This window comes from Micropterus dolomieu, linkage group LG01 (assembly GCF_021292245.1).
Source record: "Micropterus dolomieu isolate WLL.071019.BEF.003 ecotype Adirondacks linkage group LG01, ASM2129224v1, whole genome shotgun sequence".
NCBI lineage: Eukaryota > Metazoa > Chordata > Actinopteri > Centrarchiformes > Centrarchidae > Micropterus > Micropterus dolomieu.
In genome coordinates this window covers 31,374,531-31,445,368 of record NC_060150.1, presented here as the reverse complement: position 1 = coordinate 31,445,368, position 70,838 = coordinate 31,374,531, and the positions used below count along the sequence as shown (strand labels likewise).

The 70,838-nt window shown below is 40.9% G+C and overlaps 5 protein-coding genes across 19 annotated transcripts in view; 2 read left to right on the top strand and 3 right to left on the bottom strand.

Moving 5' to 3' along the window:
• phldb2b (pleckstrin homology-like domain, family B, member 2b) overlaps positions 1-18,929 on the bottom strand; it is a 45,421-nt gene extending 26,492 nt beyond the window's left edge. For 2 of the 5 annotated variants that reach the window (XM_046065153.1, XM_046065163.1), the window contains exons 1-6: positions 18,634-18,929; positions 10,964-11,020; positions 10,625-10,748; positions 8,721-8,819; positions 7,962-8,045; positions 399-518 (exon numbers count right to left, since the gene is read on the bottom strand). In XM_046065153.1, coding sequence (XP_045921109.1) covers positions 399-518; positions 7,962-8,045; positions 8,721-8,819; positions 10,625-10,748; positions 10,964-11,020; positions 18,634-18,666 — 517 coding nt within the window. In that variant the 5' untranslated portion in view covers positions 18,667-18,929. Of the gene's footprint in view, positions 1-398; positions 519-4,885; positions 5,078-7,961; positions 8,046-8,714; positions 8,820-10,624; positions 10,749-10,963; positions 11,021-18,633 lie in introns of those variants that run through there. The other 3 variants (XM_046065172.1, XM_046065179.1, XM_046065186.1) reach the window with 3 other exon arrangements.
• Positions 18,930-26,824: 7,895 nt separating this feature from the next.
• plcxd2 (phosphatidylinositol-specific phospholipase C, X domain containing 2) lies at positions 26,825-32,193 on the bottom strand. Its single transcript, XM_046065141.1, has 8 exons — positions 32,091-32,193; positions 31,554-31,690; positions 31,277-31,396; positions 30,735-30,788; positions 30,476-30,631; positions 29,196-29,306; positions 28,650-28,780; positions 26,825-26,984 (listed from the first exon to the last, which is right to left on the bottom strand). The coding sequence occupies exons 1-8, from the start codon at positions 32,191-32,193 to the stop codon at positions 26,825-26,827; spliced, it is 972 nt and encodes a 323-aa protein (XP_045921097.1).
• A 1,274-nt stretch (positions 32,194-33,467) lies between these two features.
• On the top strand, positions 33,468-56,931 carry mak (male germ cell-associated kinase). Of its 9 annotated transcripts, XR_006827527.1 has the most exons (19): positions 33,468-33,624; positions 35,648-35,748; positions 35,931-36,068; positions 37,240-37,294; positions 37,810-37,931; positions 38,377-38,456; positions 39,731-39,863; positions 39,976-40,147; positions 40,647-40,814; positions 41,605-41,856; positions 42,147-42,349; positions 42,646-42,785; positions 43,101-43,247; positions 44,141-44,227; positions 44,908-45,027; positions 45,346-45,441; positions 45,677-45,892; positions 49,402-49,572; positions 56,815-56,906. XR_006827527.1 is itself a non-coding variant. In XM_046065075.1 (17 exons), exons 3-17 carry the CDS (start codon positions 35,965-35,967, stop codon positions 45,835-45,837), a joined length of 2,040 nt encoding a protein of 679 aa, XP_045921031.1. In that variant the 5' UTR covers positions 33,468-33,624; positions 35,648-35,748; positions 35,943-35,964; the 3' UTR covers positions 45,838-46,894. The 9 variants fall into 9 exon arrangements, 7 of the variants coding, with proteins under 7 accessions (XP_045921031.1, XP_045921008.1, XP_045921026.1 ...); XR_006827528.1 differs by lacking the exon at positions 49,402-49,572 and having other exon boundaries at positions 56,815-56,931; XM_046065075.1 differs by lacking the exons at positions 49,402-49,572; positions 56,815-56,906 and having other exon boundaries at positions 35,943-36,068; positions 45,677-46,894.
• Positions 46,871-48,858, bottom strand: tmem14ca (transmembrane protein 14Ca). 3 transcript variants are annotated; one of them, XM_046065130.1, is made up of 5 exons: positions 48,720-48,858; positions 48,107-48,191; positions 47,688-47,789; positions 47,442-47,529; positions 46,871-47,080 (listed from the first exon to the last, which is right to left on the bottom strand). In XM_046065130.1, exons 2-5 carry the CDS (start codon positions 48,180-48,182, stop codon positions 47,023-47,025), a joined length of 324 nt encoding a protein of 107 aa, XP_045921086.1. In that variant the 5' UTR covers positions 48,183-48,191; positions 48,720-48,858; the 3' UTR covers positions 46,871-47,022. The 3 variants fall into 3 exon arrangements, with proteins under 3 accessions (XP_045921086.1, XP_045921080.1, XP_045921072.1); XM_046065124.1 differs by having other exon boundaries at positions 48,607-48,748; XM_046065116.1 differs by lacking the exon at positions 48,720-48,858 and adding an exon at positions 48,297-48,474.
• On the top strand, positions 55,362-65,963 carry tfap2a (transcription factor AP-2 alpha). The gene is made up of 7 exons (XM_046065352.1): positions 55,362-55,475; positions 56,815-57,234; positions 58,428-58,479; positions 60,017-60,242; positions 61,011-61,129; positions 62,817-62,958; positions 64,404-65,963. Exons 1-7 carry the CDS (start codon positions 55,362-55,364, stop codon positions 64,690-64,692), a joined length of 1,362 nt encoding a protein of 453 aa, XP_045921308.1. The 3' UTR covers positions 64,693-65,963.
• The last annotated feature ends 4,875 nt before the right edge of the window (positions 65,964-70,838 follow it).

Here is a 70,838-nt window from a genome sequence, read left to right as displayed (position 1 = left end):
CCCTACCCTACCTTTCAGTCTTTCCAACACACACACACACACACACACACACACACACACACACATATCCCATTCTCACACAGCTGTCTGGGCTGTGTCTACCTGTAACTTTACCCTGAGATCCCTGCTAGGGGATAGGAGCTAATATTTTCACAGGGACAGATGTTACATCAGGAGAATAAGCCGATGAAGAACTACGGGTAGAGAAAATGTGAAAATCAAATAGAATGGATGGAAGAGAGGAAGAAAAGGGAGGGAGGAGGTGGAAGAAGAGATGGTGATGTGGCAGAACAAAGGCACAGAGGAAGAACAAAGACAAAAGGACTGGGATCAAGTGCAGTTCAGGGGTCAGAGAAGGGGTTTCGTTTACCAGACCCCGTGTGTGTGTGTGTGTGTACCTGTGTTGTAGGCTAAAGCGGACACAGGGCTCTTTTGTGGAAGCATGCTCTTCATTCTGCTTGCCTCCTCGGGATGGTTAAACCGGAAGAAATAGGACTTACCCAGACACAGAGAATAACCTGGAGAGAAAACACACAAAGAAATCTTCAATCAGGTACAAGGTAGAATAATGAGAATAGTACAGACTGACTCATGGTGATACTCATCAAAAAGCAACAGCAAGCACGTAACTTTTGACATTCGTCTTAGAGTGGCACAAACATCAGCAACACATTATGTCGCAGAGCACAAAACATACTAGACCATGGTGACACATTAGGCATACATCATACACTGCGCATGAAGAGGAAGCCGTAAGTACAGCTTCAGGTTGGTATGAGCCTAGAATATTTATTCACAGCCTGACACACACTTGCACACGCTCGTGCACAGCAAGCCATTCCAGACCACAGTGTTTGCTCTGGCCATCAATTAGGCTGAGAGGGCCAGGTATTAAACAAGATGTCAGGGTCACAACCTCTGTAATACACACAGCCAGCCACAGCTGTCCAAATACCTCAGAAAGGAAGGGAGAGAGAAAGCAGTGCTGCTGACACACACACATACACACACACACATATAGGGGATCTGATGCAGGGGGAAAAAAAGTTGAAAAAGAAGAGGGAAATGAAATGAGAACATGACACTGATGCACATTTTGAGGAGCGGACAGAAAATCTGATCTTGGAGAGTGACTGGCAAACAAAGCGACCCACTCTCATTTCGTCTGTCTTCTCACATGCACATGCAATCTCCATTCTTTCAACCGCCATCCCTGAGGGTAGAAGGTTCAGATAAGCATTACAGTCAACCCCCACAATGTTAGCATGTGAGCAAAAGGCTAAAAAAAACACCTCCTTAATAGCTCCATAACAGTTACATCAGATTCCTTGGACCTGAAGTCAGACACAACCACTGAGGCAAGAGGGGGATAGCGAGAGGGTGAATGGAAAAAGGCCTAATGGAAAAATGTCCAAATGGTTTTCTGTCTTTTCCCACTTCTCATTCTCATCTCCCTTTTGCCCTTTATTTTCTCAGTCTCAACCTAATTAACGCCCGGTCTCACAAACATCTCCACTGACATGTCATGCTAATGGCCGAATTTTACATTATAATTAAGCTAAAAGAGGTCATCTGTCTAGACATTGCCTTAGAGTGCTTGGAGAGCAGATTGATTATTATTTTTTTGCCTTCAAAGCTGTCATCTCCAAGCACAGGAGGAAACCTGATTGTAGTTTTGAGGCGGAGCTAACACCACACACATGAAAACAGTGTTAAGAAATGTTTAGTCTACACAGCTGGACTTGGGACTTCTCAAATACACACTCACGTAAACACAATCCTGCAGGTTTGGGCGCAAACTGTGAAGAAGTGGCATCATGACAGAGAGATCAAAAGATGTGTGTCTTGTGCGTAAAAGGGAGCGAGAGAGACACACACACACACACACACACACACACACACAAACACAGGTCACCATGAAGGCTAGTGTGAGCATGATCTAATAATATATGTTTCCCATTGCCAGACATGAGTAATGTGTGTGTGCATGTCTTCAACATGTTGTGCATGCTCTGTGTGTGTGTGGGAACATGTCATGTAACAGCGTCTGCCTAATGACTCACAGAAACTCTCAGTATTTAACAGCAAACACACAGGCGTGCACACACGCTCACACACACACACACACACACACACACACACACACACACTGCCAGCAGTCAGCTCTTGTAAAAATCTAATTTCCTACCCTCAACAACCTCGCCATGTGCCACCTTTAAAGTGGAGGGTAAAGTGTGTCGCCCTGATTTGTTCACAGCCCCCACCCCTCCCCTCTTTCTCATTTCCTCTCAGGACTCTTTAGCTAACAAATAACTACTAGCTAATCCTCTCCTCCTTCCTATAATCAGCACATACACATACAAGCAGAATGTATGTGTGAGAAAAAGAAACAAATTGAAATTCAGAAGTTTTCTAAAATCTAATGTTTTTACTTCCTCTTACTCTTTCAGACACACACACACATACACCTAAATTATTATGGTGAAAATACCTAACTCTTAGTCCTAAAATCAGTGATACAAGGGAACACACAGGATCCCCCACATCCTATCAAAAAACTCTAATCTTAACTGCTTGCACACAAACTAAATGTAAGTCCTAAATAGCGTGCACAAAAACACATGCCCACTCCCCTCTACAAAGACATACCATCCACAATAAAACATGTTTAATCTCATTCACGTGTTTACTTGTTTACCAGCAAATTGCATTTGCCTCCCATGTTGAAGCATGCCTCCCCCTCCCCCAACACACACAGACAGACACTCTCCAACAACAGCAAAACTGGAAATTAGTCTGTATATACATTTATAGGATAATTTAAAGTTTGCGATCTACAAAGTCAGACCTCAGAGTCTTTGAGGACACAGATGTAGGAGCTGTATCACGTCTGGAGCCAATTTCTGTTCCCATGTAGATCTGAGTAAACCAAACTACACTCTTACCACAATGTTATGGGAGGGGGAAACTCTATTTGGTTTATCTATTTGGTTGACATAAGTGGAGGAATTGCCAAATTGAGACTGGCAGGTTAGAATGAAAAACAAACCAATTACAAAGATCCCATGTCAATGAAACTCACTTATCTGCTACTTGGTGTTTTGACATGGGAAAAAAAATCTGAATGCAAAAACTTCCAAATGCAGTCAGAAAAACAACTCCCCACTTGTTTTATCAAATTATATATAAATTATTATTATAAATTATTTGAAATACTGGTTGCATCCAAACAGTTATGCTAACAGTTATGATCCTTTGAATCTACATGGTAAACTAAAGCTGAACTAAAGCTTGAATTTGAGAATTTACTCATTCATGAAACACACACACACACACACACACACACACACACACACACACACACACACACGTCCCAGTGGGAGCTTAAATTGGCCTCAAAAACCACAAATTAACCCTCTCCAGGGCAGAAGGGTCCAGCAGTAACATCATAAAAAAAAACAAGTGGGCCACCTCAGGGGAGTCATTGTAGTCACTCACTCACACTTTTTCACAGTCTCTCTCTCGGACACACGCGCAAAATGTATCTTTCTCAGTAAATCTCTTTTGTCTGCTCTATCTCATCTCATCCACAAAGCATCAATCCATTGATCCACCCCACTTCTCTCAAGCAAAGGAGTTGTGGGCCTAGGGCAACAGTGGGTATAAACTATAAACCATCTCTAATTTATCAGAAAGAAAGGTAAACACCAACACCACACAAAGTGATAACAAAAGACATATTTCTTCTGGTTTATAATGTAATACTGGTTTAAAAAACAGGCCCAAATGTGCTGGAGGCAGGCAGAAGAAAGACTTGTGAATACAATAACATCCAGGACAATGAAGCAGGTTTTGTTTTCAGGTGTCAGGTATCCTGACCACTTAGCCTGTCTTCATAGCCATAGGCCAGTTCTCTTTGTCACATGCACTCACACCAGTCTGTGAAATTGCTAGCTAATATATGACCATGAGACATGCAAATGAGCGTTGCTTGCATCAAAAGGTGCAGGCAATATGCTACAACCAACAGCGTGTGATGGAACGTCTCCACAATATGGCTGCAAATGACACATGTAACTTTCAACACTCAGTGGCTTTGATTGCAGTGTGTGGCAGCACACCTCTGCTCTGCTGAAACAATAGGTCATGTGAAGCAGTTTTTAATGATTTAAATCATTATAAAAAAGCAAAAAGGCAAAGTTAAAAAGAGCATTAAGTTAAAAAATAAGAACAAAAAAAGCCATCAGTTCAGGTTCAGCAGTGGTGGACAGTAACTAAGTACATTTACTCAAATACTGTACTTAAGTACAAATTTGAGGTACTTGTAATTTTCTTTTCATGCCACTTTCAGCTTCTACTGCACTATATCAGAAGGAAATATTGTACTTTTTTACTTCACTACATTTATCTGACAGCTTTAGTTACTAGTTACTTTACAAAATAAGATTTCTACAAACAAAGTAAATGAAGGATCTGAATACTATATATACCAGAGAGTTTCAGCTAAGTACATCAGCACTGATTAGTGACTTTTTTTTGGTCCCATTAGTATTTCTGATGGCTTCTATTTCAGTCAATCAGGAGGGTTTGATTTGTTAAAAAAAATTAAAATCAATAATATCACCTGAAGAACAAATAATTATGGCTGTAGCCTTCCCTCGTTTAAGTATCAAATACGACATAGCTTTAAAAAAAATACAGCTGTAACATGTGAAGCGTTGTAAATAATTAATAGACTATTTAATTCAGGAAAAATTAGTAGGGTATGAAGTAGCTCAAAAAGGGTGCAGTGAAGTAAAGCAGAAGCGTTTCAAAACAGAGCCTGGCTAATGTAACGCTACTTTGTTACATTTGTCAGAAGAGCTGATAGAAATCCGTTACAAACCTTTGGAGTCCCATTCAGTGAGCACTTTTCACGACAAGAACAACTATTTTCTTCCTTTTAACGGCTAACAAACTATCATGACGAAACCTCAAAAGAAATGTATCTAGAAATGCAAAACCAAAAATATATTTTATATGTACACTCCTGCCGGTCCCTGTGTTGCTGTTTGTCTTCCTCCTCAACACTGTTACGCCTCCACCTCAGCCGTCTTCCCTCCGTGTGGAAGAAGGTACACTGATTTAGCATCCACAAGTCTGAGTCCGGGACTGTACCAACTCTGGGTAAAAAGGGGTTTGAGTGCTCAGGATTCAACCATTTTAAATACTGTCAAGAAACACAATATCACTTCTGAAAACTTATTGCCTCAAATCCGAATTTCAAAGAGAAAACCCACGAGTTTTAGTAGACCTAATAAAAAAAACATATGTAAATTAACCGCGTCTAACGCCATTACCCCTCTCTGTAGTTGGTAGGTTCAAAGGCTTTTACACAGTGAGGCATTCGGTAGACGCCCCCTTCAGCTTTTCTTTGTCTACCTACCTATTTTCTTTCTCTTTTCTTTGAAATACCTTAGACCAGTGTAACCCCAAACCAGTTGGACTATGGAGACTGACTTTAAAACATCGTAAAACGTGTGGTTTTATTCTATTTAAACGACAACTTCATTCATTTAAGAAGTAGTTCATTTGACTTCTGAGACAAAACAACAATAGAGATGTGTTAGAAAAGAGATTTGAGGGTATGTCTGGCATTCTGAGTGGCTAAAGACAACACTGTAAGGAAAACATCTGTAATACTTTTGTAGGGAGAACAGACTGAGCCAACCATCTCTGCAACTGTTTCTTGTTTCTTTCAAATACTGCAAGCATTTTCAACACAACATGAACCAACTATTAGCTGTATGTCTTTTACCATGTGTGCAGATTGTGTATTTGAGACAGAGAGAGAGCAGTTATTAGAGCAGCTAGTTCTGCATAGCAGACTGAGTTTTATACCAAAGCTCCAAAGCAATGTGAACTGAAATGCAGAAATACATTGCTATTCATAGTGCTTAGAGGCTTTTGAAAGAAGAAAGAAAGAAAAGAAAGAAAGAAAGCATGCAGTAGTTACGCTTGTTATGTCATTGTTACTGCCGTTATCAGGGGTGATGTGATGTGATTCCAGGTCAAGCTCCAGTCCCAAATACAGAACAGATCACTTCCTAAACATAGCTAATCATCTCCAGACTGCCATACAGTGTGTGTGTCTGTGTGTGGTTAGACTAACTCAACCCAGAGCATCTGAGGCCAGTGGATATTCCCGAAAGATGTCCACTCTCTCTCTCTCTCTCTCCAAACCGTGCCCTTTTGACTTTATTTTAACCCCCTTTTCTCTGTCAGTCCTTTCCTCCACCCTTGCTACTTCACAATGTCCTGGCCTTGTGTGTGTGGACACACCAAAATGTTGTCAATATTTGAATCAGCCAGTCACAGCGGGGGAGATAAATAGGTCTGTCAATATTTAACTTTAAATGGCCAGGCCACACAGGACACAATGAAAAGGAGAAAAGAGTACACAGAAATGAGGGACACATGGAGAAAGAAAAGCCAGTGTACTGCATGCATATAACAGTGGTTCTCAAAGTGGGGTCTGGGGATCCCCAGGGGTCCTTGACAGGGTTTCAGGGGGTCCCCAGCAAAAAGGGGAATAGTTGATTTTCACTATAATTCCATTCATAAGTAACACAAAGACAAAATGTATGACTATTTTGGTCATAGGTTTCATACACTTTCTGTAATAAAACATTTAAAAGCAAAAATCAGAAATCAGATGAGGGACCTTGGGAAAATCTTATCAAATGGGGATCCGTGGTCTGATATGCGTCAGTTTAGAGGTCCTTGATGTCAAAAAGTTTGAGTACCACTGTTCTATAATATAACAGCAGGAAAGGAAAAGGAAGAAACATAAAGTGGAAAATGCTACAAAAAGCAAAAACAGTGAAACAGGGAGAGCTTGCAACTGAGAATATCCAGGAAATGGAATTTGGGAGAAGAAAGAAGAAGGGAGAGGACAGACAGACAAGGGATAAACAGATAGTGGAAAAGATAGAATTTGTTGAGTACCATAGTATACGCTCTGCAGTTGGTGGAAGCTGTGACTCACTGTAGCAGCTAGCTGTTCCAAACCACTATGGATTAAATCAAACCAGAGGTACACACACATGCACACACATATGGAAATGCTCACACACACATAGGTCTCTACATGTATGTGAAAATACACACACACACATACACACACAAATGCACTGTACACCCCGTCGTTTCCATGCAGAACGTCAGCGCAATGTTAATTGTGCCCATATGACTCGTACACACACTGAAAGGAATGCAAGTTAACCAAACCACAAACAAACCACTCTCCCTCTTTCACACACAAACTCTCTCTCTCTCACACACACACACACACACACACAGGAATTATGAAATACAGACAGTATGTACACTATGCAATTAAGTTAGCTTTAACGCCACTTCTTTTTTTGACCAGTAGGTGGCAATATATCAAAGTTGTACAAGTGTGTGTGTGTATAAGTAAGTAAAGTTCCTTTAATATAGCACCTTTCACAGAGCAAGGTCACAAATTGCTTTACAAGAGTAAAATATTAGAAATAACACCATCATATCAGTAAATAGGCAATCTAGTATCAAGTAATAGGCATCAGTAATAGGCAATAACAGACCTTTAGAACACACAAGATTTCACACATTAGACAGTACAAGGTGAGACAAAGGCCCGTGCTCTTTAAAGTCAACAGAGACCACCGAACATACATCTATAGAAAGAGTATTTCACAGTTTGGGAGGCTTTACTTCAAAGGCATGATCACCTTTTGACCCTGACCTGACCCTAGCCAGCACCATGCAGGACCTTAAAATGAATCTTGAACCTGAAGGGAAGCCAGTGTAAAGATGTGTGATATACCTGATGCACAGTAAATTGGCCCAAACTGTGCTGTACCGCTCGTGTTTGTGTGTGTGTGTGTGTGTGTGTGTGTGTGTGTGTGTGTGTGTGTGTGTGTGTGTGTTAATCTTACCCTGTGTCAGTGGTGTGGGCACAGTGACCTGTACTCCATCCAGACTGCAGAGATGACCACAAGGATCCAGGGTCACCACCCCTCCTGTGTGTGATGAGAAAGTAGGGGATAAGTCTAAAGTATTCACTGGTAAAAAATTGAAATGCAAATTGCTACATCATCCCTTACTCAAACATATTTACCTGTTGAAAGATGACTCCTAACTACACTACCAATTTGCCATGCTATATTTATCTTCACTACAAGGCTTTGGACTTAAAGCTTAGCGTAGTAATTATATGGGATGTATCACACAGGAACAAAAACAACATCAAGAGTGTAATCAGTCACTCGCATTCTCCCTGTCTCTTCAAAGGTCATTTTCTGACATTTCAATCTCATATTTATCTTGATGTATAATTTTGTTTGAAACAATTCAAAGATAGTGCCAGCGTCATTTGTTACTGATTCTGTTGATGTCAAAAGGCTTGTTTGTTACTTTCTGAGATACTATTTAGCAAATGTTTTTAAAATACTGTAATCTCTCTTCACTGGCAGATTAATTTTCAGTATGGTCTGTAGCAACAAAATATTTAAGATAATACACAAAACTAAGACTAAAAGCTGTGAGTGCCTTACACACTTAACAGTGTAAGGATGTAACCAATTGTAGTACACGTTTGCCAGTTCTCAAAAGATCAGAGAACGGTGTTAATTCAGAGGCATGCCAATAAAATTGTTATATATAATTAATTTTGTAGAAAGTGAACTGACATCAACCTTCATTGATGATGAGACAGTGCTCTGCCTCAATGCCAGGCCCGTGGATAGTGATATCTTGAGGAATTGGAGCATCTTCTCGGCCTATGCGGGTCACTCCTGGAACAACAAGCAATGTGATCATCAATATATATATATATATATATATATATATATATACACAGTGTGTCAGCTGTTCTGTAAATCTGTCTCTGTGGAAACCTGATTACTAATAGACACCATCTTTAGAAGTAAAACTTCTAAAGAGTACATGTATTTATCTGTTTATGTCTTTTTGAACCATGCGGGTGGTCTGTGAGCTGCACGTTACTTCAGTATTTTGAATTTTAACTGGTTATTCTTCTTAAGTAGACACATTTTGGAGACATAGACCCTCAGTTCTCCTAAAATGGCTTGTACGCATTGTTGGCATTCCTCAATGAAATGGAAGGGCGCTCCCAAGCTGGGATTTTGTGAACGTGTGTGGCAATGTGGTGTGGGTTATGCAGAGATACTTAACAATGTCAAGTATGACATTATATTAAAATATATATGATATAACAATGTGGTATAGTCTACTGTACACTGTTCATAAGTGGCTAAAATCACACTTAGCCTTATTTGACAAACTAACCAGTTTATCTGCAAGTGGACTTGTGGGTTACTACAGTTAGTAATTTGTAATACTGACATAATTTAAAACGTGAATAAATCCATCCATTTAAAAGCTAACACAATTGTTCACTGCACTGTTCATGGCTGAGAGGAGGCAAAACAAAAAGTGTCTGTCCTTTTGCAATGGGAGTATAATGAGAGCTTTGTGATCCACACAAGACATACAACATAAATGTATGTGAGAGTCCCCAGTGTTATACTGAGGACAGATCCTCACTCACATTCAGTGCTTTTAATCTAATATCAGTCAGTTTGTATTAGTATTCCATCTACTATCTGCAGGCTATTTAATTATAATCAGCTTTACAAGCGTGACTCTCACTTTATCATGTTGTAGATCTCTCTATCTTTGCTCATATCTCTTTGCTATCATGTGTTTGGCCAACTAACTGGAATAATAATGAAGCTATGGCACCTGTGGCTTGCTGATCTGATGATTGTATGTGTGTGTGTGTGTGTGTACGAATGAGAGGGGGAGAGTGATTGAGGGAGAAATAGTGCAAGACACCTGTGGATCGCTGATGATAGAGAAACTATAAATAACTATAAATACAAAATGTCACTATAATCATACTGTGTGTGTGTGTGTGTGTTTTTATGCGCACACATACAGTGCATCTTGTTTGCCAATATTTGCAGGATGCAAAAAACAGCATGAACTAATTTGAATCCGACTTTTCTAAGGAATCGTGTGGGTTTCAATCTTTCAGTTTAATGGAATGGCTGCTTTCTCTTTGTTGGAGCAGACCTTGACATGAAACCATGTAGTGTGAGTCATCTCTGTTTGATAGCTGTTTGGGTTGCAGTCTGTTAGCGCAGGGCTGTATGGTTAACTTTGGGTTCATTTTCATCCCCAATGACAATAAAAATAAATGCGGATTTAGTAACTTGTGTAAATATGTGTTTTCAGTCCATGGTGCTGGCTCCTTGTCTTGACTTTTTTGCGACCCAGCACAGAGTATCACTTTCCCCAATCACACTCCCCCCACCTCTCCAGTAACCATGGAAATTAAGCAGTAGGTGGGCGGGAGAGAGCAAAAAGAGGAGAGAAGTAGAGCAAGGAAAGGCAGGGAAACAAAGCAGTGAGGGAGGGGACAGTTAAGGTCTGGTTTCACCACAGGTAAATTACATCCATTTAAAAACTCCATGACCCTGGACATTGGGGACAGAGATGAAGATGGTTACTGTATGAACTGGTAATCCTAACTCATGGAATATATATCTCTATGCTGTAGGTGTGTGTGTGTTACCTTCTTTCAGTGGCAGCAGGGTGATTGCCACACTCAGCCTCCCACTGCCCAGGCTCACCAGATGAGGTGTGGCTGTCTGGACCTTTAGACCCTTCCCCGTGTCAATCAGGTCCAGAGGCGGAGACTACAAGCATCAGTCAAGAGTGGAAAGGTCATTTTCACGATAATCTATTCATCAGGAGTATTTCTTCGTTCTTGTAAGACTAGAAAAACTCTGTCTGCAGAATGATAAATAATTTTGTATTAATTTGGCCTTTGGCCTAATTTGTGTGTGTGTGTGTGTGTGTGTGTGCGCGTGTGTGTGCGTGTGTGTGCGTGTGTGTGCGTGTGTTGTCTCACCTTGGGTTCCGTTGGAGACATCTGATCTGACTCTGGTTGGAACATCATCTCAGAGTTCTTCAGAAAGACGTAGAGAAGGGAAAATCAGCTAAGGCCACACATATATTGCCATATTTATTATGATTGTATTTTATGTTTTATATTAAAATGTATATAATTGTGTTTCAGTATCTTGTATATTTTTATGTGCACTCAGGTCTCCCTTGAAAATTAGATCTTAGTCTCAATGGGATTAAATAAAGGTTATAAACACACTCTAACTGCCTATTCTGATAATGTGTAGTGTATACGAACATCCAGGTACACAGATATTATTTAGATGTAAGCAAACATTAAATACACATGCAAGAGTTGGATCACACCAGTATATAAATGTTGTACACAGCTGCACAAATCATTATGCCCATACGTGGATACGATCAAATACACCCACCTACACGCACACGCACACACACACACACATAAAAAAAAGGAAAAAAAAAACTGTGCATTGCATGGCCAGCTGCTGCCACATGAGAGGAACTCTCCATGTGAAAGTGTTCCAAAGGGAAAATAACACACACACACACACACGCACACACGCACACACACACACACGCGCACACACACACACACACACACACACACACACACACACACACACACACACACACGCGCACACACACACACACACACACACACACACACAATGCTGGTTTGCAGTGGGAAGAACTGGTACAAATGTTCCATGAAAACAGTTCCCATGACTTGTTGGTTATGGTCTGCCATCACAATGCCTGGTGCTTTGAATGTTTGTATGTGTGTTTTTCACCTAACAAATAGCAGAGCCAAATGATACCCATCAGTTGACCTGTATGTCCAAGCCTCATTTTGGTAGTCCCCTGATCTCTTCTCTAGTACAACTGCATTCCCCCCCTCCAGAAGATGAGCTTTCCATTTAGAAGAGTCCATAAATTTTCCTCTCGTGCTACTGGTCAAGTGTCAAGATACGTCATAATCTAAAAGGCAGATTGTGCAGATCACATTGGGGGTTTTTTGCCTTTATTTGATAGTGACCTGTGGTAGATAGGAAACGGGAAGAGAGAGCAGTATGACATGCAATGGCTGGAAGTGAACCAGCAACTGATGCAACCATGCAGCAATGTGGTATGTGCTGTAATAGTTCAGCTACCAAGGTTTTCCAAGGAAATAAACTAATTTTTATCAAGCATCCACCACAGAACAAACCTCAGAATTGCAAAATCCAAACAGTGATGGGGTGTAATACATATTTCAGCCTTTAGGGGCCACTAGTGAGGATTTAGTGTGATGCCTATTCTAATTTTGTATTAGTTGTCCAAGAGAGTGAGAGTTCAAGTCCAAGATAAACAAAACAAAATGGAGTCAAAGTGTTTTACGGGTGGGTATAAGTAGGAAGCCATGAGAAAAGTCTAAAATAGCAGAGCAGGATTAGACTGGCATTAAAGGAAGAGAAGGACAAACTCCAAAGAGGACTGAAAATATAATGAAGATGAAAGGAAAACAAAATCTAAAATGTGTGTGAGTAAACACAGATCCAGTCCCAAGGACAAACCCTGCAGTACCCTAAAATTCAATAAAGAGTCTTACTTCTATTTATGTGTGCATACACACACACACACAAGGCATAAAAAATAGACACACACCCATATGGATGAGTGAAAAGCTTCTCACCAAAACAGCGATGATTACAGCACATGGGAAACCACCCCCACCACATTTCCTTTTCCACCTTCTGCAATCTCCTTCCTCTCTTCCTCTTCTCTCTCCTTGATATACTCATTTTCCTCTTTGTTTTCAATACTTTCCCCCTTCCTCTCTTTCATTTCTTCAGCTGTTTTTCCAACTCCAACCTACTTGTCTTGTCTTCTACCCCCCCTCTCCCTCCTGTCTTTCCTTTCCATGTCTCATCCTCCCTCCTTTTTAATCTCACTTTCCTCTCTTTTCCTTACTTTCCTCCAATTACCAGCAGAGGAAAAGCAAACCAAAGTCAGCTGTATACCATTTCCTCTAATTCAGCACAAACTTCCTCTCTGAGGTCACTTCCTTTGCTGCTTTGACACCCTTATTGTCTTTAGACACACTCACCCCCACACACGCTTGCTATTCTTTGCAATTCAGCCACCCTTGTAACCCCTATGCACCACTAACATCCACAAATAAAGTCACACATCAGCTCTTTTTGTTATCACATGAAGATATAAGACTCCACATTCCACTGATTTTTTTTTTCATCACTGGTGAAGACAAAACAAACACATGGTGTATGATGGCAACATCAGCTGGACAAATGCTAAGGTGCAACCGAGACCAGATGAAACATGCAGATCAATTTCAAATTTCAAAGTTCAAGGGGGCCTGTTTTGAGTATAATGATAAGACTTATTTTTAAACTTTGTTCTCCCACTTCCCTCCTGTACATCCTCTATATCCCACCTCCTTGACTCTCCTCTTCCATCATATATTCACATAGTTTCTCTTTTCTTTACTCCATCAATCCTCCTTGATGTCTCTCTGTCCCTCCTTCTTTCTTTCTCCCTTCCTTCTTTCTTTTTGAGCTGCAGTCTGGGCAGGTCAAGACACGTCTTTAGCCTTGTTGTGCTCCAGTTAAAGCAGAGCAGTGAGGTGTGTCCACCCTCCTTCTAGATTTTGGTATCTTGAGGTGTCTCCACACAATCTCCATTCACTAAATCTGATGCGATCAGGCCCTCTGGACCAGAGAGAGGTCAAGTATGAGATCACTGGATGATATAGGTATTTGCAGGCATAGAGAAGGTTTAAAGAAACTTGTAAACATACAAATAGCATGATATACTTGTGAAGAACTTTGCTGTTATTTCCATAGCCTTTAAAGCTGCTCTAATAAAAAAATTCAATGTTGTAATATTGATGACAGATGAAATGAATGTATAATGTGAAAGCAGGTTAAAAGACATAAAGCCACACACCAATCATGCCAATGAATTAAGTAACAATTTAGCATTCTCATTTTTGAGATAATGATATTGTTGCATATGATTACTCAACACAGGAAAGAGGTGTTAGCATCGAGGATAAGAACTACCCAAATACACAAAAATCCATGTGACATCTGTTAAAATTTACAGAGCTTCTTTTTGCCAATTCCACTACAGCTACAATGGAGTTTGATGGCAAAATATTTTATCATCTATGTGAATAATTAGAATCTGTTTTTACTGTCAGCCTAGACACAAAGAGCAAGGATGTCTTTCAAGTTTGCAATTTGGTTCTGATGTTCAACAATCAAACTAAATACAAGAGCAACTCTTTACTTAACAGTAAAACATTCTCTAGCACCTTTGTGGGAGGACATTTTCTGTCACAACGCAATCTGAGAGATATAGGCATTCTTGTAAATATAGTTAATCAATGAGTAACATGTGAGGCAGACTGAGGGAAAGTGAACTTCAAAATGTCATCATAAACTAACTCCTTGAATGGAATGAATGCTTTCCAAGGTAATTTTTTCCTTTTAAGGGAAAGTTGACCAATGGGACTGCATCCTAACCAAGCAGCCCTGACCTACTTTTAATACTAACTTTAATCCTGAATCTGGTGTACACCTGAACTAGCCCTTTAAATGACAGATCAGCTAAAACAACATCATAAATGTTTTTAAAATCACAAGGACACAAATACATGAAGGTGCACGCACACACAATCTCTCTTTGATCCCATCTGTAGAACAGCTGAGTCTCCCCAAAACGATCAGTTTGCCTTGTATCTAGAGACAGAGATGGATTGGAGACACAGAGAATATAGGGTGAGTGAAAAAGAGAGAGTGATGGAAGATAGAGAGAGGAGTCATAAAACCAGAAGGAATGACACAGCATTCTCAGACTGTTTCATCTCATCCTTTTATTTTCTTCATCCCCTGCTTTCATCCCTCTGTCGAATCCCTCCTCTTTTTCTATTTCCTCTACATCTGTTTTTTCTTTCTTTCTGTTTCAATTACCTTCTGCGTTATTGTTGCAGTCTGTTTCTGTTGCAGTCCGCATTCTCATGGCCACATCTCGGGACAAAATCCAATTGTTGTTAATGTCAGTGAGTTGGAACAGATTTTTTAGTGCACAGGGAAGGTTAAGTTATTTGTGTGTGTGTGTTTCTTTTATACAACAAAAAATCTAAAGCAGTAAGCTGATGAATTTGGAAAATGTCATTTTCTTCACTTCTACAAATTACTATTTTACTGTTAGCTCTTGGGTTAAAGCTTCAATATGGCAGATTTCCAGATAAAAATAATCCTGTTATTTGCAATGCTTGAAATAATGCTCAAGCTATTGTGGTTACTTTGGAGTTGGGAACTGAGTTTGGCCACTAAGATAAGGGTATCAACAACAACAGCAGCTACATCAGAAAGCACAGAAGATTGCAACATGCAACAGACCTTCAGTATCATTAGGACTGTTCTTTACTACGTTTAAAGCAGATCTTCAATGTTGGCCATGAAGGCAGGCATCTCCTCAAGGTGATGGTTATGGACTGTGCTATAAACCTGACATTCTAATGGAGATGAGGGTGTGATTGATGATACATTTAGCGCTAGTCATGACTGTTGAACTGTCTGTAGTCTTGCTACAGAAACATTGGTCTGGTTTAATCAGCAAAAGACAACAGAGCACTGTATGAATTCCAGGCTCTGAAGAGAGCACATCAGTCTGGTCAACGTCTTTGCATACCCTTTTCTAGGCTACATGACAGACTGGGATTGTTACATCTACCTGAATATGTTACGATTGTTGACACAAAAAGTTGCATTAAATTGTAGAAACATTTCTATTTCTAATTCTGTTTGCATCTGTTTCCATTTTTTGCAACATGGCCAGCTCCTAATGAAATGACTCTGTGGGTGTTACATAATCAGTGACTTCCAAAATGCTGGTTTTGAAAATGTTTTCCAAAACCAACCAAAAGTATAAATTATGTTCATGTGCTTAACATCTGTCTATTGTATAGTGTTCATGTGCCTGTTTGAGTTTGGGTGTCACATACAGTATGCATGTCAGCATTCATGCTTGATTAACCAGTCATTCCATTTCCCAAACTGTTCAGATTAACACTATGCTCTTTAAAATGTGACTAAATGGAGTCACTTGTTCATCACAGGATCTCATTTCCCTTTGTGTTTGTCTCTTTCTTTTCATTTATATGAAGTCAAAACGTCTTCTTCTTTCTTCTCATCTCTGTCCATTTATATCTGAATACCTGCATCTTATTTTAAAACTCTTTCCCACATGATTTCCTCTCTCGCTCTCTTGAGGTGTTTAATCTGTTATTTAAGCATTAAATGCTGTATCTCTGCCCGTTTTTTCTGCTTTGCCTAGTTTCACTCCTCTCTCCGTCTTTATCTCTCTCTTTCTCCATCCCTCTGTCTCTCACTAACATCCCCTCCCCTTACATTCCAGCGTTACCCTCTCCTCCTCCCACCTGACAAAGCCAGCATTGTATCACAGATGCTGTTTAATATGGAGTCCCTCTCTCCCTCTCTGTCCCTCATATAGACAAACCCATAGGGCTAAATGAGGTTATATTCCTCCCTTCTCTTCACTACACTCTATAGTGTCTTCAACAAAACTTGAATCAGTGTAATGTATGTCTAGCCAAGCACATACACCATCACACGCACCATAGACATCAGCATTCCCACACTAATGCATGCAGGCCATCCTTCTGACTTTTCATCTCTGCCACTGGTCCATATAGGAAACTAGATTTATTTAATCTTGTGTATTTTTTGTGTCTTTGATTGTGTGTGTGTTTGTTTCCGTGCATGTGTGTGTTTTGGTGAGAAGCCTGCAAGCTGATTAACACAACTTGACCTTGAGCTCCTGCTAAAACACAGCAAACATCCACCAGCATTGTTCTCCAACTAAAACTTTCTCACACTCCTATTAGTTTTTTTTTTCATTTACCGAAATGCAAGATTCCTCACAGGAAAGAATGTCCATTGTTATTGCAGCTGACTCAACGTTGGAGGAAATCTAAGTTGAATTTCTATTGAGGATGTGTGTGTGTCTTTGGAAAAGCCCAGATTACCTTTGCTGCCATATGCGAGGGATCAACTGATGTTTGGGTTTCTGAGGGGCCGGACATGACAGAGAGACAAGGAGGGACAGTGAACTGGTAGAGGGAGCCATATTAGTAACATAGCTTGCAGGGTGAAATGAACTGTGACAGCTGAGAAGAAAACAGGACGGCAGAAAGATGGACTTTGAGATAACAAGAAAAGCAAACTGAGTGTGTGTGGGAGAGACCAGGGGACAAAAGAAAAGGAAATAGATAAGAGCACAGACTAAAGATTCCAGAGATGAAAGAAAAGGGATTAATGGGGGACCAAAAACGTTTTGACAAGTTGCACCACTGCCCTACAAATGAAATGTGATCCTATACTGCACAATCTAAGCATTTAAATCAACATTACAGACACCTTTATGCACTACAAACCTTCTTTTTTTTAGTTTAAAAAAAATCATATATATGGTAATCTAGTAGTTGATAACAGTTTAGATATGTTCCTCTGATGGCAGTTTGTAATACTCTCTATGTTAAGGTTTCACTATTCTAACAATATTAAAGACACATTATGTGTTGCTATTTGGGTATTGTGCAGTGGTTGGACCCACCGAAGACAAATCCACAAACTAATAATCACATTAGGATACTGAACCAGAATATGCAGTATACAACTTGTTTCCGCATAACTGACAGGACCAACTCCACATGTATTATTATTATTATTATTATTTATTCACTCAAATAAGATGCCAGATCCATTTAGATGCACAGCACCTGATTTATTGCCACACTTTTACACATTTACATACCACAGACCTGCATACTCTTCATCCATACTTCCAATCTGAGATGTTAAAGATCTGGAATAAGGCTAACATTTCTGATGTTGCCTCTTAGTCTGGTTTCTTAAATGTGTTGGTTGATTTCCAAGTTCTAGGCCTGATGATTGGGGAAGCAACATGTTGTGCTTCAATGAACTCACAAGAACTATAGAGTGTGGATTCCTCATCTGAGTCATGGAATAATTTAGGTGTACTAGCTTGTGCCATGTACTGAAGATATTCTCTATGTTTGTGTCAAATGAGGGATGAGGCTTGCTCTTATTGATGCACCAATATCCTACATCCCATTCATAATGAGTTAAAACACTGCTCTGATTTGTTACACGCCTTATGATATCCCTGTGGTACTCACTACTGACCATGGAGGTATTTTTTAACAGAGGCCAATGCACATACATATATACATAATAATGTAAATTAATATAAAAGTATTTTAAAATCTGTAATTTTCTATTATTCTATGTGTCTTTATTTTGTCTTTTATCTTCAAAGGACTCACTTAGGCCCACACCTCTGGTTCTATGGTGGGGACTTAGGTAGTTAAGAAACAAACAAAGATTTCTCTGTATTTCATTTACTGAGCAAAATCTGGAAATAAAGTCGGATAAGATTTAGCTTATCATTAATCACTTCAGAAACAAACCCTGTAAAGAACTCCCTCAGCTGTGGATTAAATATTAGTGGCTGTTGAAATGAAAGAGTTAAATTAACTTCCGAATTGAGAAACACACGTATGCCAATTCTGTACATTTTCCCATATACAAGCGCGCTTACCATTACCGAAGCAGGACTGGCCACTTCTGTCATCGTGCAGGAAAGTACGCAATAACGCAGCTGCTCCAAGATCCACAGTATTGTGGCCTGACAGAACTCTCGGGAATAATCTGTCACTTCTCCCCCTGTTGTGATTACAGTCTCTTTCTTGACAGCGAATACATGCCATGTGCAGCACGGACAACCTATGGATGTCTAGGAAAGACGTTAAATCCTCTGTCACATTCACACGCACACATTCCAAACTCACACAAACGTAAAAAGCCGGCAGCCTCAGCCAATTACGACGTGTGGAGGAATGGAGCAACAGCTGGAAGTGGAGCTAGAGAGGGAAGAAGGGGAGGGAGTCTCTCTCTCTCTAACACACCGAGACGCACACACACACACACACACACACACACAGAGAGCATAATGTGCAGGTGTTAACAGACCACCTACACTTGACCTCTCATTCTCACTGGCTCAAAGAGAGAAGCCTTTAGGCTGAAAAAGAGTAGGAGAAAAGGGGGAGAGGAGGAGAAAAGAGAGAGACACAGAGAGAGAGAGAACCATTCTTTAAGTCCTACTTGGAAGCCATGATAAGAGACCATGATAAGAAACATGTTTGGCTAATGATATTACAACAGGAATGCAGTCTAGTCTCCCTTCACAGGACTCCAGTCCTAATGGTAGGTTTTGACTTATTTAGTCTATGGAGAAACATCCAGACTGCTGCACAAACAAACTGGCACAACTCACATAAAACAGCAGGCACTTGGATTCAGTGATAAAGGTTAATAGAATTTAAGCATGTACCTACCCAAGCAAAAAACCCCAACAACTATAAAATACACGTCCCGCCACTACAAACATGACAGGTAAGGTGTCTGGATTGTCAAGGATTATAATGGAGATATAAAAAATGAATGAAATGAACAGTCACTTTATAATTTTGTAATTTCTAGAATTAACACTTTAACATTTTTGTAAAACTCATGTGGCTTTCAGTTCCATCACACATTGCCTTTATATTGCTATATTACATGAGGAGCTATCTTTATAATTATTAAATCCCATTGGGGTGGCTGTAGAGCGATGATCGCCCACTGATTGGTGATTCCATCCTCCAGTCTGCATTTCAAAGTGTCCTTTGATATGCAAAGTGTCAAAGATTCTGAACCCCACCGCTGTGTGTGAATGATTAGTTTCTGTTTCTGATGAGTAGTTGCATGGTATGTAGTGTAAAGTGCGAGACAAGAAAGGCGCTATACAAGAAAAGTCCATTTACTATATGCCTACCTCAGAGGTACAAGATAGACCCAAAGTGAAGGTATCTCTGAAAAGAACATTTGCTCAAGAGAACGTGCAGTTGATGCACGCACTGTTTCAACAAAATTGTAGTTTTTAAAAAAAAAACTTACAGAAAACATGTTTCTCCATGAAAACACATATTGGAGTAGTTCTTGTAAAACATGTGCTTTAAAAGCTCATTTATCCTTAAAAATGGTCTATCTAATGCTGCATATGGTGACTTGTGGGTATCCATAAGCAGCAGTCAGCTCTTGACAAAAGTTATGTGCACCATCTGAAAAATCTCAGCTACATGTACTGTCATGCATCAGTCTGAAGACATCATGGAGGCAGGATGCCAGCAGCTCTGTATCAGAGGGAGGTCACTTTATTATGTTTATGCATTCTCCACAATTCATAACAGAGGTTTCATAAAACAACAACACACATTATGCAGAACTATCATACAAACTAAGACATGCAGAGTTTTGTTTAGGCTATGCACACGGACCCCAACTAAAGCTCAATGCATGGTGTCTTCTTATGGCTGGAAAATGGTAACTGTAGTCTTGAAAATGGTCCGCTGGTTAGGACTCAGGCCAAGGAAGGTTTGCGTATACACACACACAAAAGCACATGCACACACATGCATATCCATGGCAGCAGGATTGTCTTATCTTTTGGGCACTGGGAGGATCTCTGTGTGGACAAACAGGAAGAGAGCTTGTGCACCCAGCCCTGCTTCACTTTCTCCACTGCTCCCCAGCTCTCCATGTTTAGATGTCTGCTCATCAAGAGAGAGTCAGAAGAGGAGTGCATTTACTCAAGTATTAAGAACAATTTTGATGTACTTGTACTTTACTTGAGTATTTCTATTTTAAACTTTATGCGTCTGTTACATTACATTTCGGAGGAAAATGTTTTTTTTTACTCCACTACATTTACAGCTTTGGTCACTACTTTAAATTTTATACAGAAAATCTACATTAAGTTTCTAAAAGGGTTGAACTGACAAATGATAATTTAAAGTATGGCAGTTAAAATGAGCTCCAAATAGTAATGTTGTAGTAATGATAATCAGATATACTGTTGCTTTTAACTAAGTGAAATGATGAATGCGGGATGTTCACTTGTAAAAAAAAGTATATTGTTTTTTGCAGTGAGATCTTGGTAATTTTACTTAAAGCCCCCCTCCAGTGTATTTTGACATTTGAGGAGTCACTTCCTTACAATGTTGATTACCCACATAGTTGGTGAAATATTTTTTGACAAATAGCTTAATTTTGTGCTCAAAGTTGCAAAAGTTGCTTAGTTGTTAAAACGGGGTTGTGACGTATGACTATAGTAATTCCATAAGTGATACGTAATTCTCCAAGTTTGCGCAGGCACACTGTCATGCCTTGTTAAAAAACTGTGTAAAAAAGTCAGAGCATCAAACATATAAACATCGTTGTGAGCTAGTTAACCAAATTATCATGTAATTTACTTAGAACTTACAGTAGGTATGTCTCTCTGTGTCTGATTGTTGGTTTGTCTTTCTAGCTAAGTTAACTAACTTGTAGTTAGCCAGACAGAGGTTCTTCATTTTATTTTTTAGTTTCCTCCTCTTGGTTTAGTGTGCTGTTCATTTTCATTATGGCATTTGTGCGTGTGGTGTTGGAGGACAGATGACAGAAAACGCGTCGCACTTTCACCTGCCACTTTCTTATATACAGTCTGCAACATGCATTTTACTGACGCCCGTTTTACCAATGCATCGGCAGAGGCAATGGTATCAGAAGTCTTTACATACAGTTCAACAGAGTAATAGACCCCCCACACCCCCGTGGTAAAGTAAGCGCACCATAAAACGTAGTGGGAGTTATCATGTGCAGTGCGTGACAAGACCATCAACTGTATGATTGATAACAGCTGACCCTATTAACCACACCCCCATTCTCTGTTTGAGAAAGTACGTTCACCAAAAACGGCAGTTAAAACTGGCTGGAGGGTGCTTTAAGTAAAAGATCCAAAAACTTCCACCACTGGGCCAGGCCCATAGTGGAATAAGCTTATTGGAAAAATGAATGCTGTCCAGGCTATGACACATATGTTTTTGTCATTACTACATCTATGGAAATTTCTGAAATTTGCCTCCATATGGCAACATGTCATGTGGGCTTTTTGCTGATTTTAGGTCTGGACTCAACATTTACAGATGCATCTTTGGAGCCAAAAGCCCCAACAAAGAGAACAGCTAAATGTTAGCAGGATAAGCCTCCTGGAAAATAGTCTTGCAGTTTCTTTTAACTTTCTTTCTTGTCATGTGTTTCCAGAAGCTACAAAGCTATTATCCCTCCATGGTTGCTTGCTAGCATGAGAGCTGCTAAGCATTCCCAGTGACATCACCCCAGAGCCTGTGGGTTTGAGGGGGCCGCCGAATGTTTGACAGAATTCCTGAGTGAATTCCAGAACTCAACAGCGATGTTAGGAGACCCTGCTGTGAGAAATGCAGTCTCATTCAGACAAATCCTGCATCTTACTTTTTAAAAAGGTTTTCAAAGGCTTTCAAAGGTTTTCACTTTACTCTTACTTCTGGGTTTGCTACAAGAAAAGGTTGTGAAACAGTGTGTGGGTAAAACTATTTAACCCACATGCATTTAATAACTTCTTAACGACAGATAATTTGATGACAGTGACGCAGTTTGTGGCTCAAGTGTAAGAGAGGTGCGTTTTTATCTGTTTGCAGTGGTCTGGTGCAGTGCCTCTACATGTTTTGTCATGTCTTTTTCTTTCTTTACTCACCCCCCATTCTGTCAGAGGTCAGGTAGTAATAGGAAACAGTGTTATTTGTTTTTACAGCTGGTTCATTACATTAATGACCTGCTCGACTCTGGTCACTGACATTACCTACACCACAGACATAGCACTGGATAATGAACTTAAACTTGGTTTACTCACCAGTGTATTTGCAGAAACGCTTATAGGCTGACGTAAATGGCTGTCCAAGAATAGTTGCACATCTTTATTTAACAGAAGTTTAAACACAGTGCAACCAAACACAAGTGTGATGATTTTTCTGCTACTGAAATGCAAAAAAAATCAACTTATTAAAGACTGGAAACAAAATGTGTTTGGCTGATGCAGCTAAGTGAAATCTGCCTCTGATTTATGTGGCAAAATATTACTATAACTTGTGGTGCGGATGGAGAGGGGAGTGGCGTGTTGAATTTAGGGAGAGAGAAATTACATCCTTACATAATGGGATATAAAGGATGGAAAAAACAAGTGTAGTTGCAGACTCAGTTGGACCGTGGTGCCTAACAGGAGCAAAAATCGTTTTGGAGACGTGTGTGTCAATGTTTGCTCCACTTTGGGCAGAGAATGTTTGTGGAATAACAGAATCTTGACTTGCAAATACAGTTTTATTTCTTTAGGACTCTATTAACTCTATTAATGTGGCAGGTCATGCTTGAGTTGTCATCTTCTCCTTCGAAACCTGGGAAGCCAACAGGGATACAGAGGGGTGAGAGAGAGAGAGAGAGAGAGAGAGAGAGAGAGAGAGAGAGAAAGAGGACCGATCCAAACAACAAAGGAATGCCCTCCATCAGTCGAAGCTGCTGTTCTCAGCTCTTCCACTTGCCTGCCGTGGTATGTGTAATTACTCTACAATTAAAGTGCCTGTGCGTCTCTGTGTGTTGGTGTGTGTGCGCCTCGCGGCCACACTCATCCATGTCAACAATGTGGCCTTAACAGAACAGGCAATTTTTACACAAGTGACTCAGGGAGTAAAGGGCAGAGTTGTTATTAAAAGAAAGCATTCCAGTTAGATAATACTGCTGCAGAAGGAAAGAAACAGCTGTTCAGATAACTCTCTCTGCCTCCTCCATTTTCTATTATTCCAGCTGAAAGATCTCTTTCGTTCTTCTCCGCTCTCTAACTGCCTCTGCTTTCTAAATCCCTTTCGTCTTCTTCCTCAGTCTCTCTCTCCTCCTCTCTTTCCTTACTCTGACCACAGGAATGCAGGACGACTGTCGCCGCAGTACTGTCTATGTCATGCATAGTAATCACCAGGCCCACAAGGCACACACACAAACACCGTAACACACATTGACGCAGATACACACACAAAACACTTCAGACAAAAAAATTCTTTGGCCATTTCATTTCTACATGTAGTACACAGGGTCTGTTTTCTTTTTATTTCTATTTCTGCATGTGTAGTTAAAAAATGGAAGTGAAAAAATACTATAAACAAAAACAATTATAGATGTGTATACAGTATCTTACACCCCACACATTTTTGTAAATATTATATATATATTATTATTATTATATCTTTTCATGTGACAGCACTGAAGAAATGACATTTAGCTACAATGTAAAATAGTGAGTGTACAGCTTGTATAACAGTGTAAATTTGCTGTCCCCTCAAAATAATACATCACCCAGCTATTTATGTTGGCAACAAAAGTGAGTACACCCCTAAGTGAAAATGTCCAAATTGGGCCCAAAGTGTCAATATTTTGTGTGGCCACCATTATTTACCAGCACTGCCATAACCCTCTTGGGGATGGAGTTCACCAGAGCTTCACAGGTTGCCACTGAAGTCCTCTTCCACTCCTCCACAACGACATCAGCTGGTGGATGTCAGAGACTTTGCGCTCCTCCACCTTCTATTTGAGGATGCCCCACAATTGCTCAATAGGGTTTAGGTCTGGAGACATGCTTGGCCAGTCCATCACCTTCACCCTCACTGCAAGGCAGTGGTCGTCTTGGAGGTGTGTTTTGGGTCGTTATCATGTTTGAATATTGTACTGTGTCTCTGAAGGGAGGGGATCATGCTCTGGTTCAGTATGTCGTTCAGTATGTATGTTGGCATTCACGGTTCCCTCAGTGAACTGTAGCTCCCCAGTGCCGGCAGCACTCATGCAGACCCAGAACATGACACTCCCACCACCATGCTTGACTGTAGGCAAGACACACTTGTCTTTGTACTCTTCACCTGGTTGCCGCCGAACACACTTGACACCATCTGAGCCATATAAATTTATCTTGGTTTCATCTGACCACATGACATGATTCCAGTAACCCATGTCCTTAGTCTGCTTGTCTTCAGCAAACTTTGATCTTTAGAAGACGCTTCCTTCTGGGACAACAGCCATGCAGACCAATTTGATGGAGTGTGCCGCGTATGGTCTGAGCACTGACAGGCTGACCCCCCACCCCTTCAACCTCTGCAGCAATGCTGGCAGCACTCACACATCTATTTCCCAAAGACATCCTCTGGATATGACGATGAGCACGTGCACTCAACTTCTTTGGTCGACCATGGCGAGGCCTGTTCTGAGTAGAACCTGTCCTGTTGAACCACTGTATGGTCTTGGCCACCATGTTGCAACTCAGTTTAAGGTTCTTAGCAATCTTCTTATAGCCTAGGCCATCTTTATGTAGAGCAACCATTCTTTTTTTTCAGATCCTCAGAGAGTTCTTTGTCATGAGGTGCCATGTTGAACTTCCAGTGACCAGTATGAGGGAGTGTGAAAGATATAACACCAAATTTCACACTCGTGCTCCCCAGTCACACCTGAGACCTTGTAACAATAATGAGTCACATGACACCGGGGAGGGAAAATGGAGAAGTGGGCCCAGTTTGGCCATTTTCACTTAGGGATGTACTCACTTTTGTTGCTAGCCGTTTAGACATTAATGGCTAAGTGACGTGTTATTTTGAGGGGACAGCAAATTTACACTATATACAAGCTGTACACTCACTACTGTACATTGTTACAAAGTGTCTTTTCTTCAGTGTTGTCACATGAAAAGATATAATCAAATATTCACAAAAATGTGAGGGGTGTACTCACTCTTGTGAGATACTGTATGTGTGGATACACGTGTTTAATGTTAATTCTGGCACAGGTTCCACACATATATGGCTTTCCTTCTACAATTCCCCCCCAAAAGGTGATACTATTTGCATCTCTAGTTAAACTATACCGTCCAAATATAAGTACTGAGACAGCGTTGGCACATTGGGCTCCCCTTTCACAATGCGTGACTTTAACATAGAAACAAAAATACTCAAAAAAACTGCAGCCCGTACTTTCCCCTTCCCCTTCATTTCAATATTAGAAAAAGTACATAATTAAAAACCCAACTTTAGCTCACTAGCTAGTGTTTGCAATTATTAGTGAGTTGAAAATGCAAAGTAAACTAATTCCATTGCCATTGTGTCGAGCGTTTAACAAAATATTTCAGTAGTCTTAGTAGTCTGTAAACCAAATATATGTCCCAATCACTTTTCATTCAAGTACCTAGTATGATGTCGGTACCTTAAACACTTACAGTGCTTAAATACATACAGTGTTAAAAAGTGTGTGATCCTTGATTACACTACAATTTGAAACAAAATCTGTGATGTGATCAGAACAAATTTAACCCAAAAGCAACAGGATGGACACATGTCCAGTTTTCCCCCAAAAGGGAATGTAGGAAAAGAAATTTAGAAATGAAGCCAGAGCTGCGATATGACTGATTTGGTCAACCCACTGGGTATGCCCTGTGTTCTGTGATCTGAGCACCAGATTCTTTCCCTCTTTTGGACATTTTGAATGATACTGGGGCTGAGAGAGTCAGCTGCAACCAAAACTGTTTTACGTCCTATGTATCTTACTGCTGGAGGAAGTGGAGGAAGCCTTATCAGCTAAAGAAATAGTTATTTGCTAGATAACAATCAAATTTTCTTATTAAAGTCACTAATTTAATCAAATACATTATTATTAAAAACTAACTTCATAGAGTGATTTTACAAACCAAGTCCCAGGACTCCAGCATTATGCATGAAATATTATCCAACAATGGTGGAAGAATCTGCAATCCGACTTCCAGCCTCCGTCCCACTGTGAGTTAGCACACATTTGTCCTGTTGTGCAAACATGTGTTATCTTGGTTTGCAGTCCTGCTCAGACAACAGCAGGTTGTTGAGTTTGATTACAATGTTGGCAAAGTCAGTGAGCTCCACAAAGTCAGAGGTGATGATGTTGACCCCGTCCACCCCTGGCCTCTGAGCCTCAACCCAGGACATGATGGCGGGCAGGTTTCTGGAGCCACAAAAGAAGAACCATTATATTAGAAGGCAAACAACTGCACCAATTTTTGTGTTACAGCGAATATCCTGTCAGTTGAATTTCAATTTAAACTGATTCCCAGACCTTGCAAGCATGCTCTGAATATCCAGGGCCAAGTTTCTGTCTCTGTATGTTTTATAGTTATGCCAAACTTTAATCAGTTGTTCCTTAGCTGAATGTCTAGAAAATTTGTTGATAAGGGTTTGAGATAAATTATGTGGGAGAAACTGTACATGGTGGAAAAAAACGGTAAAGGGAGTTATGTTTGTATCTGTGTCTGTTAGTAAGAGTCTACTTTGCTACTATTGTTCCAATGCCATTGCTTTGCATTCAAACACTTTCTGTTTTGGTTCCTGGCTGGCCGAAACGCACACACACACAAACGCCATGACTCTGTAGCTGTATCACTTCTAACACCCTTAAATTCTCCACTATGCTTGAGCCGCCAGCAGAACAAAACCAGGAAGTCAGAATGTTTATCAAGCAGTGATAAACAATCCCATTTCCTTGGAAGTACAAAATTAGGCCACCTCCTGTCTCGCCACAGCGTTCAGGAGTGTTATATATCCCAGCACCAGTGGCTGTTTCTCTCACATGTAGGGTATGGTGGGTATGTACTCTAAGTCCACTTATACTTGGCTCAGCAAGCTAGATGACTGCTAAAGTTTGTGCAAATAATTTAGTCCTTCCTTAGGAAATAAGATCTCTTATCTGAGAGATGAAATGTGTTTCTATTTGATCTTCTATAGTTTGGAAATGGATTAGTAGGATTATAGCTTATCCTCCTATAGTGAATTATATACTGAAATAAACCAGTGAAATGACTATTGATGATGAATATAACAGATAAGCCAAAAATAAAGATGCTTAGAGTTTTTATAGAGGTATAGTCGATCTGTTATGTTATGCAGATGAAACACAGTCATCCACACATCGTTGTAGAGAGTATGAGGTCTTAGAGGCATAACTTGTGTTATTAATTTTGTCACACAACGGTCAGCATTGTAAAGTGATATCATGTCACGTCACTATGGGCTTTATTTAAATGTAATCGTGCTAGTTCAACGACAAGTGAAAAATTGTATGTAGTATAGCTGCAACTAAGGTGCAAAAGAGCTGGCTTAAGTGGAATATAAATCGGAGGGCGCAGTGATTATTCTACACTCTCAGCCAGTAACATCACTGGTCTCATTCCTGAGCCAATCACAGGGAAGCTTGACAACAATAGCTCAAAATATTTTCTTCTTTCAGGGGTCTTTGCAATGCTGACAAACCTCTTTTTTGCTGGCAATTACAACATTTACTGCCCTCTACTGGCCACAGATTAAAGTACTGTAAACACATGGAGATGAGCATAAGAGAAGAGGGCAAGGTTCAAAAGATGCATGAGCAGATACACACTCACGCACAGGCTGGATTCCTAAATCTTAGTGTTTCAAAGCAAGTTATATTTTAAAGTGATGTGATCGAAACCACCAAATCATCACTACGAGATCACAGACTAGATCAGAATAGATCCAGGTCCTTTAGTCTGTTTTCTCTGTTAAAATAAAGTTATAATATAATAAAATATCCACAATATTCCACCACACCTCCCCGAGACACAGCCTCCTAAAAACACCCAACTTTGTCACTGACCTCTCCACCAGGTAGGTGCGTAGCCCCCAGACCAAGCCCTTGGCCACGGTGTTAACCCTGGGTGTGAGGATGGCCTGAGACACGTGGAAGGAGCCCTGCTTGGCTCTTTCCTTCAGTGTAGTTTCCAGGAACTAGACAGGAGAATGTCAAACACAACCAATCTAATTTAAGTTACCCTATAATTAGAGACATAGCTTGTGTAATTTAATGTCTCAAAAGGAAAAAATAAATAAACTTCATTAAAATACTGAGGAAATAAACAGGGAGCAGGTGTGCTGTTGAGTTTAGCATGGAAAGAGGAAGATGAAGAGGAAAGGAGTTGAAGGAGGAGAGGAAACAAAATGCAGTGGTGAACTTAAGAGTAAAATTTTCTATTATAACAAAGAAAGTCAAAGGAATGATAAACTGCTTATTTCTTTAGGTTGAATAAAAATAGTGAATCGATATCTGTATTGATTTTGCACTTAATGAAATAAAATAAACGTGTATACTGATAGGCCTCTGTGCTGGTGAGTCGTTCTCTCAGCCTGGATGTTGTTTTCTGACCTGTATGAGCTTGTTGGGCTGGGTGGTGTTTGCCCATGGGGCAGGGATCTTGTTGCCAGGCCACATGACAGAGATGCCCTGTCCTGATGGATGGTGGTAGAAAACAAGCACCTGAGGGGAAAGATCAGAATCAGAATTGATGCCAAAAATGATGATGAGTAGATACCTTTAAAAGACCGCACAAATGCTGCTCAAATTACATTAATGTTGTTAATGAGGAAAAAGTCCCTTGTTAAAGTAAATATCAGGTCATGAGAATGATTTTAGCCCAGTATTTGCAGTAATATATACACATTTTTACAGTGTTGTATAATTGGAAACTCAGCTGTACTTTATGTGTACTTGACAGAAAACTCATCTTGTCTTTTCCAATGCCACTTAGAACAAGAAAGATAGTTATAGGTTGCCCTTCACAGCTGGTAATTCAGCAGATCTCTCCTCTTCCACTCTTACTCTTTACTGTTCCTCTCCTGTTTGCTCTGCACTCCCTCTCTCCCCTTCCCCTTTGCCAACTAAGCCAGTCACAGATTAGGGTCATAGAAACAGGAGTTCAGCTGATAGTATTTGAATGACACACACATGCACTTAGAACCATGCAGACATAACATTAAGATGCACATGGAGCTTGTCATGTCATATATGTCCACAATGTGTATGTATTAAAGTAGGATGAAGAAAGAACTAAACTAAGAGTAAGTGTGAGATGAGGAAATCAAGGAGTGATAGGAAATGTGAAAGAATGGTGGAGATTGAAAAGCGGGTGGGGTTAGTTTGAGATAAGTGGAGCAAAGAGGGAGACATGTAGGGAAGCTGGAGGAGGCAGAGAAATGGAAAGAGAGTGTGAAGAAAGGATCAAAGCTAAATACCATGAAAGAAGGATCGGTGGAACAAGCGTTAATGGGATGACGCTCACCACTAATTCCTGTCCAGCAGAGTCACAGGTGGCAGGGATTACCTCACACAGGGGTTGAGTGGGCCGTCCAATAAACGCACACCTTTTACTTGTACATGTATATGTATGTGCACATATGTGGCATGCATTCCCTCACATATGCAGGTGCACATAAACACAATCAGTAGAGTACCTTTAAGTGCCTAGACGCTGATGCAAATCTTCCATCTCCTACACTAGACTTGCTAGGTCAGATGGAAAGAGATGAAAATAGCTTTCTATGTTACGATTAATAAAATTTAAATGGGCTGAGTTCACTGGTGTTCCAATACAAAAAGACCTTAAGCAATGCTGCACGTCCATTTTCACTGATGCATCCTGATCCCACCTGGTATTTCTTTTCCCAGAGGTAGTCCAGAGTGATGCTCTCCACTGCACAGTGTTTACAAAGCTTGCTGCCAAACACTTCCTGGAGCATGTTGATGAGGTACACATGATGCTCTGCGTCCATCTCATAGTAGTGGTTAAAGTCTAGTAACACTACCTAAATCAATAAAACATCAAAATAACCAGTCAGTAGGTCAAATCTATAGATCTATGGTCATGCTTTTGTATCTGTGCAAAATCCAATTAAAAGTGCTTCTCACCTCTTTCCTGTGCCTGCTTAAGAAGGAGTTAATTTCTAACAAGCCATCCCGCACCTTGTGGGAGTGAGTGAAAGGATGGATATCACTATCAACTATACAGGCTTAATATTTTACAGTCCATCTAATGACACACTACTTGTAGCAAAACACTGTATCATGTATGGGATGAGCACATGTCCGCATGACCCATTTCAGGAGAGGGATGTTTACAACTAAACTCGCAACCTTGGATCCCTGTTCCTGGATATCAGTCCCACTACAAACAACATCAGCTGGAAACTAGAACAAAATGAGTGACAGCATTACTGCTCATGCTGTTAAATGAGACAAAACAAAGGAGAATCGCATGAATAAGCTGAACCATTTGCAGCAATATTCAAATGTGATCATTAGAGGACTGGGGCCATCTGATCAAGAAACTTACTACACTATTGGAATGTGACAGATTTTAGGGGTTAAACACAATAAGAAAGCACGAGTAGGCAGGCACAGTAGCCACAATGATAAGCATTTAAATGTCAGTAAACTACACCACTGCTCACCTTGTGGCCAAACAGGCCATGGATAAAGTAGATCTCATTTCCAGGCTCCCCTGGTTTGGAGGAGACCCTGAGATCAAAGTAGCGGATTCCTGCATCCAGCTGCTCTCTAAATGTCAGATTCTAGGAATACAGACATGATATATTACAATATTACAACTGGCTACAAAACCCAACACATCTGTTATGTTGTAAAATGAACTGACTTTCAAAATCTGCCCAGAATATGTCACTTTATATGTCAACTGTAAGATGCCAGTCTCCCCATATGGTTGGATACCTGGGTCATGGACCACTTCACCATGACTTTCTTGGCTAAGACGCTGAACATGGTGGCCAGGTATTGCACAAATGCCTTCTGATCGGGGCCCACCGGGGCATGCACGTCCACCCAGAAGGTAAAAGAATCGTGAGACCCTGGAAGAGGGATGATTACAAAATCGAAAGGAAAACTGAATAAAAACATAAAAACAGATGATGTAGCATAGGTAAAGTACAAAAATACATTGACAGAAGAAGGAATGTAAAAGAGGAGAAGGGGAGAAGGGAAGAACAAAGGGTCAGTGTAAAAAGCAGATTAAGATGCAGCAGAAATCAACAGAAAATTAAAGGATGAAGCTAGAGCTGTATGAAAGAAAGTGATAAAGGTGGAATGCTTTTTTTTTTTTTTTTTAGCATACATAGATATGACTTGGTTACTTCCACATAGCTTTGTTGGCATCCTTTCAAACTTCACAGTGGTATAAATCCAGGTGTGATGGACAGATGGATACGCAGAGGAGAGACCCCAAACATCTTTACGCACGACGCGGCTCACCTGGCACGGCGAGGTGTTTGAGGGGCATGGCACTGAGCTTGGAGGGGAGCGAACCCATCCAGTCGGCATTGACATTGCCGATCCCGGCAGGTCGGGTCTTCATGTCAGAAACGGCCCGTCAACAAAACCCTCTCAGGAAACCGCTCTCTGGTGCAGATGCAACCCCTGCGACGTATTCCCGTGCGCTCCCGACAGGTAAAAACTACCGTAGACCATCTTGTAAATGACACTGTTAATCATACATATGCCACCGGTTCAAAACGCATTTTCGACTCGCAACCAGTTCGAGTGTATGAATTGTGACCCGTTCCCTTTACCGGTAAGCAAACGCACGCGCTGTGTTCCAACCGGCGAACCGGGCATCCATTGACAAGACCGGCGGAGGACTAACGACCGAGATAATCCTCTTAGAGCACAATTCCACTCGTTATCTCCCCTTCTCTTGCTTCTTGGCTTAACCTGTGTGTGTGAAGACCATTCCCCCGTGGACACACGCAAACACACTAAACATAGCCTACAGAAAAGCAACAGATGGGAAAGTTGTCCTGATTGTGGGCTAAGTTTTTTTTGTGGCCTAATTTTTTTGTGGTTCATATTCAGCAAACCGTGACGATAGGCTGTAAGGACGAACACTCATAAATCATTGATCAGTTCATATCTGATTTGTGACCGCCGAGGTGATGGGGATGACATACCTAACACTCAGTGTTTCTACATTAGGGCTGACATCAAAACCTCTGCGTGTTCAGGTGTTGATATTTTATTCTGTTAATGAATTCATAACTTTTATTGGGCCTGTTGAAAATGCCATGCAGGTCTAATTATTAGCTTACAGATCTACAAAGAATTATATTTAAATAGTCAATTACCTTTTTTAAACTAGCCTACGAGAGATATGTTTGCGGATTCACAGCTGTTTATTGGCAATTTTGAAAAACCACAGCCCCACTGCTCCCTCTAGTGGTGCAGAACTTGAACTGCCACTGTGTCCAGAGAGGTGGTGAAGTAAAGAGCTCACACTCAGTCACTGTTTTTTGGTCACCCTAAAATTCGTGCTGTGAATTACCTGGAAAACAAGCGACGCACACACGCCGACGTTGACATCTTTCTGTTTAAGCAGCTATGTTTTTGGAACAAATTAATCATCTTTGTCATTTTGGGTCTGAAACCTGCTGCACTTAAATAGCACTATGCTTTATTAAAAAATCTCATGTAGAGATGGTTTGTGTAGTTTGAATAGGCTACTTTTGTCAGTCCCGGGGTGGAAGATATAATTTCAACCTCAATTCTTCCGCAGTCCCACTCACCGGTCCCAAGGACCACAAGTCCCACAAAGCATTGGGCCCGCACGCGCTGCTCGTCACCTGGCAACTCAAACAAGCGTCGCGTTTGTGTGTACGTTTCCATGTGGAGCTGTCACACGCACACACACGCACCTATTATCGTTAGAGCTCCTTGTATTTTTATCTGAAGAAACGTCGTGCTATCAGCCGGCCCAGACAACGGCCCAGGAGAGGAACTACACCCATGAATGGTGAGTTTAAAACTATAAGAGAAAGAAGAAAATGGCGAAACAGAGAAATAGGCCTGAACAAAGATGGTCGAGGAAGTGAGCTGTCAAAGCGGATATGTCAACAAGCCTTTCGCTATGTGTTTTTTCTGATGTTATATTATTTTTTAGAGTTAGGCTTTATACTGATGTATTTGTTTTATGGATAGTTGATTGTGTGTAGCCAGCAGACAGCAGAGTAACCTATGGGAAGCAAAGTACAATTTTATTTTTACCAAATAATCACATTTTCAGTCACAAACTTAACTTGGGCTACTCTGTTTCTATTCCATGCCAGGTTAGTGTCCACGTGTGTTTTCATTATAATTGACCTTGAATAGCTTCCTAATGTCATGTGGCCTGGATACATCTTAATTCCCTTTAAATCCCTCCACAGCAGACTGCCATATGTGAAAGCTGAGTGCTGCCTGGCCGCTCCACTTGTCCTATTCCTTATTGTTTCAGTGAGAACTGCATATCAAGCAGAGCTTTGTTTAGAGAAAAAAAAATCTACTTTGCAGTGGAAAAAAACATAAATTGAAAAGTCTCAATACAGTGGGCAAAAAGGTGGGCGAATATTTAAATATTTATATATTTGTCCTGGCACTGACAGAGCTAAATCTAGTTTGGACATTCTCTTTGGATGGGAGTTCCTGGCCCCATTCAATGAAATGAACACTAATCTCATTTTGTTTCACTGCCCCTGGCTTACCTGTAACTGTACCTCCTTTAACCTACAGTAAACGGAGCAGGCTAATACTCAAGACAGGTTCTACTTGCCCACCACACTTTCATGAAAATAGTCAAAACAATTGAAATCCTTATGTGCTAATGCTCATAATGTGTGTATGCATTTCATTATTGCCAACCAGTCCATTAACCTTTGTTTATCTAAAACATACTTGGTTTTCCTTGATGTTTTACCATACTTATTATGTCAGAATATGCAGGTCTTACAGTTGGGCAATTGCTGTTTTACCGTCAGCACCTATGATTACTGCCTTGCTCAAGACAAAATTTATGTCCGCTAAGAAACCTTTTCTAGCTTTTCTAGTTTTCTATAACTTTTTGGTCACAACCCTGCTATTCTAACCTCTCACCATTAGAAAAGGTTCTACAAAATAACAATCGAGCCATTTAATGAATGATTTTATAGTTGGAGGATAATTCAAATAGCCAAGGCAGCAATTGTTTCGTGGAATCAGGGAATAGTTATTGCTTTGCTTTTATCTATAAATGTCTGAATTTGCTATTAGCAAGGAATGCAGTGCCGCCATGTCCTAAAAACTAGTTTGGTGCCACTAAAAGCTTAGACTTTCTCTGGGTCTTCTGCTTGAGAAACATGTAGCAGACAACCTGACATGAATCCTCCATGCAAAAGGATAAACTAGGCTTAAAAGGTTTGAGGGTTTACCTTATTATCTCTAAGGTATTAGAAATCAGGCTGACGTGACAATATGTGGATATTATACAATTGCATTAAAGTAAGGAAAACATTAAGGGCAATGTGTTGCAACTTAAAATAGGACTTTTAGGAAAATAAAATATTTCAGTGTTACCAAAATCTGACAATTGGCAGATCATACAGCATAACAGTGTTAGTTTCCTTTGTTATCCTTTCGGAAACCATTTGTGTTTGTGGCCACCGTGTGTGGCCAGTAGCGTCAATCAAATCCTCTTGTCAGGCAGGGTGCTTGGGGATAGTAGTGGATGCCGGTAAGCATGATGGTGATGTAACAACCTATTTACATCCCTGTTCGCCTAATCTGCCTAGGACTGGCTGTGTCATCTCCCTTGGGTGGTCATGTTGGAGCCTCCCACTAGTGAGACACACACCTAAGCCACCTCACTGAGGGAAAAAGTGCTCCCTGCTTTTCTTTGTCCTCAGATCTCTTAAAAATCCTGTTCGGTGGTACTGGGTAGCTAACTCCCGGGTGATTTATTGTATTTCTGGTTGATTGATATGTATCTGCTGCTGCTGATATTTATCTCTTTACTGCCACTGAAGGATTGCACGGTGTCATCTGTTGGCTGACCTATATCACCAGGATCCAACCTTTCTAACAACGGATCAGTTACTGCAAGATGAGTCTTGAACTTCAAGAATTGGTGAGCAATACAACATACTGGCCAGCTGAAAATCCTTCCTCCTGGAATAAGAACAATTGAACTCTTCTAGAGAAGAGGCCGGTGAAACAAAGAGATTTCTTCAGCAGGGGAGGACAGGAAATAGGACAGACATTTGATCAATGATTTAGCACTGTGTTTCCACAACTTCTTTTATAAATTAGGAACGTTAACAGGCTGATGAAACCGTCTTGAGAGATGATGAATCGCTACACCACCCTGAAGCAGCTGGGAGATGGCACCTACGGCAGCGTGCTGATGGGGAGAAGCAATGAGACTGGAGAACTGGTGGCTATCAAGAGGTGAGCATGGTGATTGTTTTGCTTTTATTTGTCTAAAATATTTAAATATTACCCCTCTTTGCTAGAGTGTGGCAATATTCTGTATACATATAATATTGTGGAAGTGTAAGAGTTTGGTTTTTATAATATTGTGATATAGTTCAAAATAGGTCCTCCATATTTAAAGGCTGCTTTACATTATAGTGAATTTTACAATTCAGTGAATCTACAGCACTAATAATCAACCCCATAATATCATCACATTATTGATGGCAATTAATTAAATAAAAAATACTGTGATATTTGAACTGGACAATATCACCAAACCACAGAGTTTCCATATACACATTAAGATAAGTGATTGCTCACTATAAATTAAAATGTATGCTAGATTTTAGGTAAGGTAAACTCTGGCCCACAGCCGTTTTAACTAATTTCTCAGTTTTACAAATCAGATGTACTTCAAAAATATTTTTAAAGCTAGAACTTTCATACTTAACGAATAATTCTTTGCCCTGGATAAATATCATGAAAAAGAATTCGTAGTGCAGTCTAGGTCTAAGGGCGACTGCCTTGCTATCACCAGGGCAAACATACTAGCGTACATGCCTTTGTTTCGGCAGCATGGCATCAGGACTCAATAATAAATGAGACAGCGGGGAGATGCGTCCATTGGTTGATCATTTGGTTACCATGCAAGACAATGCATGCGGTGACGGTGAAAGGCAGTGAAAGTAGAGGGAGTGTGTCAGGTTGCTGACATTGTGGAAGGGACGACCGAAATTGGCAGGTACCCAGACAGGAGGAAAAGATATCTGCACGTTCTGTAACTCTTACCTAACGCCAGTTGAGAAGTTGAGCTATAGTGAAGGTGTCGTGTACGACTGCTGGTGTGTGGTTTTAATGTACATAGCAAAACATACTGCAATAAAACCAACAACTTAATGCATCAACTGAGTCAAGGTGTGTTTTACATTTAGTAGTAGTTAAGCCTATACTTTATATCACTTTACAATCTACAGCTGGTTTTGTTCTTGGAATGAAATGAGCTGAAATTAGAGATACCTTAAAACAAGCTGAATTATTGATGGAAACGCAAATGAATTTTGTGAAGATAGTGACTCTACTGTTTGTTGGGTGTGATGTCTTCTCTTCTTTATTTGATCTGTCTGGTTTTGACTTTCTTCCGCAGAATGAAGAGGAAGTTTTATTCGTGGGAAGAATGTATGAACCTAAGAGAGGTGAAGGTAAGGATGGCGATACTTTGGGCAGGTTATAGGAGACTTTGGGCAGCAGCATTTCCAGTAACTTGCAACAGTGAGAAATGTGAGGTGAAAATATATTCAAATTTATCTTGGGAAGATAAAGCTGTGTGATTTGAGCAATAATGCATAACAGATCCTCGAACAGTTTTGTCAGTTACAGTTGCCTGAAAAGGTTTAGAATTTTGCAAATCAACTATGAAACCCATTTGTTAAACTGTCACAGATTGAAATGAGGATCAGGAACAATAATTCATGTTCTGCACATTAGACAGTCTCTTCACTGTGCACCTTACAATGTGCCTTTTACAATATCATCAGTAACTATATCACTCTGAACTGTTTGACCGTATTCCTGCTCTCTGGCATTTTCTTATTCATAATTGTAAGCAGTTAATGCCATTGTAGAACAAATCTGTGCGATATCTCTATTACAAACCTGTTGTAACCAGGATTACATTACATGAGTACTTGCCTTTTCCTATGATTTGTCACACCAGTCACTGAAGAAGCTGAACCATGCGAATGTGGTGAAACTGAAGGAGGTGATCAGAGAGAACGATCACCTCTACTTTGTCTTTGAGTATATGAAGGAGAACCTCTACCAGCTTATGAAGGACAGGTAAGAAGAGAAACACCATGCTTTACAATGAAAATGTTTGTACAGGGTGTACAACATGGTGGTCTAGTTTGATGCCATTACCATAACACAACGTTTCCAAATATCAGCATCTAGTCAGGAGCTTCCCTACAGGATCAGGTACACAACTGTCACCAGGCTGATACCTTCTCTGGGGGGAAGCCCTGATGTTTTTGCTAGTTTGGAAACCAGCACTTTGGTTGCACACACCTGAGTTTGCCATCTGTGAAAGGCAAAATGCAGACAAGTCAAAGAAGTCCCCGATGTTTCGCTAGTCAGTTTAAAGATTTAACATATATTTTTGTGTATACTTTGTTTTTCAACATACATTGACAGTTTGTGTATATATACTAAGACAAAATGATGTTTATGTAATGATGCTTACATTAGCAGGCTCATGAGAATTTTGTTGATTTTATGTTTACAGAAAAAGATTGTTCCCTGAGTCAGTGATAAGAAACATAAGCTTTCAGATTTTACAAGGCCTGTCATTTATTCACAAATATGGTAGGTGTGCCGCGTTTCCTTCATGCCTTGCAAGTGCATAAGAGTGGTTGCATACTGCAAGATGCACTGAATGGTTGTACAGCGTAAACAGTAATCAGAAAACTATAAAATAAGGAAAATTCCAAGCAAAATCCTGAATTAATTAATTGATCAGAATCTTGGAGTCTGTGAACCATTCAAAACTGCTTTATCTAACTCAGTGGTCTGCATTTCTATTATAAATGGATGTGTGGATGACTCATATGTAGGGATGCAAGTTGTAAAAATCTTACAGAAAATCAGGCTTTACACGTGCACACGTCCAACAAGTAGCCTGTGTTGCCATACAGTACGTGTCCATGCTTCCACACATCCAGAACGCATGTGCTTTTTAGGATTTCTCTTTTCTTCTAACTGCTCTTCTCCCCCCCCCCCTTCCTTCCTTTTCTATCTCTTTGGTCTGCTGTTAGAGAGAACAAGATGTTCTCAGAGAATGAAATTAGGAACATCATGTTTCAAGTGCTGTCTGGGTTGGTTTTTGTACATAAGCATGGTAAGAGGCTTTACTCTATCATTCTTTACCTGCTCAAAAGTAGCATGACCCTTCAGTTGCTGGTTTGGGTGTGTTTGATGTTGTAAAAACCCTCAGATAGAACAGTATGTACAGTTTATATAAAGTGCATATAGCATACTTTGTAATTTTTTTAAATTTGGTATACCTGCTAGGTGTATTTGTGCTAAGATACATTTAAGAGAGAGGAGATTATATTTAATAATGGCCTGCATGCAGTGTGCATTGTTTTCTTTATGCTTAGAATTTGGATCATGTAATGTTACGGCTGTATGTAGAAATTGCCTACATTTTTTTATAATGCCAGCTGGATTACTGTTTTTGACAAAGAATGTTAACTGTTAAATGCACTACCAAAGTTTTTATTCCCTTTAATATCTGCATGTGATAAATAAATTACTGCACATGTCAGATTAGGTAACTACAACAGCTTGGTTAAGGTTAGAGAAACAAAAATAATGTTGAATGCTCAGGCCTTGAATACACAGACATTTAAAACTGGGCCACAACTGTCGATATCAAATATACACCCATTCAGCAACTCCTCAGTTTTCCTTTTCTTGTGCTATCTGAATTTTACGTAGCATTTGCACTGAATGTAAAATACCAATGTAGAACAGTTGCAGATGATTGTAATGTGGTCATTTGGCCATTTAGAGTCCCCATTAAAAGTTGGCATTTACACTGTACACAATGGCTCAGCTTGATATGAACCTTTCTACAGGTTTCTTTCATCGAGACATGAAGCCAGAGAATCTGCTGTGCATGGGTCCAGAACTGATAAAAATAGCAGACTTTGGACTGGCCAGAGAGATCCGCTCCAAACCTCCTTACACAGACTATGTATCAACAAGATGGTGAGAGAACTGTCTAGGCATTAAAACCCATCTAAAACAAATCTCTGTTTTTATCTATGCTATACAGTACGAGTTATTTGCTGATTTATTTAAGTATATGTTCTCTGTCCAGGTACCGAGCTCCAGAGGTCCTGCTGAGGTCGTCTACCTACAGCTCTCCTATTGACCTGTGGGCTGTGGGCTGCATCATGGCTGAACTCTATACTCTCAGGCCTCTTTTCCCTGGGAACAGTGAAGTGGATGAGATCTTTAAGATCTGCCAAGTCCTAGGCACTGTCAAAAAGGTGAGAAGAAACTGAATCCAGAGACGTGGAAATGATTGGCCTTTCTTCAGGGTTTTAACTGGAATTACCCAAACTTGTTAGGTACTGAAATAAACTGAAATATTCCCAATGATATGATTAAGTTTATATTGATTATAGTAGGCTACATTAGTTGGCCAGGAGCATTGTTCCTCTCTCTGTGGTGCAAAGCAGCTTAAGTGTGCTCCATGCTGAACAGGTTTGCCACTTCATTTTCAAAGGCTTTCCCCAAATCCATTCCTATTTACTCTGATTGCTAAGCAGAGCGGTCAGAGCGCATTTTTGGTCTGACCTGGTCAGGAACTGAGTCAATGACCTCAACCAGAAGGGCAGGCATTCAGTGCCACTGATGTATACTGTAGAGTTGTGGGTTTATGTAAACATGCAAATGTTACATCTTGCTTTTACAAACATCTTTAGTGAACTGGCATGGATTCTAAAAGGTATTAAAAAAAGATATTCTCTACTACTCTTCCCTTAGACGGACTGGCCAGAGGGCTATCAACTAGCTTCTGCTATGAATTTTCGCTTCCCCCAGTGTGTGCCAACCCACCTAAAGACCCTCATCCCTAATGCCAGCAATGAGGCTATCGCCCTGATGAAGGACATGCTGCAGTGGGACCCCAAAAAAAGACCCACTGCTGTACAGGTAGGCAAGACTGAACCTCAAGGACGAGTCTAAAGAGCTGGTGGTTATGCAGTACAAAGGCAAGGCTTTGTTTGTTATATCTGTTCAATGTAAATGTCATTCATTGGGAGTGAGAGTATTCAATGTTTTACATACCATAGATAAACAATGTAGGAGGTGTCTGCGACAGCTCCAAGTTTTTAACTGGCATTGCATTATAAAAATTGCTTTGGCTTTTCTGGAGGCCAAAGTATAACCTGGACTCTTAGCTCTCAGTTTAAACCTGTTGTCAGAAAAGCAATTTCCATTACACTGCAACACTCACCACTACGTCCAGATTATCTGTAGTTCCAATACTGAGATTGCATTAGCGTCCTAATCCCAAATCATTTTAAGTAGTGCTTTAGCCATACTTCACTCCCACTACCACTGCTAAATGTTCTACCTGCTGCTGGTGTACTCTGTGTCATGTAAACAAAGTTAGACATCATTTACACTCCAGTAAGACAGCTGATTTGCCCTGTGGGCACTGAGTAGGAAACACCTTTCCAGCGGGAGTAACAGTGCTTTTCCATTCTCTGCTTACAAAGCTCCCAGGTGTAAAATACACATCATCTACTTCTTTGTCAAAGTGTTATACTTGTTATACATTGTTATACATGTTTGTCATTGCAGGTCTGAAGTCCCTTACTCTAGTGTTGTGTATGTAGTACACATGGTTAAAGACATCTTGATTGTGCTCGAAAACAATGTTTCCAGAATATTCAGCATAACAGAATAACAATCTGTATTACTTTCAATCCCCGTCTAGGCCCTGCGTTACCCCTACTTCCAGGTAGGCCAGATTTTAGGGCCTCGCCCTCAGAGCCAGGAGGTTAGGAAGGTCCAGGCCAGACCGGTGGCTCAGAAGCAGGCCTCGGAGCTCAAGGCTGATCCCCAGCAGTCTTCTTCTGAGTCCAAAGCCTCCACATCCTCCTCTAGAAACCAACAGCAGGACCATCAGCCTCTTCAGCAGATCCCCCTTCCCCAAAGTGAGAGTAAACCAGGAGGTGTCAGCCATGCTGTGAGTGTCTTTATGCAAATCAGAACCTTATTTATTGTACTTCATGTTTAATAAAATGAAAGAATGGAATCCCTATGATTATGCAGCTACATAGGCTTGTTTGTCAGGATTTGCCAGGACACTAATATATAAAGGAGTCCCTCTGGCCAATGACTTTGCATATTAGGCTCCTCTTCTAAGGAGCAAGAGTTGTAGGACAATAAAAGTAGCAGTGAGCTGGAGATAGTAAGAGAGATTTGATCAATTCAAATGTGACAGTCAGTGTGGATGCTCAATGTCTTCTTCTGCAGAAAGCAGCATCGCTGGGCAGTGAGAACACTGTTGCTGGGATGGGGGTGCTGAAAAGTGGCCGTCGTCGCTGGGGCCAGGCGCTGGCCAAGACCTCAGAGAGCTTGGAGGAATCTGACCCGTCAGAAACCGCCGCTTCCAACTCCAAGAAACCCAGCCTGGGAAACACAGAGGAGGAGAGGAGCCCCAAGGAGCACCACCCACAGTAAGTGCTGTAATGTCTAAATAGAACTGGACTGGCAATTTGAGAAAAAATTTATGCATTGACACTTTTTTTTCCATTGCATTGCAAAGTGCTAAAAAATATTAGCTAAAGATATCATTGTAATGTACAGTAGTTTATAAAATGATATAGGTATATCCAATATTTTCTGCCCAGTCTTAAATATAAATGTTTAAATGCACAACACCCAGGGGAGTAGGACTTAATATGATACACTTATCTAAATAAATGAGGTGCTTTTTGGCCGAAAAACCTTCAAGTGTCAAGTGTTTTTTTAGGCCAAAGGAGCAGAAACCGCTGTATTCCTTCAGCACAGTAACTAAGCTACCCAACAACGTCAGGGTGGGTCAAATGGACTCCAGTCTCCCAGGATCTGCAGCACGGCAGCACTATCTCAGCCAGTCACGATACTTGCCAGGTAAGACTGCATTCAGCTCATTTTTATCATTGGGGAGAGGCCACCATGACGTAGTGTTATACAAACAATTTTGCCATTCTCTTTATGGTTTTGCATCATTTCCCCTCTCAGCTGTTGTGTGTTGCACGGCCTCGTTGCTATTTTGAGATTCCTCTTAGTGATTTGTACATTATGCAAGCATTATAGTGATTGACTCAACTTCACTGATCAAGTAAAAACAACAAGGCATCATTGCATTCACTTGACGCCGCCTGATTAGCCAGTTACATAAAAATGCAGCATGGTGATTGTAATATTTGGATTTTTTTATCACAGGGTTGATCGGCAAGAATCCGACTGCTGCTGGAGATAAGGAGATGAGTAGTATGACGCTGCGGGACCTTTGGGATAACTCCTCAAACACTGTAAATAAACCCCTTGCTGCTATTGGAGGAGGATTATCTGTCACCAGGGCCAACGCAGGTAAGGACAGATGTCTAGTGTTAAGATGTTTAATGGAGTGTGCACTGGACGGGGCTCGGGTCCACTGCAACAAAACTGTCAACGTCTTTTAGAGCTCTCATAATATAGAAAGGAATTGAATGACTTACATTCATGGAGATGACTGTGTTTGCTAGAGTTATCCCTGATTAATAGGGATATCTAAATTGTCTCTGTTAATAGATATTTACAAGCAGCATCAAAAAACAATTTGGCTCATAAAATCTATATGTGACCTAACACAAAATTAGGCAATAAACCTACTTATTCAGAGAAACAAATAATGACTACATTGTGACTTGCCTTATTTTGCCATGCAGTGAAAACCTGGCGACTGTCAGTGTCACATACTGTTACGTAACAAGGCTCCAAATGCTAATGATGCAGCTAATGTCTCCTGATCAGTAGTTATGGAGCCATTGACAAAGCAGTGTTAGGAGTGAGCCTAAGCGTCTGCGGCTTCAAAGATGGGAGACCTCTATAAATCATTTGTCATGTAGACAGACACACAATATGGGTACCCGCTGTTCTCCCTCCTTCTTCTGTCCCTTTCTTTCACCTTGTCTCTCCCTCTCCATTGCTTATTCATGAGACTAAGACTGTCAGTGTAAGATCAAGTGTTCCTTAAATGGCCCTCAACTGTACCCCCTGCTCATTTGTCCCAGCACTCACACACACACACACCAATGTTTGTTTTGACACCACTTCCCTATTACTCATTAATATAATTTTTTGTTAAAATCAAGAAAAAAGTGTCTCTGCATGTACATGAAATTTTTCTCTCAGTGTTCTCGCCCATTTCTATTTTTCTTTCTCTTCTTTCTCTCTGGTTGCCTGCACATCTCCTCCAACTGTGCTTTTTCCTGTGTGACTAGAAGAGAATTCCTCTAAATCTGTGGATAGCCCAGCAGAGAAAACTGTTGTTAAAGACAGAATACTGGAGAAAATTGATCTCTCCAAAGGTATTTCATTGAGATGACTTCACATGAACTGTTTAGCTGTATTTTTTCATTTGGAAGTGTAAATTTAGATACCGCTGACTCCTTTACTGTAAGTTGCTTGTCATGCTTAAGCTCTTTTGTAGTTGTAGTTAGCAGGGCAGCTGTTGCAACAAGCTTCAGGTATCCAGCCAACGACTTAACATGTGAAAGAAACCCGCTGCTAAAGGCTCTGCAGGAGACAAGAGTACAAACACATAGTTTAACCAGAGAACTAAGAACTCCAGTTGCTTAATAGATGGTAAATTGCACTACAACCACAACATCTTCATAAGGGAACAATGAGGCTTTTCACTAATTACACTGATAGCCATCTGTGACCACTGGTGGAGCAGATCGATGGCATCGCTGGAAAAGTTGAATGACTTCAATCTCTTGATCTTAGTCACTGTTTGGGTCCTTAGGAGCTGTTGCATATGCAGTAGCTACTGCACACAAGCTAACACAAATAATTAGTTACAGTAAAGCCACGTGAGAAAAGATCTATTAGGTGTGTTTACTAATGTTTTCTTCATTTGTATGTTTTTGTGTTTTAAATGGGGCTTATATGACGTTGACTAGGAGCCCATTCTGGTTGAGTACCTGGAGGGTGAAACAATACAACATCAAAATGACCCGTGAACTATGTCTTTCTTCTCTTTTAGGGAACTTTGTAAGCACCAAGTACAACCTCTCTGGCGGTTATATGCCTTCATTCCAAAAGAAAGAGGTGGGCTCAGTGGGACAGAGAATCCAGCTTGCCCCTTTGGCTGGCCAGCACACAGGTAAGGTTTTCTTTCATCTATGTAAAGCTAAAAAAATTATTTCAGATATTTTTAGATCAGATAACCTCCTCACGTGCCCGGTTATCTGGCTCAAAAAGTTGCACTCCTTGTCAAATTTTAATCTTGAATAAATATTGTTTCTATATTCTGTAAAAAGTACTGCTCTCTTTTATGGTCGTCCTGTACTTGACCATTATGCCAAGCCTAACTAGTCCTACTCCCTTTCTCTATTAAGTGTCCAGTTTCTTACTTGCAATATTTCCATCTAAACTCTAAACTCACTGGGACTATGTTTGTCCTCTTTCTTCACTCTTTCAGTCAATCTTTCTTCTTCTCCTGATAATAAAAAAGAGAAAGCAAAATCTACCAAGCCCAAGCCCATATCCAACTCATCTTTGAGTGAGCCCAATGAAGGTATTGCCATTTTATAATAGTTGCTATTAGGGGTTTTAAAGGTCCTTCTGTATTGTATTTTTTGCAGCTGCTTACAATATCTGTTTCATCTTTACTTTTGATGTTTCAAAAAAGTCTTTAGTGAATGTCTTTTGCACCACATGTAAGAAGTATGTGAATAAAGACTCACCCCTGGCTGTATATCTACTGTATATATTAATGATAGACAAATTGACTGACTGCCATGTTCCTCCAGATTACAACGGCTGGAAGAGGAGGGCGGACAGGACTCAGGTGAAGGGGAGCAGCTACTCAGCTCTGGGGAAAACCTCTGGGAATCTCCTGACCAGAGCTCCCGCCGTACAGCCTGTCCATGGCAGGGTGGACTGGACATCCAAATATGGTGGAAATCGGTAGTTCAGAAAGAAGACGTACAGCTTGTTGGACTGTGCTGCCTAGTGGGACGCGTTTGGTACGTGACCAAAAGCAGAGTTTTAACCATGCTCAAACTCAAACCTGGAGGAAATTCTGTGTATAAAATTTGGTATCTTCCCCGAGACAAATCACATTTTCTAAAAACCCAATATGCAGGTAGCTGGTAGGGGACAAAAAGTAATGTCACTAAAGATGTACGCGACCCATCCGACATTCTTTGAAGAAACATTTTTCATGCCGCTGGACGATCAATTTGTTCCCTTGGAGTTTCTCTTGACAGTTGCCATGATGCTGAACCACTCCTGGTTCCAGAATCCAGTGTGAGCCAATTCTTCTGTTAGTGTTAGGATATTCTGAGTAGGATTTCAATGTGGCATATCTCTTTTTTACTCTAGTTTTTATTGTTAAGTTGTATTGTTAAGTATTATTTTACAACCGACAACAAAGCAGAAACTTTTCCTAACGGTTCCTTCAATTCTATATTCACTCTATTATAATTCATCATAGGAAAATCTTAAGTGTAAAATAATGATGCACCAATCCGACTTTCGCAGTCCTGATACTGATACCAATACCTGGGCTTTAGGTATCGGCCTACAAGTACCCATCTGATACCTGTGTAAAACGAAAAAGCTGTCTTCTTCACTGTGACGAAGAGGCTGGGAATTATTATTTAACGTATAAGGCAACATTATACTTGACTTATTGTTCCTAACTTACTAAAACAAAACGTTCAGGTCTACTGGTGCACTGCTGACGCATCACGTAGTATGCGTGTAATTGTATTAAATAGATCTGCCCCCTTGTCACAATACCGATTGAGTCAGTATCAGATCGGTGCATCCCGAAGTGTAATGGCTATAAAAATGATTATGTGAACTTGTTCTGCATACTGCAAGACAACCGCACACCTATTTGTATTATGCAATGAATCAACTGAACATTTTGTAAACATTTTATACTAATAAATTTATGAAAATTCATACTTCATTCATTCAAAAAGGACAAGACAATCTTTCCTATTATATAAACAAGGTACTATATTTCATCCTCAAATATACACTTACTTTATTTTTTTTTTTTTACAAAATGACATGTAAATGACATATGCTGACAGGGTTGTTCCTTGGAACAGAAGATGGAGCACACATCAGATTCTTCTCTCCTTCAGGACTCCTGGGGTTTCTGGAGCAATGCCAAACTTAGCTTTCCCACCATCAGAAGACTGAAACAAGACGATAACGTTAGACTCCATGCAAAGAGCACTGCGAATAATAATACCTACCAAAAAAAGATTAATGTCCTGATTTAACACATCCCTATTCTTGTCTTTTAACTCGGGGAGGTAGATTTTAAGTTGCATCATAGTATGAGGGCTCATCTGCAGATCAACAGTGAAGATCGGACTAGAATAACTATCTCATTCATCTCGAGGCAAAATTAGTCACCATAACACCGTCAGACTAACACAATGAGGTAACCACCACATCCAGTTAGGGTCATCCTCAACAGAAATCAATGTTACTTCGCCTAGAGTCTGTTTAACATGTGTAAAACCAGTTTAGTAGGATTATGGAGATGGATACCTTACACCAGCCATCAAACCAGCTGGCATGAACTTCCTGGATCCATAGAACCTCTTTCCCATGACGCCAGTCAGAGCTCCTGATGTAGCTGGACACCACGTGGGGGGAACATGTTAGTGGAGGACAGAAAATCAGGAAGCATGATGACCATAGAGATGCATTACTGTTCTTTCTCTGTTTTTACCTACTTAATCCCCCCAACACATACACACCAAATTCAGTATATGCCCAGTTAAGTATACCAACCGAGGGACACCCAAACATTATTGGGGTCATTGGAGATCTGGTAGGCACCAAAACCTGCGAGGCCACCGAAGAGAAGACCAGCAGCAAGGGAGGGGACACTGCCTGAAGAAAAACAACACAGCAGGTCAACACCCACAACTGACATCTGCAGAAGAAGAGCATGTATATACTGTGTTATGGGTGTAACACACTATAGTTTTATAATGCATGGAAAGAAAAGAACATCAGTTGGGATGTTAACATGCTCATTCTACTAACTTAACATTTCTTCAGAGGGTGAATGTTATTGTACCCGTCAGAGATAAAGTGATGTAGGCTATAATCTCAAATAATTTGCGCTGTTTGAAGATTTTAAGGAGCTGAGAAGCAGGTAACACCAGAACCTTCCATCACTTTCACATCTAATAAAACACACTTACCTGCTTTCGCATAGCCAACGACTCCCCCGGTTGCGATAAGGGCTGCGTATCCATATCCTACCCAATCCACAGACATGTTGGTCACCTGTCAGGGCCACAGCGCGTGAGTGAGCGAACAAACCCTGCGTGTGATGCAACTATTCAATTCAGACGGCTTCCTGTTGTGAACCTAAAATTAACTGTTACTTACATGTGCAAGAATACCTAAAGGACTGTCTGAGTGCTGCACCACAGAGCTGTTACAGAAAACTAGCTGAGGCAAAAGAAGATATATAAACATTGTAGCATCCGACTAATGTCCCCGCCGTTAGACCGCAGTACTGCGTCTGTTTTTATCAGAAATCGTTACATTGAAGCCTCATTGAATGGTGTGTGTGTGTGTGTGTGTGTGTTATTAGATAAGCCTATCTGCTGTTCAAACCCTAGCACAAGCACCAGAAGCACAAACTAGCATCACTGTTGTTACAACACACAGACAGGGCTTAACACGAAAAGCTTACTGGCACAACCACTTCAGCAAATCCCACGCTTCTCTTTGTACGAGAATGAAATCTATAAATGTCTAAGAATTTCAAATATGAAAACCTCAAACGCAAGTAAAGCTACATACAACCTTGCTCTTTTTGTTTGTCCTCTGTCACTACCAGACTGTTCTCCACCGAGCACAAATTATCGACACACATAACACGCGGCAGGAGTGCTCGACGGGAAATGTAGGCTCTAGCGCTTTGGAGAGAGGTTGCTGCGTCTGCGAGGTGGCATTTCTACAAATAATAATAATTAATAATAAATAAAAAATAAGAATGACCGCAAAAGCTATTTCAAGCACACATCAGTTCCGCTAACCTCCACGGGGTGAACTTATTTGTACATTATAATTAATAGGCTATTATGGTTTTTGTTTTTAAAACTATAGGCTAGGCTTCATTAGCCTACTTATTTTTATAAAACGTAGAAGGCTATGCTATAGCTACATAGGCTAAATTATGGTCTTGTCTTTGTGTTTGTCCATGCGGACAGAGAATAACATGAGCAATTTGAAACAAAAATAATAACAATAATAGACAGCATAGACACCGTCTGTACAATTAATGATTAATTAACATGATTGACATAATCTATTTTTTTGTAGCCTATAATTTTTCGTTGCCACCTCCTAAAACTGATTAGGTGCCCTTGAGGAAAGCTTTCCCATCTGTTTCCATACTGATTGCTCTAGCCTAGGGAACCCAATATAAGAGCACTTTTGCTGTTTGGTATGCCTTCATTAAATGTATTTTTTTTCTATACTACAGGAGAGGAACAAACAGTGGGGAGGCTGAACCCTGTTTGCAAAATGTCATCCTCATCATCTCACCTGCTAAGTCCTGCCACAATTTACTACCAAGGACCATTGATTGGTCCTCCGGAGTAGTGGTTTTATTTTAAGACCACAAGATGGCACCATAGGATAAGGTCCGGAAAAGGTAAAGATGTTTTTTTTAAGGCATAGCCCAACACCCCCAAGCTTGATCTGGATTTTTTCCCATCTCGGTGCTGTTAAAAATATATTTTGCTTTACATTCAGAAAAAAATGTCTGAACAGAAGCAGGACAAAACACACAATGTCACCTCTCACTGCATCGGAATGTGTATCAGTATTGGAGCCCTATTGGGTAATTACCGTGAAAATGGGCAGGTTTAGTCTTGGAAGAATGATTAAAGTTCATGAAGAAGGACAGGTGGGTATTAGTCAAAAAGAGGGTTTAGCCAAGTCCAGTGAGAGTTGTCTATGTAAGTTTTGGTCAAGCGATAAACAGACAAACTTGACATTTGCCTGACTCCTGGCCATGTTTGATATTTCACTCATTTGCACATGTTGCCTTCGACCACCTGCTTTTTTTTGACTGGCATGGGTTTGGCAGTTCCACTTACTGGAATGCTCACTGCTCACACATTCTCATTTGGTTTCAATTACCTGCAATATTGTCTTAAATCCACGGGCGACGCGTCCTCGCCCTTTTCCTGAAGCAAGGTGGCGCTACAATACAACTTATCCTCCTTGTAGAGCAGCGTTTCAATACTTTCTGGTTTCATACAATGGGCCTGAAACCTTCTCACTCAAGAGACACTAATTTCATGAATTTCACGAAGCTACATTGGCCGTCTGTAGCTTGAGTGCTGGTGACGGGATAGTTACTGTCTTCAGCAGACAGGCACGTCCAGCTGGAGCGAGTCCACTGCCAAAAATCCTTTGTTGCAAATCAATCTGGGCATCTTTTCTAAGATGATTTTCTAACTTCTCCATAACTTAAGGGGCCAAGGAATTAGTCCCATAACCAAGCAGTATTACAAAACAATGAGGGAAGGAGGAGAGACTATAAGGAGAAAAGCTTTCCGGAATATTTCACAACATTTTTGGCAATGAGAAGGAGCGTGAATTACGCTATGCTCTGTTGTGTCTTAGCACATGTTTTTGAATAAGACACAGGCCAAGCAGCACCCCAAACACACACGCGCGCGCACACAAACACTTCCATCAATACAGCAAATATTTCCTTATTATTATTATTATTATTTCGTGTCATTTGTTTTACTATGAATGGCTATACAAAGTGCCTGAGGTACATCCGTTGCCGACGCCTATTAAACACAGCTCGCAGTTGGATAAACGTTGCCGGAGGCCCGTGCTATGGTGGAAGTGGTTGAAACCAAGCCCTAGACAAACAGGCTGGATATTCAACGGGGACCCCGCTCTTGTCTGAGAGTAGCCCACTCTCAGACAGCTCTGCTTTAAAACTTACTCCTCCTTTAGTGCGCAGAGCCCCAAACAATATTTCTGATCCCCCCCACCTCCCTCTCTTTTGTCCAGTCCTGGCTAGGTCTATATAGCTGCAGGTATTGTGTGTGCAGTTAAAATGTGTTCGCCTTTGAAGTCAAACATGAAGGCTTGTTTTAAATATTAACACCACAAAAAAATCTATAGATTCTATGTGGAATTGTGCAATTGCAAAAAAAAAAAAAAACAACAACAAAAAAACCCCAACACAAAACAAACAAAAACACTACTATAAAGGATTTATTTGATAAAATACAAAATGAAGAGTATTTTCCCGTAAAACCTTTGTCCTATATTCTCAGTGCATGCATTAAATATGTTTAATATAAGTGTTTGATGTAGTGAGAGAAGTGCAGTGTACTGCAGCTGCAAGCGACGTGCACCGCAACTCTGCGCGTCCCGTGTGCAGTCTGCATGTGTGTGAAACTTGAAAGAGGAGAAAGGGGGTTTTGGACCAAAGCTTTGACCATTATCACCTATGTGAGCGCACGTGTTGCTCTCCTCCCTGGATGTCTGTGTGTATGTGTGTGTGTGTGATGTGTGTGTGTGATGAGTGTGTGCCTGTGAGACACAGAGAGAGGGAGCGCTCATTCGCTTTTGGCCGGAAGGGTCCACATAAGTATGTATTAGAAATAAACAGTGGATAAATAAATAATGACCCTCACAATAGCAGCGTCGCTTTCAGTGTAGAAGTAATGATGTTGGCAGTTAACCTTCAAGTTTTTTTTTAACTTGACACAGTTTTATTTGAGTGAGAATTCATGCTTTCTACCAAGACAAAACAGTGAAGAAGAAAAAATGGAAAGGTCAATTGACTAGGACTAACAGATTACTTTTATGTCAGTTGAAGACAAACCTATCACCCGTGTAATTTGCCAAAGTTTATGCTTTTCTCCATTCTCTTTAATTTTCTGGCAGTTTAAGCATATTCGTCTTTAATGAATTGTTACCAGGAACTAAGGTGGGGGTAACCACGTCACAGGTTAATGTACTCAAAACACTCCCCTCACCTTTTATTAACGAAATTTATTTTGTATGTAAATTCAATTAATGCAAAGCAATTGTCACTTTATACAATTTGGGTTTTATATTGTAAAAGCTTAAACTAACATTTTCCTGTAAATATAATTAGTGTTGGATTTGTTTTTATTAATATGAATGGCTGTGATTAGTACTGACTCAGTTTCCTCAAATAAGTAATATCAAGATTAGTTTTGTTAGTTTTTATTATTATTGTTTAAGCAAAACTCTTTTAATTGACATCAGAGATCAAGCTGACATCTTAGGCCTAGCCAGAACCCAGGGAAATTTTATTTATATTATAGCCTACTATGTCACAGGTAATTTCTCGTTTCTCGTCCACGCCCGGAGCACTGCGCATGCGTCACCAGGTGGCCCCGCACAGTTTTTATGGCCAGGTGAGGCGATCCGGTCCAGGTTAAAAAGTAAAGGTTTACTTTGAGACCGAAGGCTCAATGCGATAGACACGGCACCGGATCGACCAAAAACAATCAAAGGCAGCAGAAGACAAAGAATGTCAATTATGGGCAAAATGGGGGAATGGCAGGTATGTGCTGCTTACTTTAAGACAAAGAGACGGCTGTGAAAATCCATGAAAACTGTCAAAGTGTCGACTTGTTGTAGGATGAGGCTGCGCAGGCACCGTAAAATCTTTTGTAAAGGGAGGTGGTACAGTGCTCTTGTGTAGTCTAGGAGCGTATAGATTTGTATCTGTCACGAGATCACACAAAGAAGTTACAGATATTTTGTTTTGGAAACTCTCTGTTGCGGTGATGTAGCCTTACATGTCAGCCAGTCCATCTCATTGTTTTTGCCTTTTGCAAACTTGAGGATGTCGATCGCATGTTGCTGTACAGGCTGTGAGGACTGCACACAGAGACACTGTTTACACACCCAGAGTGTTTGATCAGAAATCAGAAATGTGTGGGAACAGACATGAGATATGGTTTTGGCAAAAGAGAGGAGTATTGACGAAACGCAGCCTTTATTCAAAAATTGTGTCGTTTGAAGTTAAATGTAACTTTTCATAAATGTGATTGCATACCTTTAGCTCTTCCAAATTCGGATCAGATGTTTTAAACTTATAAATTACAAGGCATCCCACTTTCTATAGAGTCATTCTACAGATTGTCTGGGCTTCACTGAAAATATGGCCTTGTTATGTGAGGTGTGGACGATTTAAAAGACGACCCGAGAGATTTTCTGAAACAAAACGCTTATGTTTCACTCGTTACAAAAAAAAAAGGATCACTACCAAAGACAACCAGGCCAGATCTGGTAGAAAGACACTCGCACTCGTTGCTGTCATTGTCAGCCAGTTTCACCTCTCCATTCTCATTAATAACAACTGCTTGTAAAAAGAAAGGTGCTCCACCAAAAATGGTAATCCAGGTTTTAAACGAGAGCCAACGCCTTAAAGAACTGGCGACCTGTCTGCTGACCCACGACCTGCTGAGGTGAAGGCTCGGCCGGCGACATGGCAGAGCCAGGCTCCACTGGCCGGTCATTCAAATGAAACAAGGCCATGTTGTTGTGTTAATTATTTACATCCCCCCCAAACCCTGGGCCCTTACAGGCAGTCAGTGGACCTGTAGAGCCGCTTCGAATGGCTCACCTTTTTAACATAACATTGAAAGAATAGCCTCTCAAGGTCTCCACTCTCAATGGGATTAAACTAACTTCTTGAGTGTTTAAAAAAATCAAGGGTGGCAACGAAGTGTGTGTCAGGATTGTATTTGCATAGGCATGCTGTTTTCACATCAAGTCCTAGAAAACTAAGCAATAAGACACTGTCTTGTACACTTCAGCAAAAAAAAGTTATTTCCCAGCCAACACATTTGCTCCTTTTTTTACCATTCTGTAGACTTTTCTCTTTAGCCGTGGAAAGACGTGTAAAATTATACTAGAAACCGTCCTAGGTGCATGCAGGTCCCCATGCAGGACTATACCCTCCCCTCAACACACACACACACACACACACACACACACACCACTGAACAGTCGAAATAATAAGCATGTGTAGCGTCTTGCTGCTTTAGTTTTTACCTGTGCGCTGTCCATTGGTGTTGTGTGAGCAGATGGGGGGAATCAAACGGCTGTTGATATGCTAATGAGGCCCTGTGCCAGTGTTATTACAGAGCTGCTCCAGCCCTTCACTTCCACCATTAGAGGGAGACCTCAGAGCGCAAGACAGACAGCAGCCCACAGCTTCAATAAAAGTAGTTTTTCTGAGCGGGGAGCACAATTCACTGAGTGAAAACAAGGCTAAGGCGATACCTATACTCAATATCCACCTCAACAACCCATGAAAATGCTCTGGAAATTAACTGATAACATTAAATATGAAGATTGCGAGGTAAGGGGCTCCTCTTTCACTTGTTCAATTAAATATGTATACATTTTTTAAATTGACTAAGCTAATTATTTCAGGGACGTGTTGTATTGTTTTGATCCAAATATGTCATTCATCTGACAGCTGTTGGACAGTGGACACATTTAACTGCAGCATGAATAGATCTATGTCTTTTAGTAATTTCTTCTTTTTTTGTGTATGTGTAGAGTAAAATTAAAGGATAATAATAATAATAATAATAATAATAATAATAATAATAATAATAATAAAACGAACTTATGGCAATAACATTCTGTATTTAATATATTAGTTACTTCAATTTCACACTAAAATATATCCAAATATGAAATGACACGTGGAAACTTTAAAATAATAATACACAGAATACACCATGCATTTAATTGCATGCATTTAAGTTAAATATTTTGACTAAATTGCAGATGTAAGCGGTAACATAGCCTGCTTTATTCACTGCTTAAATGGCATGGGCATTTACTCTTTAGTTTTATCTCTGCAATTGAGCCGTTAGATTTTGCGTGTGTGCATGTTGTGTGTGGAGTGCATACACCGAGTGATCGTTGTTATGAGCATAGACAAAGTTTGGCAGTAATATCAGGGACTTGTTTAGAAGTGGAGAAGCCAGTCGGACGTGTTTTCACCTGCGTCCTGGGAGGATAGGGACAGCCGGGAGCAGGAAAACAAAAACCGAGCACCTCCGCGTTCATGCTGTGGTGATTGTTTTAATTTACAGGCAAATGTTTTCCCGCTTCCCCATTATTGGTGCAAAGAAATAACATTTGCAATCGAAATCGGCCACAGCCCGACGTCTCGTAGTTTTTAAAATGCGTGATTAAGCAGGAAGGGGAGTGGAGCTCTTTTTGGCCGCGCGTAAAAGTTGGTGAGGGCGCTGTATCCGAGCGGCCCTATATCATAGACTTCGGGAGTTTATTTTTCTCCGTCTTTCCGGGTCAAAGTTAAACGTTAGCCGGTGTTACTCTGGCTTGGGAGTCGAAGAGGAACCGGTGGATTAAATTCGGCGGAGACAGAGGAGAGAAAGGAGCCCCATGGAGGACAGCTCGCTGTCGGAGTGTGAGATGGAAAACAAAGGGACGAGTGGTAGAAATGAGCCTGTCGGATTGCCCATAGCGTCGTCTGCTGGATTTTCACCCAGTTCAGAGGTGCACATTGTTTCCTTCCGTGGCTTCTTCTTCCCCTGTCTGTAGTCCACCTCCCTTCATTCCTATGCCTTTCTTTCACTTTTGCGCTTTGGCCCTGGGACCCTTTTAAACCCCCCCCCCCCCCCCCCCCCTCCTTCCTCTCTCTCTGATTCGTCAGATGAGAGTGAATGTCCCTCTTTTTGTCTCTCTCTCTTTCCACTCCCTCCACAGTCTCTCACTCCCTCTTTCTCTCTCCCTCCCTCTCTCTCCCCATCTCTGATTAGATATACTGATTCCTCCTTTCAATGGACGTCATTTAAGCGCAGACTCCTGCCTTGAGTTGCGTCCTCCGCTTCACGCCCGATTTCCGACCATTCTTTCCTTATTATTAAGTATTCCTGTAATATTAATAGTCATGAATGCCTTCTAATAGGAGTCCAAGAGGGAGACGAAGAAGCGGCTCTTTTGCTAATATGAGCTCAAGCGAGGGGACGGCAGCACTGTGATAGAAGCCAGGAGAGCAGGGAGAAAAGAGGGTTTACCAAGAGAAACTTTTCAACCCAAATCTGCCAGCACCGCCGAACATCTGCTATTTTAGACCCAAATGAAGGGCAGCTGGGATCTAACAATTTGTTTCTGATGGATTATCGTCCTGCTACTGTGGCACATATCTGATCGCCGGGGCCATCGTGATCTTGCAGGAGAGAAGAGTCTTTTCTGGGGGCTACATTTTTTTTGTTTTGCCGGTTAATTCCCTTTGCTCGCCCCTCAATCAGCCGAAGTGTTTTTGAACTGATCACTCTTTTCTCGAGTCGCACCAAAAAACAAAAACAAACATACAGATGTTAGTGCACAGTTTTTCCGCGATGGTAAGTTGCTGTAGCTTCACCGTGGCAGACCCCTTCGTAATTTGTTTGCAAATGAGATTTTGTTATGATATTTATTTTTCGCTGAATTCTGTTCTGTAAAGCTTGCATGCTTAGAAACGATGGGGCACCTTGAGTAAATGCTGAAATACGCAAGGCTCGGTTATTTATTTGAGGGCATTTCCACCTCCGGAATTTCTATGTTTCGTTTTATTATTTACTTTTGGCAATGCTATCTTATTTTTAGAACTTTGCTGCCAAGTAGTCGGTGTGTGGAATTGTTGTCTTTATTGTTTTAGATCAACCAGTACATTAAAAGAAAATTAATATAGATTTCCCACTTTCCTGTCATCCACTCAGGGCATTTTTGATAATGCCCCAGCTTAAGCCCGCAGAGCATTCAGCAGTTCAGACAAAGAGCGTTCGTGTATATTTGTGTCTATTAAAATGTATTTAGGCTAAAACACATTTTTCTTTCTGTCCTTCCCTGCCAGGACCGTCACGACGGCACCAGCAATGGGACAGCCAGGCTACCTCAACTGGGCGGCGTGGGCCAGAGTCCCTACACGAGCGCCCCTCCGCTCTCCCACACGCCGAACTCGGACTTCCAGCCCCCGTACTTCCCCCCACCCTACCAGCCCATCTACCCGCAGTCTCAGGACCCTTACTCGCACGTCAACGACCCGTACTCTCTCAACTCCCTGCACGCCCAGCCGCAGCCGCAGCACCCGGGCTGGCCGGGCCAGAGGCAGGGTCAGGAGAGCGGCCTGCTGCACCAGCACCGCAGCCTGCCCCACCAGCTGTGCCGGGACTACCGCAGGGAAGTGCTCCTACCGTCCGGCCACGGCATCGATACTGGACTGTCAGACTCTATCCCTATCCATGGAATACCTCACTCTTTAGAAGACGTTCAGGTGAGGCAGCATTTACCTGGGTTTCTCTTTTTGTGGATTAAATCTGTTTAATAATAATATTTCTGTCCTTATTCATTTTAGTCACTGTTGGATTCCATTACAATGTTTTAATTTAATATTATCATTAAAAATAATAACAACGGTAATGGTGTTTTTTTTATTTGAATAGAATTATTATTACCATTTGTTCAAGCACCCTGCATTTCATAATTACTAATCGGTTTAATTGGTGTTATTAGAGTATTATAGTAAAAGTGTTATTATTATAACTATTGTTTGATAAATGTCAGAACGATGACACGCATTGTAGCCTACCTATTAGTTAGTCTCAATACAGACATTTTTTTACTGCCTGAAAAAAAAGGTTTTCACTGTTGTCAAGATTATTTTGAATATAACAGCACATTTTTTGCATGGTTATTTCCATTTATAAAATATAGTTTTCAAAACACATATTTTAAAAAAATTCTATTAGTTGGCAAATTCAATGTGGTTTTGTTCTACATCACCACTTAAATCGAATGAAATGAAATATGAAATGAAATAAACGGCGCGCCTGTATTTCCACAAGATTTCCTTCATGTCCTCTGACTTTATTTGATTTCTCAGTTTGAAAAAAAAAAAGATGAGCTCGCCGTTCTTTGAGAACAACAGCATTATAATACATTGCATGCACAGCAGGAGAATTGAGTTTGGTGGATTGAGTAATCGGTACGATTAATAAAGATACATGATAAATGGGCGCTGAAATTTCCAATAACCCTCATTCTTATTTGAAGTATTCTTCCCAGTTTTTAATCAGAAACAAACACCAATAATCCTCTAATTAGTTCATAGGCCCTTAATAGGCTGCGCTGCAATAATTATTATCCAATCTAGATACGTTTCCTTGTGAGTAGAGCCAATCTGAGGGCGAAATTAGGTCAGGATTATGGGGCGACACAGCTTCGTTATTTAAGTCTGAGTATGTGATCTAGTGTAATGCGTCCATCAGTGTAACACACTGAAAACACCCATGGACAATAATAACAGGTATGGCCTCCAGAGCCTCGATGTTGGGTGCTTGTGACCGCTAATTGTGTCAGGCTTTGTTCGTGCACAGCATTTGGAGTTGCCTTCACTGACACAGGACTGAGGCTGATGTTTTTGTACCTTTGTGCTAAAATTGTCCTTTTTTTGCATTTGTGTCATAGTCTGTTGAGGATCAAGGAATTCACATTCCCGACCAGACTGTAATTAAAAAAGGTAAGCAATTTCCTCCGAGATATCATACATGTTTCTGCAAGCTGCACACCACTAGGCTACACACACAGACACACACACACACACAATTCGCCATTCTGCTCGAGAGAACTCGATGCAATGCGGTAATGCCTGACTGATCCTAATACGCAGTAGCCTATTTTTCATTACATGGTTTCCAAGTGCATCAAACTGGCTGCACCTTTTTTTCCTCTCTCGCTGATGGAATTTACTGTCAGCGTTTCAGAGCTGCGGGGAGATGAGTAGTGCTGGTGGGCTTTGTAGGCCCATGGTATGGATGGTCAAAGATACAGGCCTGTAGACAATCCTGGCACTTCAGCGCCGAGAGCCAGTAGCTGCAATCACACTGCATGGTCAAATTTAAAATGGAAGTTGGTAACCGCTGGATGGAGCACAGGACCAGTGTGTGCTGCATGATAGTCTTTTATTTGAAGAGGGAATCATAACTCGGCTTGGAAAAATCACTGACTGATCACTCAAGGTTGTTGAATAATACCGGTTTAATATTTTGCTTTTATTTGCTGTAGGCGATAAATTCAGGCTGGTTTACATTGGTAATGATACAACACGGGGAGACCCTTTTCATGGCCATGTTTTAAAAGCGTTTGGTCAGGTCAAATTAGAACTCACTAGATAAGATATGGAGCGATTTATCTTTTTTTCTTTTTCTGTCTTTTTTTCCATTCGTTCTTTTTTGAGTCTGTCTATCTTCGCATCAACATGGTAATTGGCTTCTTATATTAGTAATCTCAAGAGTTCGTTTAACTCCTATTGTCTCTATTAGGCTCCCTTGAGCCATTAATGTCACAAGTGATCTATCCATAGGCGCATAGTCCCCTTTGTCTCTGGTTACTGCACACCGAAACGGTGTAAAGCTCAGTAGTGCAGACCCCCCCACCACCACCACCACGGTCTGAAATCACACACGGCTGACGGTGTTTTGTTGGATACCGAGGATATGTCAAAATAGGTAGACTTTACCGAATCTCTCGGGTGGTGTGGTTGCTTTGTGCAAAGTCGATCCATGGTGTGGCGAGAGGAAAAATAGGCTGCATGAGCGCACAGATACTGGAGATTCTCGCTGTCTGCAGTTGAGACCCAGGCCTGTATATGTTGACCAGTGTGTTTTAGATAAAGAGATGATTTGAAATATTTTGTACCTGTGTAGTTGAGCGGGAATTATGCCTAATAGTCCTGACGTTAATGATTCTTCTATGCACACACACGTACACACATACCCCCCCCCCCCCAACACACACACACACATTATTCTTATTATTGCCATAGACCTGTGTTAGTCGCTTTTCCCTGCATGTCCTTGTTGCTGAAAGTGTACACATGTGGTGCTAAACTCTAAATCCGGGGCCTAAATCCCCCCTTCTCATTTAGTTAAGGCTCTGCATTGCATGAAATTCACTGAGCACGGTCTCTCTCTCTGCCTCACCCCCTCCCCCCTTCGCCCCCCCCCCCCCCCCCCCCCCCCCCCCCCCCCCCCCCCCCCCTTTCCCTCCCTTGCTAGGTCCAGTGTCTTTATCCAAGAACAACAACATCTCAGCCATCCCCGTAAATAAAGACGGTCTTTTCGGAGGGGTGGTAAACCCCAACGAGGTGTTCTGCTCAGTTCCGGGTCGCCTGTCCCTCCTCAGCTCCACATCAAAGTACAAGGTCACGGTGGCGGAGGTGCAGAGACGCCTCTCGCCGCCCGAGTGCCTCAACGCCTCTCTTCTGGGCGGGGTGCTGAGGAGGTGAGTCTAACTGGAAGGCTGCAAAAATCTCCTCTCTCTATGTACCTGTGTGTGTATTGGTGTATGCGTGCGTGTGTATGAACTCTCTCACTCAACTCCAATCCATTCTCTCTGCGAGCATGCATTTCTCTCTCTCTCTCTCTCTCTCTCTCTCCTCTGTACCAAGAATAATTAAAATCGACCAACCATGACACCTAGCTCCTGCATTTAAAGCAGGAGGGGTCTGTTAAATTCCATATTAACTTTCCTAGCGCTCTCTCTCTCTCTCTCTCTCTCAAATTAATGTAGGCCTAGTCTGTTTCAACCCCAGCTCTATAGGCCCAGTGAAGGCATTACACATGAAAACATTGGTCTCCAGTGAACTGTCTACTGAAGTGCTGCAGACACGCAGCCAGTAATAGTACTGCCTATTAAGTAGGGCTTTATTTATTCATTTTGTACAGTATTTGTCTGCTGGTGAAAAGGCTGAGGCTCTTTTAGTATTATTTATAGCCTGTATGAGCGATGTTGTGGAGGGTAAAGCCAGCCAAATTCAGTCAATTCGACTTTTAATTAGTGAAGAAGACCCGCATCGCGTTTACTAGCTGATGTATGTTTATATGGTGCAAGCATCAGCGTGTGCATTATAAAAAGGGTCAACTAAATTCCAAGCGATAGGACGTAATCATTACAAATATTTGACAATGAGTAAGCGACTAAATTCACGTGTTCGCTGCACTTATACCATATTTCAGATATCCTAATGTAGGCTTTGTTTTGCTGCCACAGGGCCAAGTCTAAGAACGGGGGAAGATCCTTAAGGGAGAAGCTGGATAAAATCGGCTTGAATCTACCTGCAGGCAGACGCAAGGCAGCAAACGTCACCTTGCTGACGTCACTAGTCGAAGGTAAGTCGGGTACCGTAAATCATGTTCCCACTGTTGTTGCTCCCGCGATATCAGGTGCTTGCAAACTGGGAGTTTTTTTTCTTTCTCTCTCTCTCTCTTCCTTTCTCTGTGTTGGAAATCAGCATATGCGCTCATCCGTGTAATGTGGACCGACTTTGCCTCGCAAGTAATAAAGCATGAAGGATGTGTGTGTGTGTGGTGTGTGTAGGGGGGGCGTGTGGCTGTGAGGAGAGAGAGGGAGAATGGTGCTGGTAATTCTAGTGGCTTTGCAGCGTTGGCCTCCGCTTTCAGGAGCACACTTGCAGGTCCACGGCTGGCCTAGTTTATACACTGGATGAATTTGTGTTGAAGTCCAGTTAATTACTGAGTGCTGCTTGTTTATTGGGCGCCGCTGAGCTGCTTCACCTCATGGATGAGAAGTCGATTGATTTATTAACCCTGCACTGTTTCGAACATTAATACAGCCTGGATATGGCAGCGCAGGGCTGATTTTTAATGGTGACTTAATTCTTTTCGTTAATAGCTTCCCATGTTTTGGTATTCAATGAAGATTTTTGTTGCATGCAAATGGCATGGCGCTGACCTATCGAGAGCTATATGTTTTGGGCCTATTAAAGAATAAATTAGTCAATTATAGTGCGCTGAAAATATGCATTTTTACGCCACTGGATAAATCCATTCTGCTTTCAGAGTTGAACCTTATTATTCAGTGCAGTGGTATTTGGTGTGCTGTGGGTTTCCAAAGGTGAAATCCTGCGATGGTTCATTGGTCCCTGTTAATCATTATTGCAGAAGAGGACCGAATGCAATATTCATTGTGCTTCGTAGAAATGTGGTGCTGTATTGTAATGAGCCTGGAGAAATGTATGATTCTGGGTAATAAGAGGGTGGTGCACGTGGGGGTAGGTGGCAGAGGGTGGGTGAAGGCAGCCGGTTATTTAGTGAAGGGACGCTGCGTTTTCTGAAGTGCTGTCATTGTTTATGATCCGCTCCATTTTATGGAAACGAGTTTACTGGACTTGAGCTTTGATGCTAATTGGCGCATGCGTTCTTCCGGAGTAAAGGCTTATGGACAGGAAGCCCCGCAGTAAAAACTCAACTGCTTCAGGAAATTAAAACCAAAGACTTGGGGGAAAAAATGTCAAACGACAGGAGAGAGGAGCTCAGACTCGGATGGAATGAAACCTTTAGGTTCTCAGAGCTGAAGTATGAGGAGAGAAAGGGAGATTTAGGTGTAGCCCTTTAAAATTGCTTCCCCATGCCTCTGTGATCTGCTGGACTTTCAATAATGTGCAGGCATTGGTAATCAATGCCATGGTGTTAAGCATGACGCGTCGTCTATATTTCATATCCACTTATTGTTTCTCCTCCATATTTAACTGCTCTCACGGTATGGAGGAGAGAACTTGACGTGTATTGACAGCTCGCTGGGCTGTTTTATTATTATTTCTTGGCTGTCAGGGTTAGGGTTGCTGTTATCATCATCATTAGTGTTGTTGGGAAGGCACAGGTGCCATAACCCTGCTGTCTGAACGCATAAACAGAGTGGACGCTCTGTTCAGATCAGATTAATAATGTGTTAGTCCAGCCAGGGAGTGTGAACTGCTCTGGAATTGATGTAGCCTAACCATATTTAATAAGCAAACACATTCAACCTCATTTTTCCCATTCTTTCGTTCTTTCTCAGGCGAGGCGGTACATCTTGCCAGGGATTTTGGTTATGTATGCGAGACCGAGTTTCCAGCCAAGGCAGTAGCTGAATATGTAAACCGTCAGCATTCCGACCCAAACGAACAAGTCCAAAGAAAAAACATGCTATTGGCCACGAAGTAAGTGCTGTTATCACATTTCACTGTGTCACACCAAATGCATCCCAGTCTGTGCGACTGTGTGTGTGTTTTTGTTTGACAGTTTGCACACGCGCGCGCATGTATACACACACACACACACACACACACACACACACACACACACACACACACACACACACACACACACACACACACACTCACACACGTAGATAATTTTATTAAAATGCAATTTTCACTCTTATCATAAATTTGATATTTTCTCTTTCTATTTTCTTAAGTGATTTTTTTAGAAAAAATGAAAATTTTACACAGTATGCCAGATGTGTTATCATTGCTCCTTAGCAGTCCAAAAATGCTACAAGCTAGCCCACTATTAATTAATACACTTTTTTTTTTAGCCACATACATTCAAATGTTACTGTGCACATCTCTGCTAATTATGGAATTTATTCCGACACTTATTTTTATTTAAACACGGGATTCAATATAATATAAATTACAATTAAAGTAGGTACAGTGCAGTTAAATGTAGCCTACTGCTGTTGGGATGTTGATTGGGCCCTTCCCTCATCCACACGCATAGGAGTATTTTCTTAGCCTTGTGATTTCAGTGACAGTGACACATGGCTGGTTCTCATCCAGCGCTACCATTGGTGTTGCTTATTTTTTACTCTGCGTTAAGTGAAACATGGGAATTCCTTAAAAGGCACAGAGACGCAGAAGCCTGCAGTTAGCCTAATATTGATGACTGGGCTGCTATAATCAAGCAGCTGTCAGCTATAACCGCTTATTACAGGCTTTTTTTTTAGGCCTACCATGAAATGGAGAGCAAACCCGCGTTAACTCACCTTTTAATGGTAGAGTAGAATTTTCAATACGTTCTAATAAATATTTCGCCTACAATCAGTGTGCTGCATATCAAGATGAAGGTGTATTTTGAAGGAATAAAAAACATGAATTAATGTGTTTTATTGCTATATTGTTTTATCGGTTGGTGCTATGTGATAATCAGAAGTTTACGCAGCACATATGTTCCTTTTACATCGACAAGTCATTTGGACTTTTTTGTATATTAAAAATTGCATTGTAAGTAAAATATCCTGCCACTGAGCTGAGAGATTAATTTACACCTGTTTGTAGCTTCAGGGCATTTTCTTCAGCCCAGTGTTAAAAACAAAGCAGAATGACACAATTTCTATCCAGTAATAAATGTTTTAAATATATCATTGACATAAGTTGATTTGCAAAAAGAAACAGAAGAACTTATCTCGCCTGGTCACTTTTCACTTGCTTTAAGCACATTTAGAATTCACAACCCAGCACCCCTGCAGCACTGGCTGATGTTAAAATGGCCATATTTGCAGTGTGTCCACTTTAATTTATTTTTATCAGGACATTAAAATGTTTGCAGGGATTTGCGATGCCCTGGCCTGGTCTCTAACACACCGTTCTCTCTGTTTTAGGCAAGTCTGCAAAGAGTTCACAGACCTGCTGTCCCAGGACCGCTCGCCGCTGGGAAACTCACGGCCGCAGCCAATTCTTGAACCGGGAATCCAGAGCTGTTTGACCCACTTCAGTCTAATCTCGCACGGTTTCGGGACCCCGGCACTGTGCGCGGCTGTCACAGCCCTGCAGAACTATCTGACCGAGGCTATCAAAGCCATGGACAAAATGTACCTCAACAACAACCCCAACAGTCACTCAGATAACGGCACTAAAGGCGGAGACAAAGACGAGAAGCACAGAAAGTGATGTTTCCATCCCACCTTCACCAGGGCCAAACCCCGGGGCCCTTCTTCTACACCGACCCACACTCCTCCGCCTTGCCCCGGCCCCCACCCATCCAATATAAATATTATAAATACCTTATAAATACTATTGATAAAGTTAAACGTGCCACTTCCTGATCTTGCGCGGTTTTACATGTATTGTTTTTACATCCCACTTTGGATTCACGGGGGAACGACGCAAGATTCTTCTTCTTCTTCCAACACCTGAACCATAAGAAATGTTATTTAAAAAAAAAAAGAAAAGAAAAAAAGCTGCAAAGGAACAGCTCCAGGGCGAGGAAAAGGTGTATTGCCTCAGCCAGAGGACTTTTTATGTACTCCCCTTATTTTTTATGAGCTGCAACGAATGGACTGAAATCCAGCGACCCCTCTATATCTCAATTTTACGATTGTGACAAAAACGAAGCTAAAAGAGGATGAATTCTTATCAGTATTGTGAATAATAAACTTGAAAAACAACGAGAAATTCCACAGAGCTCCATGTCATGACTTCAGTTGTAGACTCTCTCACTCTCCAAGCGACCAACTTGAACTTTTTGAATTTCAACACGATTCACGGTTATATAAGGGAATCAGTGTTCATGTATGTATATATTTATTTATGTGTAATTTAATGGGAATTGTAAATATGGTGCGTCTGTTGAAACTTCTTTTGTTTTTATTTATCTGGTGCCTCCTGTTTTAGTGGGTTTGAATATTCGGTTAGTTCTTCATGTGATTTTATGGTTCTTAGAAAACAGAAGTTTGGGGTATTTTTATTTCTCTGGGATATTTCAATTCAGCCCTCTTGTAGCATGTTGAGGCGACATTGAAGCAAGTGAACAAATTTAATAGAAATAAACTTCCATTTCTCTCTATATATATCATCCTTATTCAGTTTTATTTTATTTGAGACAGAGCATAAGTGAGACCCTGAGGAGAACTGTTTTTTGTTTGTTTTTTTGTGTTTCTACTTTCGTTTTTATACAAGCTTTTATGTGTTGTGCCAATCAGAATACGTTTCACCTCTTGTTCTCTCCTTGAAGCACCATAAAAGCAATAAATGGAAAATTGTCTTTTTTTAAATGTTGGAAGACATTCAAAAAACATTTTTTGGGACCACCTGATATCTTGTTATGTCCGATAATGTCCAAAATTGGAGGCGGTTTTAGCTGTATTGTATAGACATGTGCTGGCAATAGTTCCCATGCCTGTCAATGTATTATAGTCCTTTGTTGCCCAGAAAAAAAATAAATATTTGATACGCTTCATCTCGATTTTATTCATATCTTTTAATTTTTTATTCACTGCCTCATATGCCCGGGTGTTTTTTTCTTTCTTTCTGTTTTTTTTGGTCTTAGTATTTTTTTCCCATTCTGAACGGCTACAGTAATTGAGTTTAAGTCTCCCTTGACGATTGCTCCTTGCAATAAGCAGCTGAACTCATTGTTTCCCTCAAGTATAATAAAAAAAATCTTACTTTAAACTCCCTAGTTCAGAGCACAGGATCTTATGCAGGCCAAATGCCTCACAACAATGGATATATTCGCGTTTGAAGTGTGCAGCGCCACCCCTCCAGCTAAAACCCTCTGAGATGTATATAGGCCTGGTGTGCAATGTTTGGTTGTTATAGGCTATATTTGGCTCTCCCCCGTTTATTCTGTGCTGGAGCCTTATTCAAAGACATGCATCAAATATTTGTTATGTTGTTTGCCTCTCAGTGTAATCAATGAACAATCAGCGCTCAGTATGCTGGACTTTTTTATATGCATATTTCGTGATACAATCATAATGCTTTCATAACGAATCTCCTTCCCTGGCTGGTATTTAGTCTCATTTCGTTGTGTTTGGCTGAGTGGGTTCATAAATGTGGCTATCACGCTGGATGTAGCCTAACAGCAAATCTGATGCTGGCCTTTGCTTTATTTTGCGTGCAGAGCTGCAGAGAGCAGGCCGTTGCATAACATTTGAGTTGAGTTTGATTGTATATTGATGGCGTGGCACCTATAGCTCAAAATCAATCTCGTCTGGAGCATGCATCAGTCTGTTGATATATGCATCTTGGTATTGTTTCTTGCTTTCCCCATTTCACTGTCTGGTAACCATGCAGTTTAAAATATATAACACTGGGAGAGCGCTGGGCGACCTCCCCCCTTCCTCCTCCCCTTCTCTCTCCAATCTCCTCTGCAGCCATATTTATTATCTGCATGATTTTCGGGCCGTGGTTTAATTCTGAGGTAGTTGTTTTGCAGGAGGGTGAATGAAGCCTAACTGTACATGTCCTTGGCATAATTGCGATGCACAGTGCTAGAGCAGGTGAAGCGAGGCATTGTCTGTCAGGCCCTGTTTTTGTTGGCTCAGTCTTCAGATTGTGTGTGGGATCCTGTCCTCAGGCACAATAGCTCACTCATAAAGGGGAGAGACTACCCGGCTGCTCCTGCTATGGTGGATGTGAGGGGGGAATAGCATAAATAGTCACTTTAAGGGAAAACAATCGTATTAAACCAGCATACATTGGTATTAGCGAAAAAGGAAGCCCCTCGCGTGTGTCATTAATGCTAATGTTATTTAATAAATTTATCGGGGTTTGCTTGAATGAAAACAGGTCTTTGAGGGTGAAACGAACGCATTAGAAATAGTGGTATCTGTGACAATGGTGAATATTTGTGCATATTATGAGTACAAGATGAGGATCACGAGGCCTGTAATTGTGTCTTTCGTTGTAATGGAATTGGAGTGTTAAAGAAACTCCAAATCCCATTGTCTATCGTTTGTATACACTGATACTAGCCTATAATTTGCATACCTTTTTAATACAAAATTGGAATTTTACCCTAATTTGATTTTAAACAGGTAGAGCTCGGTTCTCATAATGCCTCACAGCGAAAGTCATTTGCAAAAAAACAAGGAGGTCTGAAATGTGAAGAGCCAGTCAGCAATACCCAGCTGAATTTGGCTAATTCAATCCATAACTGCTGCTTGTCTCAACTAAACCAATTACAGCTGATTCTCGTATAGTAATTAATAAGTGTGAGGCCTGTTGTTATCAAATATTCTGGAGAATATGTGAAATAAAATATTTACCTGGGGTTAAAGTGATACACTGTGTGTGATTGAGCATCTTCTGCAGGCAGATGATGGTGCTCAATGATGAAGTGGTCTTTATATCTATTTCATGCACGTACATGCGTATTTGTCTGCTGGTAAGCTTCAGTGGGCTGGCGCTGTGTTGATATTTATAGTTTGTAGCAGAGATGTAATGAAGGACAAACACAGACAGACTCGGTTAAACCACCTCTGTGGATATAGTTTGTGTGAGTGCACACTGTAGTCTGACACAAATCTTACTTTAAATCAAAAGCTGCAGCTTTTTAGAGGATAAATTAATGCTTCTGTGCTAATACTGAAAATATATTTATTTTTCATGCTGCTCGCCTTCTATTGATCACTGTCTGTCGGGCATGCAACGCAACTTTTCATCTACCACCAGCTGCACGTCACTGCTGCGCTCATCAGTCCTGTGCAAATGTGTCCCATCCACTTTACAGGCTGGCACCCGTGTTTGTGGTCAGAAAGTATTTAGTTGATGTTAGTGAAATCATTGCTTGGTGAACGTGTCTGCACGGCCTAATTACCCTGTAGCACCATCCCTACAACAGTATGCACTGTAACGCTTGCAGGCAATGCAATGCTTGCCTGCATGGGAAGATACAGGGCAGCAGCACACAAGGCCCAGATTTGTTCACTGTACTGCCACAAATGTTATATTGGTATGATTAAAATTTGATTTAAGCCCAGCTGAGCTCCTGACATTTAAAGAGAGGGATCTGAGTCTGATGAAATTGAAGTGATTGTTTAAAGATGATCAGTTATTGCACAGTACTTTGGGGAAAAATTCTGCCTTTTGCAAATGATTGGTGTCCTCAATGCTGGAAAGTTTTTCCTTATCAATGGAGCAGAGATATTTTGATAGAGGATTTTGATGGATTAAGCATGTTGATGTTCTAGAAATACTAAACGAGACAATGTCTTAAATAAGAGAGAGCAGATGGTCACTTTATCGATAGAATTTCGGCAAACACAGGGCTGTCAATTAGAGCTACTTGTATCAAATGTTTTACCAACGGCGCATTTCAAACTGCCGGCTTAATAATAAGTGGCTTGGACAAGACGCAGGGTTCCTCTAAATGACATTTGATACGGCTATTGGTGCAATCGAATTATGTGACTTTAAAGTTCGCAATGAAGCGCAAAATGGCTAATTGTCCTCAACTCTGACATCAGCCGTCATTTGGGGCTCTGGCCCCCCGCCTGGCGCTGACCCCCTATGGGCCCCTTGCCCACTCTGCGAGCCAGGGCTCAGAAGCCAAGAGAGGTCAATGACTCCACCAAATCACCCTTGATTACTTGAGACATTAGGTAATCGATTAGAAAACTTTAAGTGACTTTGAATAAACAAAGAGACTCCTGACGTGGACACTGGAGCTCGATAATTCCACACACACTCTCATTCACACAAAAAATGAGAAGTGTTCGATTAGTTTTTAGTTGACATTTGCAAGAGACAACACGTGCACACACACACACACACACACACACACACACACACACACACACACACACACACACACACACACACACACACACACACACACACAGAGGTTTCAGTGTATTTGTTGTGATTTCTCTTTGCCACTTTGGACAAAGCAAGGCTTTTTAAAGAATAAACGACGTTTTTGCGCTATGACAGTACTTATCAGGAATCATTGTTGTCCTCCAGTCACCTATCAAGCACTGAGGTCTGCCAATTTCATGGGCTTATTTATCCCCAAATATATGAAAAAAGAGCGGATTAAAAATGTGTTAGTATTTCCTCACTTGGTTAATGCAGTTTATATTCTAGTTTTAGTCATTCTCTCTCTGTGCCTCTCTCCCTGTGTCTCTCACTGCATCCTCTGCAGTCAGCCAGGGGGGGAGTGTCGCCCCGGGCCAAACATATGCTTCTTTCCATTGCACTAATCCAAATGCAGCGTGGAGGAATAATTGCTCGAGTGGCCGTGGCTTCGCAGGGGCTTTGTCCCTCACTGGCTCCCGTCAGCCAGGCACACGCCATTTCAATCAAATCTCTCTCTCTCTCTATGTATAAAACCCCAAACCTTTTATCAAACCAAACCATCACGCTTCATAAGCACACAGCCACATCTTTTAAAAGGCGTTTTTTAAATGTTCCCCTCATGTTTTTGTTGCTGTCAGGTCATCACATTAGGAGCACCATCTTCATTAATATTGACACTGCACCACGTTGGCAGGTTTTATTGGCAAAACGGTCGCATGAGCACTGACTACAAATGAAAACGACGACTTTTTGGTGACTTTTCAGAGCCTCAGACTAGTTTGTGTGTAGGCCTATATATATATATATATATGCTGTAATATGTTGTTAGAAAACGACTGACAGAAGTGACAAATGACATGACATGATTTTTTTCACAGATGATGCTCAAACCTCCGAGCAATTTGGAGTCTAAATCTAAAAAGCTTGAGGGCCAATTTACAAATTATTATTTAGCAAACATTAATACTACTACGACTACTACTACTAATAATACTATAATAAAATAATAATAATAATAATAATATTAATAATAATAATAATAATAATAATAATAACTTAACTTTTGGGGAGAAAATTGAGACATTCGAGCTGTAACATAACAGCAGGTGGACAAACAGTCCGTATCAATCGGTCCCACTGTGCCACGCTTTGTTATCAGACTTTAAATGATTGGAGTTATTACAAAAGGGGATTCGATAAGCGAACAAAAATGTCTGTGTTCCTGTTATGAATTTACAAACATAGTTATAGTGTACTAAAAGATGAAAGTGCACATCGGCCTGTGTTGTGTTCTGTACACATAGACACCCGGTGCTTTAATACCCCATTTTATCCTTAGACTTATTTTCTGTGAATCAACGATGAAAAATCACTCGAGTAAAATGAAGCATTTGCTAGGAAATCATATATTTCCACGGATAAGGAATAGAATAAGACAGAGAGAGAGGCGGGGGTAGGGGGTAGCAGCGGAGAGCCGTGGATGTCTGACTGAATTAATAGACATGATAATTTCA

What these genes read in the sequence shown, in the direction of transcription:
- tmem14ca (XM_046065116.1), bottom strand. Translation starts at nt 48,386, where the DNA reads ATGTTTATATATCTTCTTTTGCCTCAGCTAGTTTTCTGTAACAGCTCT. An exon ending in CTTTAGGTATTCTTGCACAT is followed by an intron (nt 48,192 to 48,296) that starts GTAAGTAACAGT and finishes TGGCCCTGACAG; the next exon opens with GTGACCAACATGTCTGTGGA. An exon ending in CGTTGGCTATGCGAAAGCAG is followed by an intron (nt 47,790 to 48,106) that starts GTAAGTGTGTTT and finishes GTTTTTCTTCAG; the next exon opens with GCAGTGTCCCCTCCCTTGCT.
- plcxd2 (XM_046065141.1), bottom strand. Translation starts at nt 32,193, where the DNA reads ATGAAGACCCGACCTGCCGGGATCGGCAATGTCAATGCCGACTGGATG. An exon ending in TAAGCAGGCACAGGAAAGAG is followed by an intron (nt 30,632 to 30,734) that starts GTGAGAAGCACT and finishes TTATTGATTTAG; the next exon opens with GTAGTGTTACTAGACTTTAA. An exon ending in TCTGGGAAAAGAAATACCAG is followed by an intron (nt 29,307 to 30,475) that starts GTGGGATCAGGA and finishes CTTTCCCCTCAG; the next exon opens with GTGCTTGTTTTCTACCACCA.
- mak (XM_046065075.1), top strand. Translation starts at nt 35,965, where the DNA reads ATGATGAATCGCTACACCACCCTGAAGCAGCTGGGAGATGGCACCTAC. An exon ending in TGAACCTAAGAGAGGTGAAG is followed by an intron (nt 37,295 to 37,809) that starts GTAAGGATGGCG and finishes TTGTCACACCAG; the next exon opens with TCACTGAAGAAGCTGAACCA. An exon ending in TACCAGCTTATGAAGGACAG is followed by an intron (nt 37,932 to 38,376) that starts GTAAGAAGAGAA and finishes TTATGTTTACAG; the next exon opens with AAAAAGATTGTTCCCTGAGT.
- tfap2a (XM_046065352.1), top strand. Translation starts at nt 55,362, where the DNA reads ATGGAGGACAGCTCGCTGTCGGAGTGTGAGATGGAAAACAAAGGGACG. An exon ending in CCAGACTGTAATTAAAAAAG is followed by an intron (nt 58,480 to 60,016) that starts GTAAGCAATTTC and finishes CTCCCTTGCTAG; the next exon opens with GTCCAGTGTCTTTATCCAAG. An exon ending in AACATGCTATTGGCCACGAA is followed by an intron (nt 62,959 to 64,403) that starts GTAAGTGCTGTT and finishes TCTCTGTTTTAG; the next exon opens with GCAAGTCTGCAAAGAGTTCA.